Source organism: Nuphar pumila, chromosome 15 (assembly GCF_984573655.1).
Source record: "Nuphar pumila chromosome 15, dmNupPumi1.hap1.1, whole genome shotgun sequence".
Taxonomy (NCBI): domain Eukaryota; kingdom Viridiplantae; phylum Streptophyta; class Magnoliopsida; order Nymphaeales; family Nymphaeaceae; genus Nuphar; species Nuphar pumila.
Genome location: NC_143263.1, coordinates 86,985,827 through 87,057,915, shown reverse-complemented (window position 1 = coordinate 87,057,915; position 72,089 = coordinate 86,985,827). Strand labels below are relative to the sequence as shown.

Here is a 72,089-nt window from a genome sequence, read left to right as displayed (position 1 = left end):
GGGCTGAGAGCACATCTCAAGCTGACAACTCAACCAAGGTTTTCTTGGCTATTTCCTTTAAAAAGAAAGCCAGACACTTTAGCATGTTTACAAAACTTCAAAGTGATTATTGAAAAATAATGACATAATATTAAAATATTTTATAGTGATAGAGGGAAGGAATTTGTTAATAATGTGTTTAGTATTTTCTTTAATCAGTATGGGATCTAAAGACAATTTGCATGTCCACATACCCCTGAACAAAATGATATTGTGGAACGTAAGCATAAACATATCACAGAATATGAACTTAGCATGCTTACTTATGCCTCATTAAATCTAATGTTGTGGGTTGATGCTTTGACATGTCACACATATTATAAATCATCTTCCAAGCACAAAGGTTTAATGGAAAAATTCTATATGAGCTCCTAATAAAGAAACGTCCTACGTATGATTATTTGAAAAAATTTTTTATGCTCTTGCTATCCTCGATTATCTCCGTACTCAAACTCTAAAATGTCTCATAAGTCTAAAGCTTGTGTATTCATTGGATATGGTCCTAGTTATAAAGGATATCTTTGTTTTGATCTTGTTGCTAAAAGAGTATATGCTTCCAAACTTGTTATATCCAGTTAAAAGGACTTTTTATATGCTGGTACAAGAGACTTGATCACGAGTGATGAGGTGTCAGAATGGTTAAAACAAAACTCTGGTCAACCAAATCAAATCAGTGAGCCTAATCTACCAAACATTCAGCCCAGTTCACAAACCTCCACCATACAACCAATTGAGCTCTTAAATGACCTCACCACATCTCCCATCACCCAACCTAATCCATACCAAATTGATGCTCAAACTGAGTTAGATCAAGTTACCAATACTGACTATTTCCAAACTGAGTCATTTTAAGAGTCAACTCAACCTGTTGATCATGTAGGACAACAAGTCATAGAGTCATCTCTACACTCCTACTGAATCCATCATATGGTGACTAGGTCCCAGGACGGTAACCTAAAACCCATAACCTTCATGGCTTTAAGGTATGCCTTTGGAGTGAGACTCTTGAGTGAACTTGTCCAAGAAAATTAACCTAGTTCTTTTGAGGAGGCAATAGGACATCCAAAATGGCAAGAGGCTATGAAATGTGAATATGATGAACTAATTAGAAATAGTACTTGGACCCTAGTTCCTCCCAACAAAGCACAGAACGTAGTCGGTTATAAATGGATATATCATATAAAATGACACGCTGACAGGTCAATTGCTAGATACAAGACGCGATTGGTAGCTAGGGGTTATAGTCAACAAGCGAGTATTAATTACTTTGTGGCCATTAGTCCAGTGATAAAACCGACTATTATTAGGATCGTATTATCCATGGTTGTCAACCAAGGATGAGTGATGCATCAACTAGATGTTAACAATGTTTTTCTGCATGATTTTCTTAGGGAAGAAGTGTACATGAGTCAACATGTTGGTTTTGAAGAAAAAAAAAATCTTACTATGCATGCAGGCTTAGTTGTGCTCTGTATGGCCTGAAACATGCACCAAGAGCATGGTTTGACATGTTAAGACAATATTTACACCAATTTGGTTTTATGGGCTCAAATGTTGATACGTTCTTATTTATCAAAATCACTAATAGTGTTACTTTATATGTGCTGGTTTATGTAGATGATACAACAACCAATTCAAAGTTTTGAAAAAGAATTTTCAATAAAAGATCTTAGAATATTGCAATATTTTTTGGGCATAGAGGTCATACCAAACAACAATTGAATTATTTTATCTCAAAAGAAATATATTTATGATCTCTTGGTCAAGATTGGGATGAAAAATGCAAAACCTCTTATTACCCCAACTACAATAAATGTTCATTTGTCAAAGTTTGAAGGACAGCTACTGGAAGATACGTAGTATTAAAGTATTGTTCGAGCTTTACAATATGCTACATTCTCGAGGCCAGATATATCATACTCAGTTAACAAAGTCTATCAGTTTATGTATCAACTCACTGATGTCCATTGTCCTCACATTAAGAGAATTCTCAGATAACTTAAGGGTACCATAAATATGGGTATTCACATGGTGTGCTCCAAGTCCCTTAATTTACAAGCATATATTGATGCTGACTGGGCAAAATGTCCGATGACAAAAGATCTACTAGTGGTTATCTCATGTTCATGCGACCAAATTTACTGTCACGGAACTCTACCAAACAACACTCAGTAGCAAAATCTAGCATAGAGACTGAATACAAAGCTTTAGCAGGAGGAGCATCTGAATTATTGTGGTTAAAACAACTTATCAAAGAGCTTGGGGTTGACTCTCACATCCCTCCCACGTTGTCGTGTGATAACTTAGGAGCAACATATCTTACAATAAATCCAAAATTTTATGTCAAAACTAAGCATATACAAATTGACTTTCATTTTATTTGGGAAAAGGTGGCCAGTCAGGAAATTGAAGTCAGATTTGTTTCATCTCAACAATAGTTAATAGACATACTGACCAAGTCTCTTACAAGACCACAGTTCTGTCACCTAAGAGACAAGCTCAATCTGAGGGAGATTTGCTTGAGGGTCATGTTGAAGGAATAGGACTCTCACATGTGATAGAGTCCACACGTGAAGATAAGTGCACATGCAGAGATAAGCATTGTCACAATAATCTAAAGGAAAAGACAAATCCACGTGAAGAAGTTTTCAAGAGTTAGCTATTAGGTGAATCAAATGTAATAGAGTTCACATGTAACAAGGAGACTTCATTTTGTAATTTGGGGAATCTCAACCAATGTAGAAAGCTTAAATTGATTGGGAAACCTCCTACCTCATGTAACGTCGCCTACATCTATAAATCAAAGATCTCCTCTCTCAAAGGAAAATAAGAGAGCCTCCATTAGTCATGGGCATAGGCTTTCATTAAGCAGAACCATGTTAAAATCGTTTGCTTTGGTGTGTGCATACTCAATTGTGTGTGTGAGTTCTTAAGTGCCTTGTGTGTAGGATCCTGAATCCAAACAATACGAAGTTTAGGAGCAGTGCTAATTTGGTTGATTATATTGATTGAGATTATGCAGGTGATCTTGATAGAAGAATGCTACTTATAGGTTATGTGTTCCCTCTAGGAGGTTATGCTATAAGTTGGAAAACTACTTTATAATATATGATTGTGTTGTTTAATATAGAAGTTAAGTATATGGTAGTGACGGAGGAAGTAAAAGAAGTTATCTTGTTGAGAGGTCTGTTAGGTGAGCTCAACTTGGGCCAATAGAAGATAACAGTCTGGTGTGATAGTCAATGTGCTATTTGCTTAACCAAAGACCAGATGTTTCATGAGAGAATAAAGCATACTGATGTCCTGTACCGTGTTATTCATGATGTTATTACTTAGGGTGACATTTTTGTAAAGAAGATTGGTACTACAAATAATCCAGCTGATGCATTAACCAAGCTAGTTCCAATTGCTAAATTCAATCATTCATTGAACTTGATTGGTATTGGTTGATTGTTTTGTGTTAAGGCCTACCGAGCATTTGTGGTGAAGGTGAAGAAAGTTTACTATTTGTGAGGTTTTAAGTGAATCCAAGCCAAGGTGGAGATTTTTTAAGTAGGCTTTAAATTTTAGACCAGCTTTGCATCACGATCCGTTTGGATTTGGGAGAATTTTGAGATATAAAACTCATGACAGCTCAAATTTTCTAATCTCATGTGATGACTTAATTTAATAAGGAGACTATTTCGACTTTTCAAATCATGAAAAGTTATGTTTTTGTAAAAGTTCTCTTTTTTTTTGCCCTTCCTTATATGAGAGTGTCATACGTTATTTGTGTGAGAAGTGAATATATATATATATATATATATATATATATATATATGCAGTGAAAGCCAAAGCAAATAAAAAATGTTATGAAAAGGAGAAAGAAGCCATGCACAATCGATGTGCAAGCTTATTATAGACAGAAAATAAGTTGAGAAGTGAGAAGGAAAAAAAGAAATTGAGTTGAAAAGTGAGAATGATATAAGCTTTACATGAGAAGCATGCTTCCCACTATAAGGCAAGCACATTTCATGACAATTCTATTTCTTAGTGCTTCCTTTACATTGAGAAAAGCACCTTGTTTCATGCTTTGAGTGTTTTCTAAGCTCACAGGCAGCAACTATGCAAAAAGATGTTAAAAGAAAAAGAGAGAATGAGTTGAAAATGTTTAGAAAAAATAGTATATGTTAATCTGTGTCTAGCATTAGATTGATCCAACCTTTTAAGATAATGGTATTTTTAAAAATGCAAGGTTAAGGCAAAAAAGATAATGGTGAAAACTTTAATAAGTTACTTTTTTTAAAAAAGGTGTTTGACTTTTCAATTCCTTCTAAGTTCAAAAGAACTGTAATCCTCAAAAAAGTAACTGTATTTTTAAAGATATTATTCTTTGAAAGGTATTTTAGTTATTTTAATAAGATTGAATTCATTTAATATTAAATACAATTAGTTTAAGGTTATATACATATATATATATAGAGAGAGAGAGAGAGAATAAATAAATTAAAAATATTATTGAAATAGATTTAATTTTACTTTTTGAAAATAAATTTCAACTGATCGATCCCAGACTTCCAAATGAGAGTATAGGTGGCTTACAAGAGGACCGGCCGTTTCAAGGAGGATCAGGTTCAATGTGATTGCACAGTTTTATTGTGCTTCTGCATCCCAACAGGCCACCATCTGCTGTTGGGTTCTAAAGCTGGCACGTTGTATCTCAAAGGTGGTGGGTGATCAGGTACAGCAGGACACTAAGGCTGTGTTTGGGAGCACTGCATCGGAGTGCATTGGCATTGCTTTAGGCCATCGACGATGCACTCCGTCGTTTGGGAGACAAGGTTTTGTCAAAACATGGTGTTTCGGGTTTTGCAGTGCCAAAACCCTCCCCAATGCTTGAATCGGACACCCATCCCAGGAGGTGGGTTTTGTGAATTCCAATAATGGACGCTGGGCTCAACGCCCTGCCCAGTGCCCTGCATCCCTCCTGCTGTCCCTCTGCAATGTCTCATCTCCTTCCCTCCAATGAAACCATTGAACAGTTCTTCACCTAACACACTAACTGTGTTCTGCCCTCCATTGTCATCCCCTCTCACTGCAACTTTTCCTGGAGAGTTCGAGAGCATCTTCAACAAGCAAAAGAAGGGTAAGATTTTTTTCTGGTTTTCTGTTTTAGCTTTTTTGTTTGTGCTTTTGAAAAGAGGTTTTCTGTTTTACAACAACAACAACTACGCCTTCATCCCAAAACAATTGGGGTCGGCGTTATGAACCAGAAAAGAAAATCATTCTGGGTCTTCCACATGAATCCTTCTCCTCCAATCATTTCTATCCAATGCCATGTCCTCGGTGAGGTTCAAAGCATTCATATCCTTACTTATCATCTCCATCCAAGTCTTCTTAGGCATACCCCAACCTCTTTTAACTAATATATTTTCTCATTTCTCCATCCTTCTAACTGGAGCATCATTAGGCCTTTGCCGAATATGTCCAAACCACCCTAAACTATTCTCTCTCATCTTATTTTCAATGGATGCAACGCCTACCTTCTTATGTATCTCCTCGTTTCAAATCTTATCTTTTATTGTATTACCACACATCCATCTAAGCATACGCATCTCAGTTACATTCATTTTTTTAATATGATATCGCTTGGCAGCCCAACATTCCGTACCATATAGTAAAGCAGGCTTAATTACCGTTCTATAAAACTTTTTCTTCAACCGCAATGGCATTCTACGATCGCACAACACTCCAGTTGCACTTTTTCATTTCATCCACCCAACCTTTATCCTATGATTTACATCTTCATCAATTTCTCTATACTTTTGAATGACATTGAAACAATCATCCACCGGTATTTTTTGCTCACCAAGCTTCACTACACTCCCATCAATACTCCGTTGCTTATTAAACCGACATTCCGTATGTTTTGTCTTATTCTTACTCAACTTAAAACCTCTTGCTTCCAATGTTTGTCTCCATAATTCTAACTTAGCATTAACCCCAGCTCTAGGCTCATCAATCAAAACAATATCATCAGCAAACAACATACACCACGACACATTTTTTGTTTTAGCTTTCTTTTTTTTTTGTGATTTTGCAAAGAGGCTCCCTCTTTTTTGTTTTTTGCAAAGCAGATTCCTATTTTCTATTTCATCTTTTACTTAAAACTTAGTTTTCTTTTTTGCTAAGAGTTTTTGTAGGGATTTTGATGGTGAGTTGCTTCTCAAGTACCTAAATTTTAGGGAATTTGATGGGTCATTTTCTACACTGTAGGTATCTATGTGGTTGGATCTTCTTCAGAACATATCAACTAGGTGGAGATGATTCACTTGCTGGAGATTGCTTAGGATGCTTCAGTCTTTCCATTGATGGTGCTAGTCTTCTACTAATTAAATATATTCCACCATCTGGCGGCAAAGAGAAGTGTGAGGACTTACATGGAAAATTGCCATTAATTTTATTAACATATTGTACATCATAATTTATGTAATCATGTTCTACATAGATTTTATAATGTCTGAACATATCCTTCTGCTAATAGGCCACTCTGAATGTGTGAGATTGGTGAAGAAATTCAACTTGCCCGTATTGGTATACTCTCTTTGCAATTTGCATGTGATCATTTATTCATCCTTTTCCAGATCACCAGCTTGTGTAGAATCAAAGGCCCGACTTTGGATCAAAGAAATCCAACCTGAGGTATAGACGTCCTAGTAGACTTGTGTGGAACAACTCAGAGTCAGGCAACCCAGGCTGAGATGCAGCAATTTGACAATGGCTTTGACAAGCATATCAAGCACCATGGCAACTGTTTGAAGGAAGTGGTATATTTCAACTTCTTTCCTTTCAGGTTACTGGAGGTGGAGGGTACACAAAGGAAAATGTTGCAGGTTGCTGAGTTCTGTTAGATATTGAGCTTCCCAATTGTCATTCTAATTCAAAATATATTTTCTCAATACATATTTCTCTTTATCTTTATCTTGTTTCTTTACCAATTCTAAAATGGCTGCAGCTATGAGTAGTTTCTCAATACGTTTTTAATGCTGAGAATATGGGGAACATGGGATCTACGAACACATTGGTGCTAAACATCAGAATTCTTGGATTGTATTTCATCTTTTTATGAGTTCTAGTGCCCTTGCAATCTCTTCTACTTGTCTGGTAGGAGCAGTCACTGAACACCACCTTGTGTTGGGACGTTGCAAGTTCAAAACCCTGGTACAGTTGTATAACTGGTGGGGGTCTGCCTAACCCCATTTTGCCTTTAAAAAAATAATCGCTTTGCCATTTTTTTTAAGGTGAAATTGCAGAGCTTTATTATATTTGTTGCATATGTTCTCTTTCCAAGGCACGTTGCTTCAAATCGGATATCCAATACAACTTGAATGTGGATTTGGATCAAACTTGGATTTGCTTAATTGGATTTTTTTTTTCTGAATTCAGATCAGTATTTTAGGTTGAGCCTAGTTCAGATCATAATCAAGGTCTGATCTGATTTGATTTTATTTTATTTTACATGTAATGGATCTGGTATTGTCACATATCTTTCGTATGCAGGTTCAACCCTACAATATTTGACTCGATTCAAATCCAGATTTGGATTCGAATCAACACCCAATGTTTCATATTCTGATTCAAATCAAACAAGGACTGTCCCGTATTCAATCCGTTTGCAGACTTACTCTGTAACCGTTAGGATCCGATCTAGATTTGGTTGTGGACCTATTGTTCATATTATGTGATGTTTCATACGGTTAGTTAAGATTCTATTAGTGGGGCATGTGTAACTTGTCAAAGCCTAATAAGTAGGGATGGGAGTGGACCGGGGAGGGGGCTGGGGACAAGGTCTCCACCCCCGCCTCCATCCCTGTTTCATGTCCTCCATCCACGATCCAAACGGGGGCGAGGCAGACCCGTTTCTCCTCGATCTATAGTCATCCCTTGAAGGGTTGGGGATGGGGCGGGGCGAGGCAAGGCGGGGATTGGGATGAGGATGAAACTGGGCGGGGGAAAGCGCAAGTTCATCCCCGCCTCCATCCCCACACGGGAATAGATTTTAACCTTCATCCCCCGCCTCCATCCCCATTTCATACCTTTCATCCCCGGCCCAGACGGGTCGGGGCCCGTTGGCTCCCCAGTCCACTGCCATCCCTACTGATAATGGTTCACCTTCTTTTTGTGCAATCATAATGCACCTGATCTTTTCACAATGGCAAAAAAAGTGTGCAATCACATTGCACTTGACCATCCATCCCAATGAAAGGGTCTCAAACACAGCAAAAAAGTGTGCAATCACATTGCACTTGATCATCCACCATGTCAATTTGAGTCAAACCCTAGCATGTCGACATATAACCTGGTAGTTGTGAAAACCTCAAAAAAAAAAAAAAGATTCAGTATTTTCAAAGGTCTTGGCTCAAAAAATGATTCTCTAATTTTTCCATCTAAATAAAATAGTATAGGGATGAAGCTTACAACCATAATGCTTGCTCGGAATCTTATCTGAATCCAACACTATATGGAACTTAAAAGACCCGGATGTGTCTTTTTCAAACCCAGATGTACCCTGTCAGCTTTTATTGGATCTTCGTTTAGATACGAATAAAAAGTTCCATTTTAGATAAATTTCCTTTTTGGCTGTTTTTATTGGACATAGTAGTACCATGCGTCTTATTTTTTCTCAGTGGATTTAAATTTCATATTAGGATCATCCATGATCCAGCTTATAATTCAACCTATTTTCACAACTTGGAGGTAGGGATGGCAATGGACCGGGGCGGGGGCGGGGGACAGGATCTCCACCCTGCCCCATTTTAAGATTAGAACCTCCATCCCCACCTCCATTCCCGCACGGGGATGGATTTTAACCTCCACCCCACTTTCATCCCCATTTCATGTCCTCCATCCCCGGTTCAAACGGGGATGAGGCGGGCAGGACCCCATTTCCCCGTAGTCTATTGCCACCCTTTAGAAGGACTGGGGATGGGGGGGGGCGGGGCTAGTCAGGGATGGTGGCGGGGACGGGAAAATTGTAAGTCCATCCTCGCCTCCATCCCCGAACAGGTAACCTTCATCCCCGCCTCCATCTCCGTTTCATACCCTTCATCCCCGGTCGAAACGGGGCAAGGCGGGGTGGGGCCCGCTTTCCCCCGGTCCACTGCCATCCCTACTTGGAGGGGTACTGGTCGAATTAGAAACTAAAAACCTTTTTCTCCAAAATGAAATAATCAAGCACTACGAGCATTTAAAGCACATATTTTCCTCACTAGATGAAGCACAAAACAAACTACTCTCTCTCTCTCTCTCTCTCTCTCTCTCTCTCTAACAAATTTTGGTACCGAAAAAACTTTTTTTTTTGTTCTAAAAAGTCCTAAATCTAAAATGCCAAAATGCATTCCCAAATTTAGCTTCCCTAAAAGTTGATAGCTAAAACAATTTAATTTTTCTCTTCCACCAAATTTGTCAACTTTAACATTGAATTTTTTTTATCAAATTGGTTTCGAAAACATTATTAATCATAAATCACCCATTTGATATGGGATTTTGTAATTTGCGACTTTCCTCTCCACCCCAATATAGTCAATATCTAGGATTGCGCTTAAACAAAGAATATCTAGTTAACACGCATGGCATCTTAAAGATGAAAAGCCACCCAGTAGAGATCAAAACAAGGACCTGCCCAGGATTTGGCAATTGAAACTAGAGTTGAATAAGGAGGGAAGCATCATTCAATCATGGTGAAGGAATATAGACGACGGAAATAGGGGATTTGTAGCCCCCTCCCAATTATCATCCTTCTCAACTCCATTTTTTCCAATGAAAAATAAAAACTAAGGGGGGGTTCTCATAATTCTCGACTTGACATCCATTCTTTGTGTGTATATATACTCAAAATTCTTAATCTAAAGCAACAAAGCAAACATGTCATCTCAAGGGAAGATTTCTAAACAATAAACTCGAACAACTATGATGAATAACAGTACGAAAATATATAAATTAAACGGATAACACAAAACAAACGTTGAAAATCATTAGAAGCAAAATAATTAAGGACATAAGAAATCAGAAGTTGGGGACTGAGTGTTGGATCAAGATGGAACAAGTGCAGTCATCGCCCAAGGGCGGTCAGCACATGTAACGATTGACCCATTTCGATCTACCAGACCTGTAACTGTAACTACCAAGCGCAGTGAAACTGGAGGGTAGGTACTTGACTATGTCTGGCTTACAGTGTGTTTGAGTGGCCAAGATTTCTTTGGATCTTAGAGATCTTTTCATGATTGGTGAAATCCAACCAAAATTCCATGAGGTTTATGACTTTTTGGTTGGGCACCAAGAGAGATAAAGTGTCCATTCAATCCTTCCAACAAAAAGATAAGGTGAAAAAAAAAATCAAACTGAAAATAAGAATACCCCAAGAAAGAAAAGCAGAGAAAAGAAAACCCAAGAAACAAAATGTTTCAAAGTTGACAGGGATGACATTCGAGAGTGAGGATGAGAGAATATCACCCGGTAGGGTTTCATTGAATCTTTTACCAAAGACTCATATTGCCGGCCGGGTATGGGAGGCGTTGAGAAAAAGAGACAAACAAAAGATCATACTTCTCAACACGACATCACCAACAAAATGGTTTTCTTTCAAGCAGAAAGGGTTGAAAAGAAGTAATTTTCCACAATCAAAACTGATTAACAGAGAGAGCGAGACTCATAAGAAGGAGAGAGAGGGAGAAACGCTCGGTCGGATGATCGAATCGGTGTCGCTGCCCTCAGGAAGCGCTCGACCACTAACCCTTGATCGATGCCGCTTTACCAGACCCTGAGAGAGAGAGAGAGAGAGAGTGGATATGCACGTCCGATTTCCTTTAAGTTGGTGGCGATGAGATGATGCAGAAACCCTCTCCCTTTCCGGACGACGGTAACTATTATAAAAAGGACGCTAGGGTTTCATGAGTGGCCGGGGGTTTTGCTATGAGTGGCATTCCACCGTTTATCTGAAAACTTGCACTATATCCGCCCGTCCACGTGGCGGTTCTTTTATAACGGTGAAGTCCTTCAGATTGTACAAAGCAATGTTATCTTAATCTAAACGACCGGAAATCGATTCACTTAACGGTGCTCAATTACGGTTCGGGTTTGATTCTCACCCAGGTAGAACCAGACTTGGACTCGATTTTCGGGTATGGTATTAAGTTCGGATAAAGGAGGAGGGTTGCGGTAGGCCGGTGACCGTCAGTCCCAAGCCCGGATAAAGGAGGAGGGTTGCAGTAGGCCAGTGACAGCCAGCATAAAAACTTAGTCATACCCTATGAATATGAACCAATATGAGAATTTCGTTGGGGCGTTCCCTACTGAGCGACGTGTTGTACTTTATAAGCCTGGAGGCAATGATAAATGGGCAAGGGTTGCTAGGTCGTCGCTCGGAAGCGACGCATCACACCGGCTCCCGGGTGTGGTGTCAAATAGGCAAGGGTTCCCTCACTTTGTTGGATGGGTGGGGGTAAAGAAGTTAGTCCAAGACCATAAAATTAGGTTAGCCACTTGAAACATAGGGTCTTTAACTGGTAAGTTGGTAGAGTTAGGAGATGTTACGTGTACGAGAAAGATTGATATTTTATGTCTACAAGAGACCAAATGGGTAGGTGAGAAGGCAAAAGTGATAGAACCTCGAGGATATAAGATTTGGTATACAGGAATAAATAGAAATAGGAATGGAGTAGGGATTGTTATGAGTCGTGAGTTTATAGATAATGTAGATGAGGTCCGTAGGAAGGGTGATAGGATTTTACTTATTAAATTAGTATTAGGTACGGATATTATTAATATTATTAATATTATTAGTGTTTATGCACCTCAAGTAGGTTTAGATGATTCCATTAAGTGTCAATTTTGGGAAGATTTAGATGGAGTAGTACAAGGGATATCTTATGGTGAAAAGCTTTTCATCGGCGGTGACCTTAATGGGCATGTAGGCATTAGTAGGGATGGATTTGAGAGTATCCGTGGAGGCTATGGTATAGGAGAAAGAAACGAAAGTGGAGAAAGGATTTTAGATTTTAGTTCGTCCTATGATATGATCTTAGCAAACACTTGGTTTAGGAAGAGGGAGTCTCACCTAGTAACATTTAAAAGTGGGGTTAATACGAGTCAGATAGATTTTTTCCTAATTAGAAAGAGAGATAGGGGTTGTTGCATCGATTGCAAGGTTATACCGAGAGAAAGTGTAGCTACACAACATAGAGTCTTAATTTTAGATCTTAGAATTAGACAATGCCGCAAAAGGGATAGACATAAGATAGATCCTAGAATTAAGTGGTGGGCACTGAAAGGAGCTAAACAAAGAATGTTTGTAGAGCAGGTAGTTAAGAAAGTTGATTGGTGTCTCGAGGAGGATTCAGACTCAATGTGGAATAAGATAGCGGGTGGCATGAGAAAGGTGGCTAAGGAGGTATTGGATGAGTCTAAAGGCGGTGCACCGCTAGGTAAGGATACATCATGGTGGAACAAGGATGTCAAGATGGCTATTAAGGTTAAAAGAGAGTGTTATAGAAATCTAAGTAAGAGTCATGATAATGAGAATTTGGATAAGTATATTATAGCAAAGAAGGAAGCTAAAAAAGTAGTTCAAAACGCGAGGGATAAGGTATATAAGGAGGTTTATGACAAGTTGGATACCAAAGAGGGCGAGAAGGATATTTATAGGCTTGCAAAGATGAGAGATAGGAAATCGAGGGATTTGGGTATGGTTAGATGTATCAAAGATTAAACACAAAGGGTTTTAGTCAAAGATGAGGAGATTAAGGAGAGATGGAAAGATTATTTTGATAAGCTATTTAATGGAAGTCATGCTCAGGATCTTGGAGACTTGTCCATTCCTTTTCATGAGATGAATTGTGACTTCATGCGCAAGATTCAAAAGAAAGAAATTGCAGAGGCTTTGAAGAAAATGAAATCAAGAAGGGCAGTTGGCCCAGATGGTATACCTATCGAGGCTTGGAAATGCTTGGAAGAGAAAGGTTTAGAATGGTTGACAAATCTTTTTAACAAGATTTGGCGGACAAATAAGATACCTAATGAGTGGAGGAAGAGTACTTTGGTGCCTCTATATAAGAATAAGGGTGATATACAAGATTGCACAAACTATCATGGTATAAAACTCATGAGTCATACTATAAAACTTTGGGAGAGGGTGAATGAGTCTAGGATGAGGAAGGTTGTCATGATATCGAAGAATCAATTTGGTTTTATGCCTGGAAGATCAACTATGGAAGCTATACATCTTCTTAGACAACTTATTGAGAGAAATAGAGAGAGGAACAAAGATTTGCATATGGTTTTTATTGATTTGGAGAAGGCATACGATAGAGTACCTAGGGACGTTCTCTGGTGGACAATGATGAAGAAAGGTGTTTCTCTGAAGTACATTAGTATAATTAAGGATATGTATGAAGGAGTAGTAACCAATGTCCGCACTTGTGGAGAGGTGACAACCAATTTTCCTATAACGGTTGGGTTATATCAAGGATCTGCTTTAAGCCCTTTCCTATTTGCTATAGTGATGGATGAGCTTACGAGATCAATTCAAGAAAATGTGTTGTGGTGTATGTTGTTTGCTGATGATATTGTTTTGATTGATGAGTCTAGAGCTGGGGTTAATGCTAAGTTAGAATTATGGAGACAGACATTGGTAGCAAGAGGTTTTAAGTTGAGTAAGAGTAAGACGGAATATATGAAATGTCAGTTTAGTAAGCAACAAAGTAGTGATGGGAGTGTTGTAAAGCTTGGTGATTAAGAAATACCAATGGATGATTGTTTCAAATATTTGGGATCTATCATTCAAAAGTATGGAGAAATTGATAGAGATGTAAATCATAGGATAAAGGTTGGGTGGATGAAATGGAAAAGTGCAACTAGAGTGTTGTGTGATCGTAGAATGCCATTGCGGTTGAAGGAAAAGTTTTATAGGACGACTATTAGGCCCGCTTTACTATATGGTACAGAATGTTGAGTTGCCAAGAGACATCATATTCAAAAAATGAGTATAGTTGAGATGCGTATGCTTAGATGGATGTGTGAAAATACAATAAAAGATAAGATTCAAAACGAGGAGATACGTAAGAAGGTAGGCGTTGCACCCATTGAAAATAAGATGAGAGAGAATCGTTTACGGTGGTTTGGACATATTCGGCGAAGGCCTAATGATGCTCCAGTTAGAAGGATGGAGAAATGGAAAAATATATTAGTTAAAAGAGGTCGGGGTAGGCCTAGGAAGACTTGGATGGAGATGATAGGAAAGGATATGAATGCTTTGAACCTCACTGAGGACATGGCATTGGATAGAAATGTTTGGAGGAGAAGGATTCATGTGGAAGACCCAGAATGATTTTCTTTGTTGGTTCATATCACCGACTCTAATTGTTTTGGGATGAAGGCGTAGTTGTTGTTGTTGTTGTTGTTGTTGTTGTTGTTGTTGTTGTTGTATCAGGTTTGGACCTGAGTCTAATTGAGTCCACTATATGAGAAACCCGATAAGAACTACATGAATTATACCCGATAAAATAATATTTTTTTTATCATTTTTATGTTAAAAAAATATGGGTCTTAATCTAAACTTGAGTGGAACGTAACACCCTAAAATTTAATAAAAAGATTTCAAAGAATTCTTTTTTTTTAATTCTATTTATCTTATTTGAAAACACAGCAGGCTAGTTGATTTGAAACTTATTCAAACTTTGTACGAGTTACAATAAACTCAAATACACATACAACTGAATATAAAGAACTTAATGCATGATATTAATTTGAACTAGTATCCAATTAAATTCAAAGTTTATAAGCCTAAAAAAATCCAACTAAATATAAAAATATCCAAAATAAAGCTAGATTTCCTCAAAAAGAGAACAATGATGATCTGTCTGACGCCGTCAAGCAACCTGCCATCTCACTAACTCATGTATTATTAGTAAAATTTTAAAGTTGGGGGCAATAAACCACAACTCTAGTAGAATACACCAAACAACATAAATATAAATAAAAGCTAAATACAAGATATAATTATAAGTCTACGTTTTGAAAAATAATTAAATCACACAACACTGTATATCAATATGAACATATTTCACGAATTAATAACCAAGTCATGCTTACAAGAAGCATACATGATAAGTATCCTATTATGCCAATTTTCATAGGTAAACAAATAATTTATAAAAAACCTTGCATGCATGTATAGATTGTCTTAGTGTTAGTGAGTCTATATTCTAATATTTTTGTTTCTCTTTTCATATCGTAAAGGGTATATACTCGGGGATTCTAACTTCAATTCAACCAAGTCAAAGGGGTGTCTATTATGCCATGTGATTTATTATCCTCATTGATTAGAAGAACCTGCAAAACTTTCATTAGAGTGGTTCATAACCAAGAGAACTCATAGTGGTCCATACGGAATCGATTTCTACTTTGCAAAAAATTGATATATACCATATATGCCACATGGTAGTCCAACCTCCTAAGATCGATGATTGGAGACCAACGAATATGCCTTGCTCTCCAAAGCAACAAATGGTCGATTGATAGAGTGTATCTCCACCCTCTCTAAGGTGGTTCTGGGGTTTGAATGGATTATAAGGTGTCATTTAAAATTAGACTTACAACTTAATTTAAGAGATCTTAGCATACGGGTTCCCTAGCCCAAGCTCCACTCTAGGATGCTTTCATAACACAAGGTGGTTTACTAACCTATTCAAACAGCTCACATTAAACACTTTTTCTCTGGGTAACTTTGAGTTATGCCTCCTTGAGGCTTGTGTTTATGTGCATGTTTTACTATTTTTCTTTTTATTTCACTTAGTGCCTTACAAGTATTTGTGGGTTCCATTGAACCTTGTCTCACTCACAAGCCACAAACATGCCTCATAACACATATTTGATGCATGATGATAAAACGATAACATGAACTATAAAGCATATCATCACATATGCACCATATCTTTTCATTAAACTCATCTATAAGCTACACATTGCATAATTATATTTTCATCATGTAGTCATTTACCCATAGGCTCATATGTATACAATTATCATGATATACATTAAATTAACATGTCACAATCATCTTGTAATGGGTTTTAATCATCAATCAACATAATAGAAAATATGGCTAAATATTAGGCCTTAAAGCAAGGACTTAAGGAAATTCAGCAACTTGCAATTTCACAAAAAAAAATCTGACTTCAAAAATCCACCAGCAGTTGCAAAAAATAGATTTAACATTCATATTTTTACTGAAGTTTTCCTCACATGTCAAAAATCAAATCCCAAAAACACAGCCCCAAAATCATTCATAATAAAATTATAAAAATTTTACATTCTTTTTTTTTCTTTTCCTTTCCTTCTTTTTATTTCCAGGTAAGTAGGGACATCTCATGTGAGTCTCCCTCCTTGCCTTAGTTACCAAATAAATCCAATTTGGACTCAAAGCTTTCTTACCAAGGCCTGATTCCAATTTGGTAAATTTTGATTTTATATCTAATATCTTTTTTACTTGTTATATCAAGTGGATTTAGTTTTAGGAAACCAAATTCTAGCCAAGAGGTGTGGCCCACATAGGGGGACATCCCACTTTCTTGGATTGACTTGTCACAATAAAATAATTAGTATATTTTATTAATTTTAATTATTTCTAAAATTTCTAATTTGGATCTTAGATCCATTTTAGGTTTTAGATTTCATACCTAATCCAAAACCAACTAGTTTTCAAACTTAATTTAGATCCAATCCCACATACCAAATCCAAATCTAATTGAAATTAAATTCAAACCCACATTCATGTTAAATTCTATTTAAATCCCAATCTGTACGAAATTAACCTTGAGTTAAATTCAAATTCCATTTTAACTTTAGTTAAAATTTCATTTCACTTGGGATTAAATTTTGAATTAATGTATACAGTCAATTCTAACTCCCATGAATATTTAAATAAATAAAAATCTATATTTAAGACATAAAATCTATCTTTATTTATTTAAATAATTATCAAAAAATTAATGGTATTATATAGGGCCTGGGTCTGGTATAAAATTTCACAAATTATACCCAGATCCATGTATCAATCAGACCTTTGGGTCTAGACCTAAGTCTTAATCAGGTCTTCTTATTTATCACCATACCCAGACCCCATAGGGTTTTTGGTCCAGGTAAACCAGACCATTGACACCCCTACTCGAATTGACCTGAATTGGAATCAAATCAGCCCTTTTTCTATAATGTTTATTATTTAATGAATTTTTGAGTTTTAAGAAAATGAAAACAACCAATTCAACCTAATTCAATTTGAACCTGGAACGACCGATTCTTTGTATTTTTTTAAATCAATTCAATTCATAGATCGATTTTAACAACATTAGTACAAAACAAAAGCAATTAAATAAAACCATGAATATCAAAACTGCCCCTTTTGAAAGTAAAAGCGCCATGCTTCCTCAATAGAGGGGGGAGTTCAGGGAAACTTGCTTCCCATTTATAAGCACACTTCTTGTATTACAAAAAAATAAGCTTCTCCTTTTATATTATATTATAAGAAAGCAAGAAGTGTTATGCTTTCTCGTTGCTTTCTTCTTATTTTCTATGTTTTTTATATATTATTATAGGAAAATTAAAACCTACCCAATATAAAACCTACCAAACTTACCCAATAAGAAACAATTATCGGATTTTCGATATTTTTTCAAAATTTTGACCTTACAGATGTGTTCAACATGATTTATTTACTAGAAATCAACACTTGGATGATGCATTTTGGATGAAAAAAATGGTATTTGGAGCCTCAAAATTTTATAAAATTGTAGGGCATTGATTTTTGAAACCTTATAAAAATATATCAATGCATCGGAATCAAATGCTCCAAGAACTGATTCTTATAAAAACAAGCACATAGATAAGGTCAAAATTTTAAAAAAAATACCAAAAGTCTGAAATGTTTTTTTATTGAGTAGGTTTGAGAGGTTTTCTATTGGGTAGGTTTTCATTTCCTTATTATTATATATTATTTTTTGTTTCTCACTCACTTCTTACACGTTTTTTTTTTGGCTTCTCACACACTTAAGAATCACTTCCAAAATGTATCATTGTTTCACGCTTTAGACTACTTTTTAATACTCACTTCCTTGCTTCTGATTCACATATTACTTCTCTCTTTTTTTTTTCTTATCACTTTTCCTATTTTCACTTCCTGGTAACCATGAAGAAGCCAATGAACATTTGAGACCTGCTAATAAAAAGTAAAGCAAATACTAGAATTCAAAAACCTGTGAAAGCTATAATCATATGGTTTTAGCTTGAGCCGAAGGGATGTCACTAGCTTGAAATCGAAGGGTGCGTGTTATAAAATCTGGGTTCCTTTGATTTTTGCAAAAATAGGTCTGAGCAGAGGGAGTGCATAGCAACAGAGGACACCTGTCATGGACTCTTTCTTATCCCCTTCATCATCTCTCATGTCCACCAAAGCGTTGAAGACCAAGTGAAATCCAGTTAGCTCAGTCCTATACGTGAAAACATCAGGTGCAATATGATTGCACAAATATTTGTGCATTAAGCATCTGATTGTCGTCCATCTTGGGGATAGGGCCTGTGAGGTGTGGGACCCAAGACCTTAGCAAGGGCGATGGAGTGCTTAATGCACAAAATTTTGTTTCATCATATTGCACCCGATCCGAACTCATCCCACCCGAAGGAGTTTCTCAAAACAGTAAGAAACAAGTGTTTTGCCAATCAGCGTAGGCCCGCACATGCTAGTACATCATAGAGCTACATTCTTCCAATCACGGCACAACCTCACAAGGTTGAATGAAGGAGACTTGGTCAAACATGATGTCAACATCTTTGTGCCTAGCGGCTGAAATCCCCAATAAAGGGGTTAGGGTTACCCTGACCATAATGTTATGCCAACCCCCCCAAACACCCCCTCCCCCTCTCTGTATATCTATATATAGTAATGGGTACATGCTAAATAAGTTTCTTAGATTTTTTTATTTTTTTTTTAAATTCTGGCTGTACAGATGTAATCTCTGTACTTGATTTTATAGGGATCGGCTCTTGAAATGTTCAATTCCGACACATTGGTGGGTTTTATAATGTTTGAAAAATCAACGGTTCAAAATCTTTGTGAATGTTTTAGGCTCCAAATATCATTTCTTTCATAGAAAACACATGATCCAAGTATGGATTCCTCATAAATCGACTATGCCCAACACATTTATGGGTCAGAACTGCGAAAAAATATCGAAAGAGCAAAAAAACCCATTTAGCACATTTCACGTATTTCATTTAGCACGTACCCATTACTCTATATATATGTGGTAAATATTGGCTACTAATAAAGGTAAGGAATTAATGAGTAGAAATCACTTTTTTTTAATTTAAAATTTTGTAGATCGAATGTTAGGGGTGTGATCTAAATGGTTTCTTTAGTAAGAAACTTATTTTGAATCATGTGATTATGACAAGTAATTAGGTTTTTAAAGGATCCAAAAATCAAATGCGCATAATGTGCCAAAATTTCATAACTCAAAGTATCATATTCTTATATTAGACAAGCATGATCCAAAGCTTGATCCTTAACAAAGGAGCCATGTCGAACACATTTATGTGGTTAGATTGAATCAATACAACTTGCACCTGCGGTTTCTAGCTCATTATTTACTTTCATTAGTAGCAAATATTGTCTTATATATATATATATATATATATATATATATATATATATATATATATATATATATATATATATATATATATATATATATATATATATATAGGGTTAATCTAATATTAAACTAATTTTGTTTAACATTAGATTGATTCAACTTTATCAAAATAACAAAAATATTTTTCAAAGAATGGCATTTTAAAAATACACTATTACCTTTTGAGGTAAAAAAGTACATTCATAAAGTTATTTTTTGGGAAAGGTGTTTAACTTTTCAATTTCCTTCAAGTTCAAAAGACCTATAATGCTCATAAAAGTAAGCATGCATTTTTTAAAATATTAGTTTTTTAAGTGTTTTTTAGTCTTTTAATATGGCTGAATCCATCTAATGTTAAACCTAACTAGTTTTATGGTTGATTAACCCACATATGTGTGTTAAGCAGCCTATCCATATGGTAATATAACTTTAAAAATATATAAAAATAATATATACGTCTAAAATAAAATGATTCTCCTTAAAGTAAAGTATATGAAAAATATTAAAGACAGCAACCAAACTTTTATACCACTCGTTGAGGAAGAAAGTCTAAAGGATTAACCAAGCATCTTGAGAAACTCTCTCTCTCTCGCGCGCCCTAATTTGGATATGTGGCCCTGCCTCTATATGTGCCCTTACACGTGATATGTTAAGAGTTGCCAATATTCGGCAGATCAGGTGCAATCACATTTGATACATTCAGTGCACCGCTCCATCCTGTCAGTTGTGGAGCCTAACAGCAGATGGAGTGCATCCAGGTACAGCGGCACACTCAAAGTGTGCAATGTGATTGCATTTGATCTGTTCATCTTCTTCACATCCACTTAGATTTCTAGTAAACACCAATAGGGTGAATATATAGGTGTCTAAAAGCATAAGTCAGCATTCCTTCATGAGTTTCTTTGTGCTTTTCCAAGTTTGCATTGTGCTGGAAGATGAAGGTGGGAATCCATCAACTTAGGGTGACCATATGAACATTTGAGTCTTGAATAACTGTAAACTTAGTTGAATCCATCAACTTAGTTGACATCTCAATTATTCCTACCAAAAGCAATGATATGATATTCATCAGTGGGGGAGGGGGAGAGAAGCAATTAGCATTTATTAGGTACAAATGTTCAAACAATGAGGTCCTTTAATGCAACTAGACTGCTGATGGCTGTGGTGGCGATGTCATTGGCAGCAGCAGTGGCGGATGAGGTGGTGCTGTTGGCATTGGCAATCCAAAGAGACTCTTGGTCTAATGTGCCACCTCGATAGAAGTATTGGCCCTCATCCTCTTGGAGTCTCCGGAACTGCTCCAAGGGTCGGTCGCTTATGGGATGAAGTGCCATTCCTCTGTAAAATGGATCAAATATAAGATTTAGACAGAATAATATAAAAGATTAATGTGCACTGGTAAGGGGGGTTTGGCTGTAATGTACAACATCAGGCCAAGTTCACGACCACAACAAATCTTTCATGCCATACTTCATTAACCCGGCCAGTCATTTTTCTTTCTTTTTTTTTCGACAGAGGAATCTGGGCTTCGTCATACCCCTACCAGTTATACAACCATACCATTTGGGGTTCGAACTTGCAACGTCCCAACACAAGGTGACGTGCACTAACTGCTCCTGCCAGACAAGCGGAGCCTCCTTTGGCAGCCGGTCATCTTTCTGATGCAGTTAAAAGCACCATTACTGCCATTTTTACCACTTTGATGGAAGACTAAAGAGGGATCACAAATATCTATGCTACGATCTAGAATCTTGTTTATGTTAATAAATTATAGCGCAATTTATCAAGGTAGAAATCAGAATTTAGACAAATTGCCTGGCTTTGCTGGTTTGCAAATAAGGAACTAGAACAAAATCACTAAGAAAAGTGTTATCAATTTGTTCTATAATTTGGTCCTGTTAATTTGAATTTGTGCTACAATTTGGTACCCTCAATAGTTTTTATTTCAATTTATATTGTGCTACAACCTGGTAGTACTCTACAATCTTTTAATTTGATTTTTTTTTTTAGGGGGGGGGGGTCAAGTTGGGGGATAACCCTCATTTGATCCTCTGTTAATTTGAATTTGTGTTATAATTTACAATCTAAAATATGTCAATCTAAAGTTCAGTAAATTTGAATTTGTGCTACAGTATGTTAACTTGATAATGCAAGGTTAAATTGTAGTCACCTTCTTGTTACTAGTAATGTGTACGAGCGTATGCACAAGTGAACAAAAAAGACAAGCATCATAAATTTTAAAAAATACATCACTTCAAAAATAGAAATGATATTAAAAGCATTGATTAAAAACAGTTACTACCTTCAACATGATTGACTCCTTAAAAATAGCCAAGAATTTTTCATTGGCTAACTTCATGCCCATATATATACTAGTTAGATTAGATGTAATCTTAGGATCAAGAAATTGCAGGGCTTATCCAAAGCTAAAGCCAAAGATAAACATGGGAATGAAGATATTGTTGATTTAATTTCGATTTTATCTGAAAGGTCTAGATAAACATGGGCAATAGGTGACTAAGTTCCTATTGTTATATAGAAGCTAATGCACGTTTGGCCCTTTAACTTTCAGGGAAAAGTTAAAAACAATTCAAAAAACAATGAAATTATGGCATACTTATCTAAATGAGTACATGCCCAGTCGAAAAGGTCAGGATAATGCCGAGAAATCGTGTCCTAATGTAACATCACAAACATTTGATTTTGATTTTTTTTTATGAACATTTTTATTAAATATGTGGTGAATTGTTCCCGAGACCTGAAATGGAACTCTCAAAAAAAGAAAAAATTCCAAGCATTTTGTGCTGTAAACTTTAAATTTAAAGAAGAAAGAATATTGCTTCTTATGTAAGGACATTTATTTTCTCGTCTGTTTTCAACTTGAGGATCTTATTTCTTAAATGGTTTTCTCACTCTAGTTGCTTGTGTTAGCAGCTTTGCGGGCTGATGATCTTTCTCCTTAGTTTTGGTCATTTTTGGATCGAAATTTGAAAATATCACTTACCCTTTTCTCTATATTTTATGTATTTCTTTTCACATATTTTTGTTCATATTTTTAATTAAAAACTATTTATTTAATAATATGCCAATAAAAACGCCAAAAAAAGTAAACATTTTAAATTTCTCATGAGAATTTGGCGCCCGTTTTAAACATTTGTCACTATGCTTCTCAAGTGAATCGCTAGGTTTCCTTAATCATCCACTATGTCATCCCCATCTTCATACCCCTCTTAAATCTTGATTTCCAAGTTGTTTTGATCAAATCTGACCTTACAGATGAATTCAGCAATGGTCAATTTAATAAGAATCAACCCTTGGATCATATTTTTTATGAAAAAATTTGAATTTTTAAGTCAAAAAATTTTGTATTTTATCAACCGTTAATTTTTGAATCACCAAAAAATGCTGCACATAAGTCTGATTTCAGAGAAGTAAATATCAATCTTGACTGAATGAATGATCGAAGTAGATCACATGTATGGAGTCCGATTTGATCAAAACAACTAATATCAATGGAATCCCAAAATGGGGTATGAAGATAGAGATGAGATAGGAGATGAGTGGAACAGATTTCAGGTCGGGATCTTTTCAATTTTAGAGATATTTTTAAGTGGAAAACCAATCTTACAATAGATTCCGATGCCCTAGAATACCATGTGCTTTTTTTTAACCGTTATGAAAAGACAGGCTGAGATCCTACCCTACTAGAAAACAAAACTAAAATTTTATAACATAAAACCTAAAAGAAGAAAACAAGTAGACACTAATTGATTAAGGCCACACCGGTCATCATGATTAAATAAAAGGCGGGACCCCTCTCCAGTTGTGGGGGCTTCTATAGTGAAAGGTCTAGGCTTAGGCCCATGTGCATCCAGACCCGGTCCGATGTTGCTAGTGAAGCAAATTCAGTTTGGTATGGTCTAACTCTCGAAAGGGTCTGGCAGGCTCAAGAATCTCCTTGACCCAATTGCCCAGAGGCTTAAACCACTCGTCAATGAGTGACCAAGTCAACTGTTCCAGTTGAAGCCTTTCCGAACCCAGTCGAAGTTAGACCAGACCGACTCATGAGAGAGAGAGAGAGAGAGAGAGAGAGAGAGAGAGACCTAACGTGGAAAATATCGGCGACGTCAACGGCTGCGAGGTGGAAGGCGACGGCCTCACAGAAGGCACGGTACGTGAAGACGTGAAGGCCATCGATCCTCGGGAACGGAAGGCGGACCCTCGGCATCGCCGGACCGGCGTCTGTCTGCTGTAAACTCTTCTTGCCGTGGAAGCTGTATTCCCTCCACCGTCCGGCGGTGGTGGAAGCGACGGGAGGGAGGCCGACGAAGCCGAGAGTGGCCATGATGGGCTCCAGCTCGTCGTGGGTCATGATCGGACAGAACGTCTTGGTGTGCCACAGCGCCAACTTACGGGCGAACACCGCCACTGGCTGCTCCTCCATGCCACCTTCCAACTATGATGCTGGTGTGTGTTCGTGATATGGTTGGAGGAAGAGGAAGGGAAGTGGAAGAGATGAGGCTTGGTCGTTCACGCCAATATCCCATCTAGTTTTTTCACATTTTAAACTACATGTTGGTGCCCTTCCCACTCTTTTTGAAAAGAACAAAAAATCTCTGCTTTGCCCTTTGGCTTAATGGCCTTTGTTTTTTGTTTTTTTTTTCAATTTCCCACTCAAACAAAGGTTAGTGGTTAGGGTTAGGGTTAGGGTTAGGGTTAGGTGAGATAAGCATGTCAAATGTAAAAAAGGAAAGATTATGCCCAGTTCTTTAAAAATGAGTCATCCTATCCTATGCAATATCATATGAAAAAGCCCATTTTTACTCTATATTGGTATTAGCTTGGAATTAGGGATGGCAGTGGACCGGGAGAAAGCGGGGCCCCGCCCCGCCTCCCCCCGTTTGGATCAGGGATGAAGGGTATGAAACGGGGATGGAGGCGGGGACGAAGGTTAAAATCCATCCCCGTTCGGGGATGGAGGCGGGGATGGACGTACCCTTTTCCCCGCCCCGTCCCTGCCACGATATTCCTGCCTCATCCTCATTTGAACCGGGGATGGAGGACATGAAATGGGGATGAAGGCGAGGGTGGAGGTTAAAATCCATCCCCGCCGGGGATGGAGGTTCTAATCTTGAGGCGGGGCAGGGGTGGAGACCTTGTCCCCCGCCCCACTGCCATCCCTACTTGGAATGGAGTTAATGGGCTTGGTAGGTTGCCTGATCATTACCTGGGGCCAAACTGTATGAGCCAACGAACCATGGCAGCTGTGGCAGGATCAGTAGATATTTATGAGCTGTATGCTTATCCCTCCCTGGACAAATGATTTTTTTCTTGGTGGCTTAATTGATCTTGAAATTTTCCATTGCCGCCCCAAATGCCTATTCTTTCATTAGAAACTGGACTCCTAATCCTAATCAAACGTAAACACATAACCAACCATGGGTTTTAATTTGAAAATTTGTTTCTGGGCTTTTGGAAATTAAGGGGTTAATATTTGAAGTTATGCGAGTCATTTTGCGGTGATCTTAGGGTTGTGTTGTTTGAAAGGTGAGAAGAGTAAAATATATGATGATAGAAAGGACGTGGAAGGATCAAAGAGAGAGTATAGGCAGACCCAATTGGATTTTTATTAAAAGCAAAGATTTCAGAGAGAGAGAGAGAGAGAGTAGGCAGACCCAATTGGATTTTTATTAAAAACAAAGATTTCAGAGAGATGCCAGAGAATAGCAGTGGCGAGGTTCCCAGCTCAAACGATATACCTCAAATTCGCCTGCAAGGCATGCCACAATATCTGCTTCTTCAATTACCGTTACCTTATCTCTTCGTCATGAATTGATGATACTCAGCTCATGTTGTCTATGTGTAGGATCCATGTCCGATTCCAAAACACTAAAATGCAGCCCCACCAGTCCAATGGATCCATCGAGTTCCTTATATATATGAGTCAATATAATATGAAAACTACCCTGTGAACTAGGCATTTCAAACAAATTTTTCTGCAAATTAAAGCATGTTAATCAACTGTTGGATCATGTATTTTCAATGAACACTACACCAAAAGAAGTCTCTCCCTGCGCTTTTAAAGTGTGCTAGAGATCTTGGCGTGTCACATAAGTGCCTGGAGAAATGTTGTCGCCAGTAATAAATGCCGATGCTTTCAAAAACACAAGATATTCTAGCAAACTTATAAAGTGCCACTAGAAGTTTCTTAGTAAAAAATAATTTATTTTATATAATAATATAATAATATAATAATTTGTTTTTATAATATTAGTATTTCAAATTATAGTAATACATATTTATATGATATATATTATAACATTGTAATATATTTTTAATGAGAATTGGGTAGGTGTTTAATTAATCATACTTGCTTAATGGGCTTTTCTGCTCTTCTGGTGTTTTTCCACAGTTCTGACCCCATAAATGTGTTGGGCATAGTCGATTTACAAGGAATCCACACCTGGATCATGTGTTTTCAATGAAAAAAAATGATATTTGAAGCCTCAAAAATTTACAAAGATTTTAGACCGTTGATTTTTTAAACCTTATGTGTCGGAATCTAACACTCCAAGAGTTGGTCCCTATAAAATCAAGTACACAGATCACATCTGTACGATCATAATTTAAAAATAAAACGAAAAAAACCTGAAAACCCATTAAGCATATCTCATTAAGCACCTACCCGTCGCTATATTTTTAATAATACGTATATCATGTTATTCCAAACTATAATAATTAATATACACAATTATATAAGACCACATTACTTGTCCATAGTCCCGACAGGGTTCGAACCCGCGACCTTTTGCCTAAAATCTAACCAATGCTCTGACCAACTGGTAAATATTCGAAACACTATCCATGCAGTCATTCCTTTGATTGCATCAATAGAATCTCATTCCTCTAATTGCATAAACTGAGGCATTTTAGCAGTACATGTTGACAACATGACTAACTGAAATGTGAAAAGTTCTGAAAGATTGCTTTGGGATCATCCAAAGAAGAATGATGTGGCAGTTTTTGCACATATTCAACAATCCATATAGGTGCAACTAATTGAGGAAAATGCTGAAATATACCTTATGCATGAGAAACCCAGCAACAACAGGTTTCAAAAACTTGGTGACCATCGGTAATGGCTTGTGCTCTGTGTGCTGAACCAAATGCATCATCAACTTTTTCAACCTGTCATATTGGCAGCACTTAAAACAACAGATTGCAAATGTTTTCTTTTGAAAGTGGCAACAATTTGCAATTTGAAAACGGTAGAGAGTGAATTTATCATGACTTCAAGCATGAAAAGAACCTACATTGACACCAAGAAGTTCAGATAACTTTGGAACAAAAGTTGTACTTCGGTGTAACACCCTTTGGACGTCCCTGTACAACAGAAATTTCATTAGCCCACAATTATATCACCTCTATTTCTTCAGAAAATAATGGAAGAAAAAATGACAACTTCACAAAGTCATGAGTGATAAGAATATTATCCTGAAAATCCAACCACTCAAAGAAGCCCGTTGATCGGGTGAAATAATTCTGTAAAATGATTATCATTCTATTCATCATAATTATGGTTATGATTTTATAAACCATATTGGAAAGATTGGGTGAAATAATTTTGTAAAATGTTTGTCATTCTATTCTTCATAATTATGGCTATGATTTTATAAACCATATTGGAAAGGTTAATCTGCCAAATTTTCGATAATTTGCAAGTGCATTGAAACTTTGGAATCAAAAGAATATTAGTATCAATCACAGATTTCAGAAGCTTGCCCAAAAAAAGGTTTTTGATAGCTTTGCATGTCTCTACAAATTTGAAAAGCGCTTATTGTGAATCCATCCAACTTAGGGCATTCCCAATCCCTCTCAAATACTACCTTGGGCACTTTAAAGTTGACTGTTGAGGCTGTTAATAGTGGAATTTCTTCATCATTTATCTAAAGCTCCCAAACACAATAAACAAAATGTTGGCATTATAGACACCTAAATTTTGACTAAATTCATAGATTACTGTCATAAAACAATGATATATGTTCTAATTCCAAATCAGTCAAATTCATTTTAGGTGCACTTTTGACTTTCAAACTGATTTCTATAATCTTTCACTTAAAAGGATAATTAAAGTAGAATGTGTTGGCTTTCCAACAAACTAAAAATTGCATGCCCAAATTCAAAATTATAGCTAAAACAAATTTATCTGTCTGAACAAATCTGAATCGAATCCAGACTTAGCTTGTTGGCTTGGAAAGGAGATCTAGATCAAGGATCTGGGCATCCTACATTGTTGCACCCATTTGAGGGTCTAGACCCAATCCAGAGGCAACAACCTAGGTTGTCGTCCCAAATCTAGACCTGAATCCATCTATAGGGTTGACAACCTATGTTATCACCCTAGGTTTTTGGATCCAGATCCTAACCAAAGAGCAACAAAATACGTTGTCACCCCACTATTGATCAGAGGAATGGAAAGGAGCTTTAAGGGTGAAAGAAACGCAGGCTGAAAACCCATGGAGCAAAATTTGAAGATGAAAGAAACACCAAAAGAAGAGGATACCCAATATATTCCAGAACCATCTAGGAAACGGAAAGAGGTCCAAGATATATTCCAAAGCACGAATAATAAGAATTTGGAGAGTGTGATACATTTGGTGAGGTAACTCCAGAGAAACTGGCAAATAGTAAAGCTCAATTGAAAATAAGGAAGCAACATAATGAGCAAGTGAATATCAGTTTTTAGGGAAGAATGTCGCTACACATCACCATATATAGCGGAATCAGGCAGAATCCTCTCATTGTGACGAAAAGATGAAGAGTCCAACAATAATGGTTTGGCAACTAAATCAACAAGTCTGCAGTAGTTAAGGTGGAAAGCAAAACTATAAAACATGTATTTGTGTTAACATGGCACAATCTAAGATTCAATCCCTAACAAACTATGTCGAATGCATATGAGGTTAAGGACTGGACCAATACTTGCACCTATGATTCTTGACTAGAGTATACTGCAACAGATTATATATATAGGGTAAGTATTGGCTACTAATGAAGGTATGCAACTAATGAGCTAGAAATCATAGGTGCAAGTTCTATGGACTCAATCTAACCACATAGATGTGTTGTTTGTTTGCTATGGATCAAGCCTAGGATCATGCTTTTCTGATGTAAAAATGTGAGCTTTTGAGTTATGAAATTTTGTCACATTGTGGGCCGTTGATTTTTTGGACCCCTTTAAAAACCTAATTACGTGTCATAATCACATGATTTAAAACAAGTTTGCTACTAAACAAACCAAGTAGATCACATCCGTGACATTTCATCTACAAAAAATTGAAATTTTTTGAAGAAAAGTGTAATTTCTACTCATTAGTAGCCAATATATATATATATATATAAAAGGTGGTCTCGGAGCACCTACTCTCACCTAATAAAAGCTTCAAATTTTCAAATTAGTAAGATAGGGTGCTCCCGGAGCACCTACTCCCACCTAATAAAAGCTTCAAATTTTCAAAAAATTTAAGGTTTTTTCATTGATCAGACCCTATATATATAATCTATAAACATTATTTAGTTGAAAACATGGATGAATTTATGCAGTGGGCAATGAAGATGTCGCGAGACTGAGAATTCCCAATGGAGTGCAGGGTTTTCTTCAGTTCTTCAATATATTTGGAAATTTCCAGTTTTCATTCATTCTATCTAATGGGAATCATCACTATTGACAGAGATCCTTTCCTGAGCTGTTTTTTCACATCTAGTCCCATTGGAGAAAATGGTCATTAATCATTGCATGAATTCAGCTATGGCAAGATTTGTAACTTCTCTAATTTAATCTTAGGGCCTCCAATGAAACTTCTCTAATTTGTTCTCTAATTCAGCTAAGTCGTCTAGACCAAGACTGCATCTAAAGAAGCAGTACAATCTCATTCTGCGGGTTGTTTGCCTCTTCCATGTTCCTGCACATACCCTGACCATACTTGAACTTGTAGACCCATTTAGGACCTCCCTAAACCTGCTACACAACCCCTCAAACTTATTTCAGCCTTAGTTAATACCCTACACACATTTGGGACCCGAAATACCAAAATTGGACCTTATCGATTCAATAGAACATGTAGTTTTTACAGTTTGAGCATCCCAGCCACCCAACAACCTATTTTAGTGATCCCTGAGGTCCAACAACCTATCCTAACCCTGACATGCATCCCTAGGTATCTAGCAAGCCTTTGGTTCAGTCCATATCAGATATGAATTGAAACTTTTTTTCAATTAGCATCCGGAGCCATTTTTTGCCTACCTGATTTTCATGTTTCCTTATATTTTCTTATAACCACCTAAACCTTACACCATGGTCACCCTTAGGCCTCTACCCCATTGTGTCTTGTGAAGGCTCGTACCCCTGACACATCCATCCCAGACTCAAGTTAGATCATTTCGCTTTTGTTGGGCTCAGACTAGAGTACCCAGTTGTTGCTAGCCCGGAGCTCTCTTCATATCCAATTTTTAAACCTTCAAAACCAGATATTGAGGAAGGCCTAACACGTCATTACTCTAGATCACTATCACCAGAAAAGGGAAAAGGGTGGTGAGAAAAAGGATCGTGTTTAAGGATCAGCTCGCCAGAGTGATAGGTGTTTGCCATCGTCAATGGGTGTCATCCGATTTGGGTTGTTGTTCTAGGAGGGGGGCTTGGTTGGTCAAGGTCGCCATCACTGAAAAAGGGAGAATGAAGGTAGGAGAGAGAGAGAATCATGTTTAGGGGTCAACATGCTGAAGTGGTCGGTAGTCATCATCGTTGATAGGTGTCATCTGATATAAGTCGTCATCATTAGAGAGGAGGCACGACTAGTCTAGGTCGTTGTAACCAGAGAAGGGAGGCGGGAGAGCAAAGAGAAATGGAATCGTGTTTAGGGATGGAAAGAAAGGTAAATGGGTTTTATTTAACGGTTTAACCAAAGTCGTCTGATAAAACATGATCAAATGATTCTAGTTGATTTAGCATGTTTAGTAGGGAAACCCATTTAGCAGGTTCCCACTTCTAGGGAAATGAAAACCTACCCAATAGAAAACCTCCCAAACCTACCCAATAAGAAACTTTTATCAGATTTTCAATGTTTTTTCAAAATTCAAACCTTACAGATATGACTTATATGCTTGTTTTTATAATAAATAGTTCTTGGAGCATTTTATTCTAATGAATGGATATGTTTTTATAAGGTTTCAAAAATCAATGGCCTACAATTTGATAAATTTTTTAGGCTCCAAATACCATTTTTTGCATTCAAAATGCATAATCCAAGTGTCAATTTCTAGTAAACCAGTCATGTTCAACACATCCGTAAGGTCAGAATTTCAAAAACACACTGAAAATTTGATAAATGTTTCTTATTGGGTAGGTTTGGGAGGTTTTCTATTGGGTAGGTTTTTATTTTTTCCTATATATATATATATATATATATATATATATATATATATATATATATATATATATATATATATATATATATAAAGAGAGAGAGAGAGAGGGAGAGAGGGAGGGAGGAAAAGTTGTAGTTGCCTACCACCAAACTACCTAGAGCTAACATGACCTTTTTGGTGTTTTTTCATGAATCTAGCCCTGCAGATGCGTTCAACGTGATCGATTTGCAAAGAAGTGACGCTTGGATCATGTTTTTTTATTAAAAAACATAAAATTTTAAGCCTTGACTATTTATGAAAATCTCATACCATTGATTTTTAAATCTTATAAAAGCCTACCCATGTGTTGGAATCATACGATCCAAGAGTTGATTCCTATAAAATCTAGCATGTAGAACACATATGTATGATCAAATTTTAGGAAAACATGAAAAAAACTTCAATCGCGTGATAGGTGACAATAGGCTATAAAAATGGTAGGCAACTAGCACCTACTATATATATGCTATATATAGGGAAAATGGTAGGTGCCTAACACTTTTTAAGCCTACCACAAGTGAATAGGGTTTTTGGGTAGTTTTTTATAAATATGAGCCAGCAGATGTTTTCATCATGGTCGATTTGCTAGAAAATGATACTTGAATCAATTTTTTTATAGAAATGACGATTTTTTAAGCATTGAATATTTTTTAAAATTATAGATCACTCGTTTTTAAATCTTATAAAAACTAAATGTGTGTTGAAATCAGATGATCCAAAAGTCGACTCCCACAAAATCAAGCATGTAGATCACATTTGTATGGTCAAATTTTATAAAAAAATAGAAAAATCATTTCAAAGCCTGGTAGGCTATGGGTATGCTAAAAAAGTATTAGGAAACTACCACCTTCCTACCACTTTTTTAACTTACCGCGAGCCTTGGAAGGGTTTTTCTATTTTTCTAAAATCTAACCATACAGATGTGATTTGCATGATTGATTTTATAGAAATCAACTCTTGGTTCATCTAATTCTGACACACGGGTAGATTTTTATTAGATTTTAAAATTCATGGTCTACCATTTTTAAAAATATTCAATGATTAAAAAATCAAGTTTTTTATTAAAAAACATGATCCTAGTGTCATTTCATAGCAAATTGACCATGCCAAACACATCTGCATGGTCAGATTTGCAAAAAACAACCCGAAAGCACATATTCAGTAGTAGTATGTTGATGGTAGGACCATAAAGTAGTAGGCAACTATATGAGAGAGAGAGAGGGCAGGGGGATGGTCCTACCCCTTTTTTGTTAGGTTCACTAGGACCTTTCAAAAATCTTACTTTCATTTTTTTTTGCTTGATTTGAACTACTAGATGTGTTTATTATTGTTTACTCAATAGAGAACATGTATTAGATTAAGTTTTTTTTATGCTCAAATGTGTATTTTAAAAAGGTAACAAAATCAATGGTTGATCTTATATTAAAATTTGATAATAAAATATTTACATTTTTACATCAAATCATTTTGAAAGAAAAATTATTTCTTAATAAATAAGCAACTATAAACACATATAACGGTTCAGATCAAGTAAAAAAATACTTGATAGTATAATTTTTAAAATGTTCTAATGGGACATAAGGAAAAAGGCATAGGGTCATTCCCTCACTTAAATATATAATTTGTCCATTGTTACTCAGACAAAGGAACCTTGTTGATTGTGTGAGATCAGCAATATCTTTTTTTTATGCACAGAATCAGGTGTTCCCTTAGTGTCCGACAGGAAGGGGGTTTGATGATATCCCTTGTTCGTGATACCATGACCGTCCACACCACAAGAAATTTGACTTTTACTGATGCTAAATTAGATCCAGTAAAAGTTTGCCTACTAACATAGCACCAATAGTTTCTCTAGTAAAAGTGTTTTTGGTAATATATTTACCAGCACTAATGCATAGCGCCAGTGAATGGGTTCTTACTTAAGTTAAAATAGCGCAAAAAAAGTTGTTTTGACGCTAAAAAAGTGTCAAAAATATATTTTTTGGCACTAAAATAACACAAGAAAAATGCCTTTTTTACGCTAAAATAGTGTCAGAAAAAAGCTTTTTGATGCTAAAATAGTTCCAAAAAATGTCTTTTTTGTGCTAAAATAGCACCAGAAAATTTATCTTTTGTGACACTTTTTTAGCACCAGTGATAACTTTTTTAAATTTTTTTCACTAATTTAATCTTTTTCTCATGTATAACTTTCTCATACATTCATTCAACAATGACTCTTTTTAGAAATTCATTCATTAATTCTAAAATGAATATGCTTATATATACATTCATTCATGCATTCATTCATTTAAAAAGGAACTAGTTTATACATTTATTCATTTCATTCATTCGAAATAAACCTATTAATTCATTTCATTTATTATAAAATGAATCTACTCGTATATACATTCATTTTTTGCATTCAATAAGAACCAACTCTTACAATCATTCATTCATTCATTTATTATCAAATGATTATGCTTATATATATATATATATATTCATTAAAAAATAAATATACTCATACATACCTTCATTCAAAAATAAACCAGCTTATAGATACATTTATTCATTTATTAAAAAATGAACATACTCATACAAATATATTCAATCATTCATTAAAAAATAAATATGTTCATACATACATTTATTCATTCATTCATTTAAAAATGAACAAGTTCATGCATTCAATCATTCAAAATGAACATGCGTATTCATTCATTCTAAAACGAACTTGCTCATGCATATATTTATTTTTTGCATTCAAAATTGACCAACTATTACAATCATTCATTCATCCATTTATTTATTCATCACAAAATGAACATGTGTATACATTCATTCATTCAAAAATAAAACTGCTCATACATGCATTCATTTATTTTTTAAAAAAAATTGAACCTACTCAAACATACATTCAATTATTTATTCAAAAATAAACATGCTCATATGTATATTCATTCATTCACTTATTTAAAAAAAATAGTTCATATATTCATTCATTTGAAATGAACTTACTCATTCATTTCATTCATTCTAAAATAAACATGTTCATACATGCATCTATTTTTTTCATTCATTATAAATATACTCTTATAATCATTCATTTATCACCAAATAAACATGTTTATGCATACAGTCATTAAAAATTAAATCTACTCATATATGCATTCATTCATTTAACTTGAAGTAGTTTATACATTCATTCATTTTATTCATTTTAAATCATACTTTTCATTCATTTCATTCATTCTAAATCATACTTCTAATTAATTTTATTAATTCAATAATGAACCTCTATAACTCCAACATTCACATTTGAAGCCCGGTAAAAAATACATTTAAAGCGCGCGTACACACACACACACACATATATATACAACCCTCCATAATTCTAACATCTATAACTCCAACCTCCATAATGAACCTTCACAACTCTAATATTCGAATTTGAAGTCTTGCAATAAACACATCTAAAGCATACATACACACATAATTACATATTTCTTTCTTTAACCCTTCATATTTTCAATCTCCATAACCCCAACCTTCATAACTCCAGTATTTATATTTGAAGCCCTGCAAGAAACACAATATTTAAAGCATACATACACACAATTATATATTTCTTCCTTCAATCTTTCATAACTCTAACCTCCATAACTTTAACATTCACATTTGAAGCTCTGCAAGAAATACAACTTTCAAAGCATATATATACATACAATTATATATGTTTCTTTCTTCAATCCTCCATAACTTCAACATTCACATTTCAACTTAAAAACATACAATATTTGATGTGTTCCAGTGGGTCTAGGTTAGGTTTACGGGTCAAATCAAAAAGTTAATTCGAGTAATGGGGTACACTTATTCTGATAGGGTTCGATAAAAAATATGGTATGACAGAAAAAATCCCAGAAACATAGGGGGATGATTCTAGACATGTTAAGGAATAAACATGTCAATTTGCAGGATCATGAGATTTGTATTTAAGAATTAAAATCAGAAAGTTACAGGTCAGGTTGGATTTTCTACAGGTTGGACTGGGTTTAGGTAAAACAAATTCAGATTGTAAAATCAATATATTTGTACAAAATTATGATAAAATCCTGATTTTTGGAGGGTATGATATAGATATCCTAAAGGTGTTTGGGTTCAAGTTTCAGGTGGTCTAAATGACTAACAATTAAGCTGGGTAGTTTTTACAAGTCTTTCAAAAAATCTGCTTCATCAAAAAATATATTTTGGACTAGTTGGGATTTATAAGAGATTAAGGCTTGAGAGGGGCATAGAAAAAGGGTTCTAAATGAATTATACATTTCATGGGTAGTGTCCTAAGGCGGAAAAAGAGTTTGGTTTATCCAATATTGGCTAAGGTTCCTCATACATGACTGGTTTGGGTTTAGTGTTCCATATTGTTGATGCAGTCCACCAAACACCAAGTAAAAGTTATCCTACTTAGCACTTGGGCAAATTAGACCCAAGCAAAGTCTAAACTACTTTATGCTGACAAAGAGAAGGGTGAACGATTCAAGGGGTAGGGACTCACATGGGTAATGAATGAGAGAGAGAGAGAGAGAGACATCCACAAGAGATATGGGAACATTAACTAGAGAGTGAGATGTTTTTAGAGAAGTATTTTTTTTTTAATTTTTATATCCTACACATATAAAATGAGCCTCTTTTATATGTCAAGGGAGTTCTCATAAAAGCATTACATATCTTAAAACCTAATAAAAATAAAAACATATACTTAGGTACTACATAATTCCCTACTTAGGTAATACACCCCAAGTCACTCATGAGGGCCCAATTCACAAGAGCTACTTGGGCGTCCATGGCTCATTAAGGAGGGAGCCCAAGGGGGTACATGACTTTCTTAGGAGGACTAAATAGCCCTTGGGTGGCGCCAACTAGGTGGGGATCACATGTCTTCTATGAAAGCTTCTAGAGGTGATGCCTCATGTGGGTCTCACTTGCATGCATTAAATTAGGGTGTGCTCAAGGGCAAGTCACACATGACTGATGTGGCAGCTGGCTGAAGTGGTTGCAAAGCTGATATGGCATCTCCTTGGTGTGGCTCCCATGTGGTCGAGGTGACTTGCATCGTTTGAAGCTTGGGTAACGGATCCCGATCGGCCATACTTGGATTTGTTTATATGCTTTGGACCTTTTAAGCTAGATCAAGCTCACCTTGGACTTGGTCCGCATCAATATTTGAGAAATTTTATGGATTAACATGTTAGACATTAGCTAACAAAAAACTAAGTAAAAGTGATTCAAATTGGCACTTAGGCAAACCCAGACCCAAGCAAAGTTTGGACTACTTTATGTGGCAAAGATAAGAGCCCTTAAAGAAGGGTGGACGAGTTAACGGTAGGGATTCATAGGGGTAAGGAAGGAGAGAGAGAGAGAGATCAACAAGAGAAAGGGGAACATTAACTAGAGAGTGAGATTATTTGAGAGAAGAGTCTATTTTCAATTTTCATTTCTCACACATACAAAATAAAAACAATGACACCTACTTAAGTACTACCTAATTATCTACTTAGGTAATACTTCCCTAAGTCACTTATGAGGGTCCAACTCACAAGAGTCACTTGGGCTTTCAAAGCACATTAAGGAGGGAGACCAAGGGGTTACATGACTTTCTTGAAAGGACTTAATGGCCCTTAGGTGGTGCCAACTAGGTAAGGCCCACACGTCTTCCATGGAGGCTTTTAAAGGGGATGTTCCATGTGGTCCCATTTGCATGCATTAAATAAGGGGCACCCAAGGGCAGGTTCTATATAGTTGATGTGGTGGCTAACTGAGGTGGTTGCATGGCTTATGTGATGTCTCCTTGGCATGGGCCTCACATGGATGAGGTGCCTTGCATCATCTGAAGTTTGGGTAACGGATATGGATCATACTTGTTTGGATCTATTTTCATGCTTTAGACCTTTTGAGTTGGATGAGACTCACTTGAGACTTCGTCCGCATCAATATTAGAGAAAACTCATAGATTAATATGTTAGACAAGATTAGCTAACAAAAAGAATAAGTTTTGTTTCAAATATGTACAAACAGTTTTATAGTTTATGAAATAAAGAAACATATCACCAAGTATAAACATATAACCAAATAAATGAAAAGTTACCATTATCATGTAGATATTCTTCTATGGGTGTGTCAATTAGGCTCTCAATGTTTGTTTTAGGGATATTTGTCCTGACACAATTTATATCAACATTGTCATTTACAATTTGGACAACTTTAATAGCATGTAGTTTACTAGCTCAACATGGTTCTAGCTCATCGTCATTCATGTCATGCAATTCACCTACCTGTTTGATGTGCATATGAAATAAATCGTATGGTTTTGTTATAATGACAACCTATCAATCCGCAGCAGTAGAATCTTGCACATAAAAGAATAGAACAAATCACATATCTCTATGATATTCAACTTCAATGATGTCAGTAATGTATCCATAATACATGACATCACAAATTATCGAGTTTCAACCTCTTACATTTGAATAACTTAAAGTTTGGGAACCGACATCGATACTACTATTTTGAGATTTCTTTCTTGCTTCGTGTCATTTCATACAAAACCGAAAATTATATATAACAAAACTCATGTATCTCCTTGCAATTTTTCGTTATGGGCATTTGAGATTTCCCTAGCATACTACATTATTATTCTAGGCAAGTTCTAAGAAATTCTTAACTATTTTCAAACAGTGATTAAGGTCTCTACTATGGAATAAAGGTTATCAAGGAAATGTCATCATCAACTTTTGCATATAAATTCAATCTTAACTTGCAGATAAAGTAACTGAAAAAAATAATTAAAATTACCTTCTAATTTGGATCCAACTTATGTCGATCATAATGTCTGCACACTTCTTCAGATATGTGCAATTTCAAAGAGTATTGCTTAACTAGATATCACGTAAAAAATATTAAAGTACTACCTATATACATATATATAGTTATATATATACATATAATAAATTAATTAGAAAACACTAACAATCTAGTTATATATATATATATATAATTACAAACATATGGATTAAAATGCAAAGTCTTTAAATTCTAAGTCATATATAATAAAATAATCAGATTAAGCATGCATTGACTAAATAAATTATAAAATTAGCAACTAAATGCAAAACCCCTAAAATCTAAATCATATTTAAAAAAATTTGTATTAAGTATGCATTCACTAAATAAATTACAAAATTAGTAATTAAAATACAAGTTCTCGAATATCTAAATCAAACTAAAAAAAAACTGATTTAGCATGCATTCATTAAATAAATTATAAAATTAGCAACTAAAATGCAAAACCCTTAGCATCTAAATCATATATGAAAAAAAAACAGATTTAGTATACATTCACTTAATAAATTATAAAATTAGCAATTATAATACAAAACCCCCTAAAATCTAAATTATACATGAAAAAAATTAGATTTAGACTGCATTCACTCAATAAATAATAAAATTAGCAATTAAAATATAAAATCATTTAAATCTAAATCATACATAAGGAAAAATTTAGATTTAGCATGCTTTCACTCAATAACTAATAAAATTAGAAATTAAAATGCAAAAACCTTAAAATTTAAATCATACATGAGAAAAAATTCAGATTTAGCAGACATTCACTCGATAATTAACACAAATATAGATTGAAATACAAAACCCTTAAAATTTAAATCATACGTGAGAAAACAATAAATTTAGCATGCATTCACTCAAGAATTTATAAAATTAGCAATTAAAATGCAAAACTCTTAAAATATAAATAATACATGCGAAAAAAATAGGATTTAGCATGCATTTATTAAATAAATTACAAAGCTAGCAATTAAAATACAAAACCTCTTGAATCTAAATCATATATGAGTAAAAAAATCAAAATTAGCATGCATTCACTAAATAAATTATAAAATTAGTAAATAAAATACAAAACTTCTAAAATTATAAATTACAAAAAAAAATTGAGAAATATTCCTTGGGTGAGGTAGGGATGGCACAGTGGACCGGGGGCATGGGCGGGGGACAAGGTCTCCACCCCCACCCTGTCTCAAAACTTTGCTCTCCATCCCCGGTCCATCCTCGTCTCAAAATCCCAATCTTTGTCCCCGTCCATATCCATATCCCTGTCTCAAAATAACTTTATTCCTATTTCAAGAGGATTAAGAAGAAAATAATGAGAGAAAGGGTTTAGGGTTAGGAATATATATATATATATATATATATATATATATATATATATATATATATATATATATGGGTATATTAATAATTTCATTAACTGGAAATGGGGACGGGGATAGGTCGGGGCAGGGACAAGAGTAAGTTCATCCCCGCCTTCATCCCCGTATGAGTTTTAATTTTTACTTTCATCCCCAGTCTATTCTTAGTTTTATGTCCATCTTCATTTTTTTCCCTATCCACTGCCATCCCTAGGGTGAGGTAGTGGTGGTTGGCAGTCGGATAAGGCACCAACAGTGGTGGTGGTGACCGGTGAATATAAAGACAATGTGGGTGATGGCAGAGGATAGGCAGTCGGACAAGGCACCGGTGAACACAGTGGTGGCCGGTGAAAAGAGAGAGTGAGAGATGGTGTGGTGGTGACCAGAGAGAGAGATCTTTTTGTTGGGGCACTTTTTTTGTGCACCAGAAAAAAAAAGTTGTACTGGCACATCTATTTGTTGTGCTAAACAAAAATTTCTGGCACACTTTGTGTGCACTAGAAACAAATATTATACTGGTGCTGCAGTACTGGCGCTAAGCAAAATAGACTTAGTGAAAATGATCTTTTATTGGCGCCCTAGTAATGATGTTAATTCTTGTAGAGTGCCAATTTAACTGAAAATCTTCAGTGCAAATTGCATTGACTCAGTCCAATTTCAGATATGTTAAGCATAATCCCTTTGCTGAGGATTGCACCTTTGATGATAAGTCATTCACGTAATGGCGATTTTTTTAGCTTTAAAATTTGTTAATATGGCAAACCATGGATTTTTCAAGCCTTTGAAAAGCATAATCCAAAGTCTTTTTCTTTTTTATGACAAGGAACCCTCACCGAGTCACTTAATGGGCCTGCCTCCCTGTACAAAATCTGTTTAACACTACCACAAGATACAAATATTGTGGATTACACCTCTAAGTTCTAATCTATCAATGAAATTGAAAAGAAAAAAAAGCAAAAATACCATCGTTTCTATTCATTATGATGCCATAGCATCACGATCAACACAGGGGGCACGCACACACACACACACACACACACACACACACACACATGTATTCTTGTATCGTTTCGAAAACTTTCTCATACCCATGTCCTATCCCAAGTAGTGACAGCGTAAGTGTCCCATTGTTCATGAGACACAGGCTTCAATTATTAACACCGTTCTCTTGTTTCATCTCCATTCTCCAGGACAAGTTCTGCCCGACAGGTTGGACTTGGATCAGTAGGCCAGAGCCCCATTTGACAAAAAGCCAACCAGGCACTGCCTCGACTGGTCCGACAGGCCTGTTTCCCAGGCTGCTTACACTCCACATTTTTTTGTAGGGTACGTGAACTTGAACCCAGGGTCAAAGGCGTGCTTTATGAAAGAAATTGCCAAGGACTGTTCTTTGATCACAACCTCTTAGTCTTTCAAAGTGATTTTCTTACTTTCAGAAAATCGATAATCCAAGAAATACTTGTGTGTTTTCTTGTAGGTTATCGTATGTGGAACCGGCCCTTAGGGCCCTTCTTGTAATCTCGAAACGGGTTGGAGTGAGACATGTTCTTTCGAGAAGTGTCCCATCAACCACAAGGGTCACAACAACTAGACAATGTAACCATGTTTTTTATGTCTGTTAATTATCTTATGTTTACGTTAGTTTAATTGTTTTATGTTTAATTGTCACATATATGCATGGCCTAGCCAATGAGAGGGTGCAACAGTTGGAGTGACCCTCCCAACGACCGTCTTATCTTATGATCACAACCTTACATCTCCCACTTAGTCATAAGGGACATCATGTGTTACCAAGTTTGTTTAGGACAAGGTCTATGCATTGGCACACACTCTTTGAGTAATATTTTATTTACACAATCTATGTGAACTTATGCACTCACTACTTAGACACATTTCAGTTTCATTTGACTAACATGTTTAGAAAAAAACTTTCTCAGGAACTGCCTTGGCTAGTGGATTTGCCACTATGTCACCCAAAAAAACATAATCAATACTATAAACATATTGATATTTAACCTTAATATGTTTTTATAGTTATCATTTAATATATAAATCAAATGTATACCAGCTTTCTTATCATAATAATTTTGAGCTACATCTTTTAAAATATCAAATTTCAAGTCATTTAAGAAGTGGTTTATCCAAACAACAAAAATGACTACTAGTTACACGCTATATATTCAATTTTTTGAGTATGTTTTGTCATATGCCCTTGCTTCTTGTATGACCATACAACTACCCTATCTCTAAAGATAGATACATAATCAGAAGTAGATTTTGCTTCATCTTTGTCACCAGCAAAATGTGCATTATGTGCATTAGAATAACCCATAAGTTTTATCCTATCTTCCTTATAGTATAGCTTGAGTTCTTTTGATCTCTTTAGATATCGAAATATTTTTTTCACTGCTTCTCAATAAGAGAGCCTGAGATTGTTCTGATAACTACTTACTAGATTTATAACAAAACTTAGATGAGGCTGAATGCATAACATAGCATACATCAAGCTTTTAATTGCTTGAACATAGAGAACATTCAACTTTGCTTATTCAGACAATCATTTTTACTTAGTTTTAAACTTTTAACTCTTTTCCTTAATACTTTTTATCCTAAATTTTCTTGGAATGTGATTAAGATACCTTTTGACATAGACATAACAATCTTGATTTTCTATCTTTCTGAATTTTAATTTAAGCATGTATAAAGCTTTAGCCATATCCTTCGTCTCAAATCAACAACTCAACTAACACTTAGTCTCATCTATTATTTCTAAGTCATTTCACTGATTATATGAAAATATAAAAATATTCTTTTCACTGTTTCTCAATAAAAGAGCTCAAGATTGTTCTGGAATCTACTTACTAAACTCACTAAAAAATGTTTCCCAAATGTGACCATTTTACCATAGAAACAAACATTGAAACCTTTCCTGACAAAATCTGCTATAGTTAAAAGATTTTTTTTTATAAAAGGTACATATAGTACATTAGTTAATATCAGACTGGTCTCATTTAATTGAAGCCTATAATGTTATTTTTCATGTATATCTTGTGGTCATCAACATTCAGCTCTTTTAATTTCATAAGTCTGTCCATTTTTTAGATATGTTGTGTCACCCCTTAGTCTATCTATCAACCTAGGAAGTCGTCATTTATGATTAGTGACTCAAACACTATGCAAATAACTTCATGTTTTTTGTCACCTGCTTTCATGGATTTTTTTTTTAAAATATCCTTCTTGAAATGTTTATTTTTTCCACAAGAAAAACCAAAAACCCTTTGTTGCTTCTCGCAAATTCTCCTACACATGATGCCCTTTGAAATTCTTTCTGCATTTATTGAAGAATTACCTTTTTGGCTTGATTCCTCATGTAGGTTCAGAGAATGAGGCCTCATCTCATGACTCCGGACACCACTTTTCATAATGATGAGAGGCCATTTAGAATGAAATAGATCCGAAGGATTTCATTATCAACTACGATCAAATTCTTAGCCATCACTTACATGATCAACTACGTTGTCAAACTCATTTAACATGCAATTTACGTTGTCAAACTCATTTATCTTGAATGAATTATATTGCTCAAAGATAAGTTAAATACAAGTCTCTAAAGTCATATCGTATTTTTGCCTTATTGCCTCCATAATCTTCTTAGTTAAGTTATAGACCTAGACTACCTAGATAAGTTTGTCTTATGTAAATGTGAGGAGAGTTGTTCAAGCGAGTTGGCAATCCTCAAAGAACGTATTATAAACTTTTTCTTCTTCTTCACTAGATTTATCAATCATTCAATCCATGTAAAGTTTTGTTGATTTAATTAAGTATTTTATTTTTCTCCTTCACGTTCCAAAATTCATACCATTAAGTTTCTCAATTTTAGATAAGACTAATTATTCTATTTGCCTAAACAAAAAAATATTATAATTAAAATATTTGTCAACTAATAATTCTCATTAATTTATCTCTCAAAAAACATAATTTTGTTGTCACTATTCTAATTTAGACATCCAACCAAAATGCAAAAATGCAAAATACTAAATTTCATTCAATTTTGACAAAATAAAGCACTTAAAAGGATTTTTGTAATATCAAAAAAGTCAGAAAGTAGTTACAACAAAAATGACAAAACAAAACCTTTGAGCAACAAATCTGAAATTTTCTAAGTTTAACAAAAAAGTACTTGCGCTCTTCTATAATAACAGAAAAATCAGAAACTCTCCGAGCAAATAACCAAAGGGAAACCTCGTAACAGAAAATTGCGAAACTTCCTGAGTAAAACAGAAAGTTTCGGACCTTTCTGTAATTCACAAAAAATCAAGGATACTATTTCTGCAAAACCGATAGAAAAGAAATTATGTCTTGAAAAAAAATCAGCAAACAAAGACTATTTCTATAATTTTCGATAACAGAACCTTTGATCAGAATTTTATAGAAAGTCATACGAAGGAACAAGTATGAATTTATTTATGTAATTATTTTGCAATTAAGTTTAAATAATCATAAAACCCATAGGTTAAAACGGAAGGGAAAAGGCCAAATCCCTAACCACAGCCATTTACTTCTTCCCGGCAGTTCCTTTTTTGGCGATGTAGAAGCTTCAACAGCAAGGGTCACAACTCTTGCACTACACACTGCAACCATGCTTTTTTTATGCCTGTTAACTATCTAATTTTTATGTTTAACTGTCACATGTCTACATGGCCTAGCCATTGGGAGGGTGCAGCCAATGTTGTCAATATCATATCAAACCCTGAATCGTTTTGAAAATGATTCAGGTGAATCACCAATTCTGGTTCGGGGCTAAAGCTAACTCTATCAGTCAACTTTTAACCAGAAAATAAGGAAAATATTAAAATTATTAAAAAACATTAAAAACCTTTTTTTGCCATTTTTTGAAAAAAATTAAAAAATAAACGAATCAGCCCTGTACCACCATATCAATTTCTGGCCACCGGTACCGACAACGCTGGGTGCAACAGTTGAGGTGGCCCTCCCAACGGCTGTCTTATGGCCACAACCTTACACGAACTGACCAAAGCTAAGACCACAAACAGGATATGAGCCTTGGGCTTGGAGAGGTTTGTACATAAGTTACAGAGGCATGTCTGAGGCAGGGGGGGATACAGCAAGGCTTCAAAGGTAAGAGGATTAAACTTCTGAAATACATGATAAACCAACGAAAGGTATTTTCTAATGTCACTATTTCCATGGTATGTTGGGCATTCCCGGTTGAGAGTTATTGCAGGCACCAGTGCTTTGATTAAGTGGGCTGCCAGGGCCACCACCAGAGGACTCACTCAATGTTCCTCTTGAGGGTGGACTACCAGCCACCGCAGTGCCACCTGAGGACATCTTTGTGGGGCCAGAGTGATCTGCTGCTTTGAGATCAGGTTTCCTACCATCTGCAAGGAAGCTGCCAACTACCACCTGCAAAAATTAGTAATTAAATATTTACTGCCACAAACACAAGAATATCCTGGAAAGCAGTGAAGGGTCGTGACTATCAGGCAATCATTTCAAAAATAAAAGTAAAATGACTGGAAAGCAGTAAAGGATCGCTACTATCAAGCAATCATTTCAAAAATAAAAGTAAAATGACCGGAAAGCAGTAAAGGGTCACTACTATCAGGCAATTATTTCAAAAATAAAAGTAAAATGAGCGTATGAGAGAGAGAGAGAGCAAGCCTAGACCACAAGCGTTCAAGAAACAAAGAGGCATAATGAAAACCTGTACAGGGGATGCTGCAATCAAAAGTCCTGCGACTCCGCCCCCTAAAACTCGGCCATCAGGGCTAGCAAGACATATACTTAATCCACCAGTCCTGCTGCGTTGTCCACCACTCTCGGATAGTAGAAAGGAACCAGAAAGAGAGAGAATCTCGAACCTTCCCTGCATAAAATTGAGTGATAGGAATACTTGAGCATAAAAACCTTCCTAATCTAGCCACAGTGAGGCAAACAATTATTTCTCTCAAAAGTATACATTATGCCATTATTAGCTCTCCAAACTGATTTATCTGTTGCACAATAATAAAAGACAAACCATACCAGGTCATTCATGCTATTGATGGAACTAGATTGGCTTGTGTATATACATGCAGACATACACAAATGCACGCCCACTTTCGGTCCACTTTTGATCGACCGAGAATTCAACTAAAAATCAAGACAGAAATATCATGCCAATTGGACGTAACATCCTTGATCAGAACCATATTCCCCAGCATTAGAAACCCACTGGAAGATAGAATTGCTGATTCACTAAAAGAGCATAAGCAGTGTGATTTAACAACTGCGTATTGCTTAAAGCAAACAGCTAGTCAACAGGCTGGTGATTCATAGAAGCATTGTAGGCTAATCAATAAAACCACTAAAGATTAAATAAGTTCACCAATCCAACGAACAATAAGAAGTACCCATGTGCACGTCACAAATACAATACCGATCTCATGACAATGTTAGCAAGGGTTTTTCTTGGGAGAAATTAACAATAAGTGGTCTCTCTCTCTCTCTCTTATATATATATATATATATATATATATATATATATATATATATATATATATGAGAGAGAGAGAGAGAGAATTTTTAACATGTACTTCTATACAATATAATAGTGTATATACAGTACAATTTAGTAACTAACCATGAGTAGACCATTATACTGCAATCTGATAAATAAAAGTTATCAAGCTAAGTACAACCGAACCGTTCAAGTACATCAACCTCAATATTTAAGTTTATTAACTAAAACAATCAAACTCATGGATCAACGTTTGGTTGAGATATAAAAAGCACAAGAACTTGCATAACAACATCGAGAATGGGGGACCAATCTCCGTTTCATCTGCTGCAAGTGGTTGTCTGTCAACTTCACCACCCAAAAACTTAAATTACAACTTAGATTATGTATAAAAGTATATTAACATGCTCCCTTGGTTCAGTGTGGTTCTCTTTACATTCAACCTGAATCAGTCCACACCCAACGAGGCCTAAAGCAGAAGTCCAATTCCCTAACTTGTTCTTTAGGATATCCACAGCATAATTGATATTCAGCAAAATATACAAGCACCCGAGTTCAATTATGAAATCTCCAGGATTATGAAAAACGTGTAGCTCACCCAAAATCTTCAAATAATATATAGATTATATAAACCACAAGATTTTTACCTCAGACATTGTGATCTCTAGCAAATCCTTTATGGTACCATATCAAAATAAATTAATAAAATAAGCGCTGACAAGAAAAAAATTCAGTCGCAATCAGGATCATATTCAGGAGCAGCAAAAATCACAGAGACTAAAGCATAAAGTACCTAGGATAATATTTTGGACTGCATTCAGGAGGTACAGAGCATCAAAGAGAATTTGGAATTTCAGATTACCATCGCATGCTTTTATTTAAAGAACTAGGTGAATCATGGTTCCTGAAAGCTCCAGAATGTAAGGAAAGCTTGTTGAAGGATTGGGGTAGCATGCTTCCCATTATCCTGGGCTAAAATACAAAACATGATATGGATGAATAATTTTAGAAAGATTTCCTTTAAGTAGAGTGAAGCTTCTGAAAAGCTTGTTTCTAGTTCATGGGAGTGGAACTCAGTGTAAGAATGTTTTCTTAGTAACCAGGACAATTAATTCCAATAACCAGGTATATGTTTTCCATAAATGGAAGCTTGATTCCGGCAAGTTGAGCAGCGTATTCTGCATTAACTCATTGTTACGAAAATTTGCATGTACTTTTCATGCTGTAAAAGAATTTACTGTTATTTATTTCTTTCACTTGTTAAAACATGGTTGTTTCCATCAAGCTGTTGCTTCCACCAATAGGACAGTCTTTCATTCCCAGAAGATTCCCTCACTTTCACATTTGCTTCCCTTTTCCTGGATTTCTTCAAATCTTAAGGATGTTCCCAACTACCACTTCAATGGCTTGCTCCCACCTCTTGCATTTCTCATTTTGTTTCCTTTAGAGATCGTTTGTTTCATTCCCACCAATAAGAAAAAACTCCATGGGAAAGGCATCCCATGTGCGAAAAAATGCATATGTAAATCCATTCACGGGGGGTGGTGAGTATGGATTTACATAGTAAATGCATGGTCAACGTGAAAAGAAACCCATGATGAGTGTGCCCCACAGGAAATGGAGTTGGCATGGTTATTTCACTTGCATATGAAAATGGAGGGTTTCATATGTAAACCAACATTTTCATGTGTAAATTGGGTGAAACAAATGAAGCCTTAACAAAATAGCAATTTTACAATTTCCTTCAAGTTTCACTGGTTCGGGCTATTGTGTATCAAAAGCCCTCAGATACAAGGGAAATGGCATAGGTCAAGAGGAAAGTCAAGACCACAGCCAAGAAACCACTGGGCTAACAAATAGTGAGTGGAACTCAAATTCTTAACTGACCATTCCAATCACCAGTTCCCCATTTCTGAGGTCCCAACTTAATATCTAAACCTTTACTGTGGAAGCCCACAAAAATTTCCCTTCCGGAACTAAGAATGAAAGAAAATGTATTAAACAAAAACAACCTAAATAGATAAATTCAGTAGTTACCTATCTGGACTGGAGGGTGTATGGTGATTTAGGTTTAAAAGGTTGAAGATCCATGCATGAGAAGAAAAAGGAAAGCATGTGCAAAGTAGCAAAAGATCTAGTTATCATAAATTAAATTTAAAAATCTGTCCGAAGAGACATAACGCAAGCAGGATAGAGTTGTTCAAGTGTGTCGGCTCTATAGGATTTCAAGAGTCTATGAGCCTGAAAATTGCTCTACACCTCTTGCAAGTGTATGGCAGAAGGTCAGAGTGGTAGATCAGGAATTTTATTGGTTTAAGTTATGCATCAAGTTCTTCCTTTGGTTTTTCTTTAATACATTTTTACTAGAAAAGGTGTTACTCGTATACAAATAGATACAGCCTAGAATCTTAAATCTATAATCCTTAAGAAAATAAGAGGAAGATACTGTGGGGTCATTCAGTTCAATCAGTAATATTTATTTACCCAATATAACAAATTAAAATAATACTAAGTACGCGAAATTAAGACAGAGAAAAGACGTAATCCACCACACATCTCCTGAAAAGTTTACGAATCATAAGCTTTCAAATACTTGAAAATTAAAATTTAACCAATTATTAAATTTATGCCACCATTTTAAAATGTCAATTGAACCATATCGCCAACCAGAACTCTTGTCACTTAAATCAATGATGACCAACTCTGTCGATAAACAGTTTGACAAAGTCAAACCATCTTATCTTGTTTATGTCATTATTCACATGCAGTCACATCCACTTAAAAGCCTAAGATACCATAATGTCATCAAAATAAAAGTCCAATGATGCAATTTTCACCCTTGGCAGTCAAAAAATGATCAGATCTGCTTATCAATGACAACCAAACCTGCTCAGCAACACTTTGATCACAATCTATGACCATACACTCCATTTCTAAGCCAAGACCTAACTCTTTCACAGGAAGCTTCCTAGTTGTTTCCAATAAAACACTAATAGAAGATCAGTTAAATGAATTTTTTCTCAAGTTTAGTTTTACAAAGAAATTTTTATATAAAATATGAAAGCATGCAAAAAAAATACCTCACAGAGATATTGATGAGACCTATATATAAGTGTTTCCCAAATCCCAAACCAAATTTTGTTTTCACAAACCTCATATGTAACAGTACCACCAGACGTGGCTGGCTGACGAAGGGTGACGTTAGAAACAGCTCCATTTGCTGAAAGAATGCACACGGCCCGTGGTCCTTGTTGAGAAAATGATATTATTTTTGAGGCCGCATCCTAAATAAACAAGGATCATATTGTATAAAGTCAATAAGTTATCATATTCTACATTGCAATTTGCAAAGCATCATAAGGATTTGGCTTGGAATATAAACAGCTTAGGCAATATCTGATATTCAGCCATTAAGACTGAACCATAAGGGCAAAACACAGATGCTACAGCACAGCAGGAGTCCATGGTCATAAAACATTAGAATTTTCACCAGTTTCTCCTTAAAACAACCACGTATTAACCAGAAATAAATGATACTAAAAGATTTTGTCAATAAGTCATAACCGGATTTGTTGTAACCATAGCAAATCCATACACCTACTTAGCATGGGTACTTCAAAAATGACCAGTGTACCTGTCTTGACACTCCAGGAATCTCTCTGTCTCTCTCTGCACCTTTATATATATATATATATATATATATATATATATATATATATATATATATATATATATATATAAAACCTCTCAAACTTCTTTTGAAAAGCACATCTTATCAGCTGTATCAATAGCATACCACATATCATGCTTGTACCCACATGACAGACACACTTGATGTTGCTAAGAAAATTCTGTTTCAAATTTTGCAGATTGACTCTTATACTATTGATAATTTGATATCTTTATAGCAGCAAAAGGACAATCTTACTATGTAATATATAAATATTGACAATGGGAAACAAACTTGTCAGACAGAAAATTGCATATTTTAACTGACTACAGCAACTACAAAGCTATCATGGACATTCCAAAGTGGTTTTATGTTGAGCACTTCGGCAATTAACAAGAAAAACCGGAAGTAACTTTAGTGGAAAAAAAGGAACTTCCACTACAATGAGTGTGGCAGAATTGGGCTGTCAAGATATATCTTTTCAAGCCCACAACTGTGTCACGAAATCAGTACTCTTTCCAAGATAGAACAAAGAAGTGCAACATACTTTATAAAATTGGAAGATTGAAAAAGACATGATAAATCTCATTATATTCTTTGTGTCTGTGTGAGTGTATTTTAAAGCTTAAATTCTTCATGAAATTACATTATATCAACATAAACAGTAGTTGAGGATTTTTCCTTCATCTTTTTCTTTTTAGAAATTCTGCAAGAAACTTTTAGACTAATGACGAAGCAAGGAGGGCATTTATTGCCATAAGGTCAATGATGACAAAATTGAAAACCTTATTGGGTTGTTGGACTTCACAGTCAATCTCATACTGAAGCTTACCGATGCAGATGCTACAGAACAATTAGCAGGCAGGTGCCACATTAAGGCCATTATATTTCGTAAAAATGGCATCACCAACTATTACAAATGGCATAGGAAATTGAACTATACATGAAGAGTATAGCTAAAGAAAAGTGCAACTAAGCTTGAAGCCACCTTCTATTCTAGCTGACTTTCACTCACCACCATAGGATAGCTACTGTGATGCTTTCAGCTGACACCACGAGTGAATCCTGTGCAGAGACCAGCCCCACATATAATTCATCTACTCCATACAAGTTCCAGTCATTACATTGTCACATCTTGTTTGATTCTCCTAATCATGCGTCTATTGTATTATTCCAATAGTCTTAACATGCTTGTGAAGGCAAATCCTGCACATGCTAGATATGTCTAATGTCTATACTAGTTCAATAAACATCATATGTCATTTGAAGGTTGATGGAATTGATTAACTTATCCAATAAAAAATTCCCCATCTTGACAAGTGAAAAACAGTGTTATCTCATTTTTTCAAAAGACAGGATCATGAATGAATGATGATTTCTAATTGCAGGATCAAAAGAAAAAGGATACACAGTTCCCTTCCCTTGGTGGCTCAAATAGGTAAAATAATAATTGTACCCTTGATCCTCTCAAACTATATCACCTGAGTACGGGGGTACAGAGTGTATGACATGGCAATTTTAAAAAAAGAGGGTACGGGGACATGGCTATATATATATATATATATATAGAGAGAGAGAGAGAGAGAGAGGAAAGAGTTTGGATTGGATCATAAGTGGATCTATATTAAGGTTTATATTAAAAACCAGAGTTACCAGAAATGCCTAGGTAAGTGGGGAAGCGCGCTTCCCCAAAGTGTGTTTCACAAGCGCGAAACATCGTGCTTCCGAAACATGTTGGGAAGAGCATTTTTTTTTGGAAGCACGCTTCCCCCATTTTTTTTATTTTTTGTTTTTGTTTTTTTTTTCTCTTTTTTCGCTTCCCCCTCGCTTCCTAGGTCGCTTCTGAGACGATTCCTGATTCGCTCCTAAGTCGTCCCACACTTCCCGCTTCCTAAAATTTTGAAAGTGCCTCGCTTCCCGCTTCCTCGACAGGCAACCATGTTAAAAACTAAAAAAAGTTTGTAAATGTAATTTTTGAAAAAAAGTGGGGAGGGGAATGAAAATTTTAATATAAAAGGGGAAGGGGTATTTCATAACCTCTCTCTCTCTCTCTCTCTCTCTATCCTTTTTCTTCCTCCTCTTCCTCTTTCGTCTTCTTTCTTCTCCTCCTCTTCCTCTTTCACCTTCTTCTTCCTTCTATTTTTTTTTTCTTCCTCCTCTTTCTCTTTCATCTTCCTCCTCCAACTCCTCTTCCGTCTTCTTCTTCCTTCTACTACTATTTTTTTTTCCTCCTCTTATGTCTTCTTCTTCTTCCTCCTCTTCCTCTTTCGTCTTCTTCTTCTTTCTCCTCTTCCTTTTTCTCTTCTTCTTCTTCTTCTTCCCTATCTTTCACTAACAACAACAACTACTACTACTACGCCTTTATCCCAATACAATTGGGGTCGGCGATATGAACCAAAAAAGAAAATCACTATGGGTCTTCCACGTGAATCCTTCTCCTCCAATAATTTTTATCCAATGCCATGTCCTCGGTGAGGTTCAAAGCATTCATATCCTTTCCTATCATCTTCATCCAAGTCATCATAGGCCTACCCCGACCTCTTTTAACTAATATATTTTCCCATTTCTCCATCCTTCTAACTGGAGCATCATTAGGCCTTCGCCGAATATGTTCAAACCACTGTAAACGATTCTCTCTCATCTTATTTTCAATGGGTGCAACGCCTACATTCTTACGTATCTCCTCGTTCCAAATCTTATCTTTTATTGTATTTCCACACATCCATCTAAGCATACGCATCTCAGCTACACTCATTTTTTGAATATGATGTCTCTTGGCAGCCCAACATTCCGTACCTATCTTTCACTAACATCAAACAAAAAAAATGGTTTGGGTCATGGTTGGATCTGACCCGAAACAGTGTGGGACCCGACCCACGGCGTACCCGCACTACGTTCGGTACCCGCCACCATGTCGATACCATTTTGGCGTGTCCCGGTTACATAGCTCTCAACTTACAAAAGGCCTCCGGTTTGATGCGTTCCATGCTCAGTGCTTACACACTTCAGGATATTAAGACCAAAATGCATGAGATAAAACATAAAGCAGTGGATATGAGAGCTATTGAAAAAGATGTGAGGTTAATCAGCAGAAACATGACTTGTAAGATCTGTTTCTGCACAATGTTACCTTGCTTTGGCACTTGTCATATAGGTGTCACCGCAATGACAATGCCGAAAACTTTTCTAAACAATATGGTCATCCAATTGATGACTCTTTTCCAATCTCATCAGATACACAACAATCTTTGACAGTGATGTGATGTAAAAAGCATGGATTCTGTTTTCAAAATATATGGGGACCAAAAACATAAAATCTTATCTTGGAGACAAAACTAGAAAAAGGGAGCTGTTTTACACATCACAAACATGAGTGAAATATGAATATCAATCATATCTCTGCACAAGTAGGTGCATAATTATTTTACTTCCATGTTAACTTTATGGATGACTGCCACAGACAACTTACTTGGCCTTCAAGCAGCATGTCAACACAACTGGAGATGGACAAAAAAAATTTTGTGACATGGTGGGTGCAGTGAAAGTCTCAGACATGGTCATGCCACCAAATCTATCCTTTTCTAGGATGGATTTCAACATTTGACCAACTAACCTCAGCGGGCGACATCTCTAGGTATTATTAGTCTAGCTAATTCAAACCAGGGGGAAACTGCCTAAAAGTCAAATAAATGAAATTATGATTTGTATTTCAAAATTTTTAATTAATGCCCAGCAAAGCTAACCCATTGTAATTACCAGAATTGTTGTTAAGAACAAAAATATCATTAAAGTTACTATTAGCGGTCACGGACACACACACACACACAGACATCATAGTCACGAACATCAGTCTCAGATATATCCAGGTGAGGTGATTTCTCAGGATACCAGAAGATTTTCTATATATCTTGAGAAAATATCAGCAAAAATCTGAACATTTTTGGAAAAGATGTAACAAATAGTACAAAACATAGGAAAGAATAGATTTTGCTAATATATTTTTTCAAAAGTGTAAATAGAGGTTTTGGAAACATAAAATAGAAAAATGACATGAACATTTAACTTAAAGAAAAATTAAGACATAGTATTATTATGATATTATTATGATAATATAATTATATTTTAAATGGAATATATTGTGATTTTCCCCCTTAAATCATTTTTCCATCATGTCATATCATGATATCACAATAATTTCAGAATTTCAGCTATATCTATAAATGTATGTGTCTCTTAGTCTGGCCATGTTCCTATGTCCTAGTTTTACAAATCTACCATGTCATGCCAAGTGCATTCATGTCACCTCCCATATCATGTCCATCTATTACAAGTTGAAGACTGATCCTCCAACATGCAATCCTACACCATATTTTTGTCAAAAAAATATGACAGTAATAATGAATGTGAATTCTATCTCCATTTTCACTTCAAGTATATAGACCCTGCATTCTTAGCAAAATAAAACGAGATATCACTCAGGAGGAAATACAGCAAAAATACATTCCAACCACTCACTACAAGTGCAATGAACTGCCAATTAATGAGAGAAATCAATCCGATATTAAAACTGAAACAAATAAATCTTCCACAAGGCACAGACGCATGTCATTAGATAAAACGACCATCTAAAAGGGTTGCCGAGGTATAAACTTTAATAGACCTATCAAATATACTAGAACTACTATTTTAAATGATGTAACATTTACATCCTGAAAGAGTAAGAATGTTAGTAAAGGGCATCTTTAGCAAACAATTTAAGATGGTTCACCAGAAACCACAGATAAGTACACAGCAAGTTATGTTCACATTTTCAGAATCCAGATAATTCCCAAAGCTCCATGGAATCACCATACAGAAGAAAATTGTAGCAGTTGAGCATTGGCTGTGATACTTAGAAAAGGCAACAAATAGTCAAAATTACAGATTAAAATAAGTGGACAATAGCATTAACTTCAAAAGAAAAAAGTGGTACAGCTGTTGAGAAAGAGAAAGCTTCCCAAATGAAATGAAACATTTGATTCATGCACCAAGATAAAGATTTCTCATTCCATCATCAGGAGGCTATGAAGCTGAGAGGATTAGGTGGAAAAAAATGGACCAGGTTGTAAAGTCATGGAAAGACTTGAAATTCTATTTTATTAGACCTTAACAATATGCAATCACAGGCATTTTGCAACTGATTTTAAATATCAACATGATTGTAAAGTTCAAGGAATCATCAGAGGGAAGAATACGATAGAAATTGGTAATGGCTACCATAATTCCAAAAGCAACAAATAATTTAACTGCATAACACTGAAATATAAGCCCAAGAAAGAACATAAACGCAACTCCAATAAGAAATACCCAGTGCTCCGAGTTGCTTCTACTCTCACACACTCTTATGCAAGTATATCATAAGTTTACAATACAATAGTGTTAAAGACATGCTCATCATATAGTACAGCTCAGGACAATGAAAAGACCAATTTTCACTTGACAAAAAGGCTAAAGAAGCACAAACCTCTCCAGCTTTAACCGTAATGACATGGGGCATAAAACCGATCCCAGGAGAACCTGTCATCCATTCAAGAAAAGCTTTAATTACTACGCACTCTATAACAGTATCAATTGCCTAAAGAATCTGAGAAATAAGGAGGAATAAACAGTCTCTCATTCACAAGTAGAAAAGAGGTGGGTGACACCATATTATCTAGAACTTCCAGAACTGACTTCATTCTCTCAGATAACCATTCACATGAAACACTAGAACAGTGTTGAACTATTTTTTTGCATGACCAAAAACCAAATTGAGTGATCAAGCTATACAAGATTTTTGCAACCTACAATGACATCCATTTTGAGCATTGCACAGCTTTTGATATGGCATCACTAAAACCGGTCTCATATTTTACGGTAAAAGAACACATCTGAGAAAAAACTCCCCCTTAAAATATTGTAGGTATGGAAAATATCCATTAATCTGTATCTCTACCCATAAGGTTAATGTAGAAGAACTCAACAATACATGTAAACAATAAGGTGGAAAAAAATGTAAAAGGAATAACTGCGTTGTACAAAAATTAAGCCAGAAAAAGAAACTAATAAAAAACATAAAGAAATGGAAAGGTTTTACTTGGGTACGAATTCTTTCATGAGAACTTCACACAAAACAAAACAAATGAAGCCCAATTCAAATGAAACCTTTCTCTTGGTCAAAAGGGAGGGAAAAAATCGAAATGAAAAACCTAAACAAAGAAAGTCAGGAAACCAATTTACTACTTGACCCGCTGATAAGTGACAATTATGTTTTAGTAATGGCGTCAGATGAGATAGCTGGATGGCTTGGCTCACACTATCATAAGTTCATAACCGAGACCCAGCTTCCTAACCATAAAAGAATAAATTTTAATAATTATTTTTTTATTTGTCATTGTTATTAGTTTTGTCATCATCATCATCATCATCATAATTATTATTATTGTTGTTGTTTGTTTTTTATAGAAGTTATGATTATTATTATTCGTTGGAAATAAAAAAAATGAATGTTGCAAAGAATATATTCCCTCAAGAAAACATCCGCCCAACAAATCCAGTTCAACGCATAATTAAGCCACCATGTTGTTCGCATCAAATCTTCCACAGCACTAACAAACACGACCCTACGGTGGTGCGCTGCACGCTATAAAAAAACAAACACTAGGTGACCACCCGCGCCCGAGCCCACCCATACCCCCAAACCCAACCAGACTCGCCCACCAACGCTTGCACACATACAAACACACACCAGGATTGAGTCAGTCGAGAGAGAGAGAGAGAGAGTACGGACCGAGAGCTGCCAACTGCTGCTGCTTGCCCGAACCAGGCGGGCGGCCTCTCGCCTTCTTCACGGAGGGGGACGACGACAGTGTGGCAGGGGAAGAGTACCCGGCGGGCGCGGAGGACGATACGGGGGTGAGCGCGAGCGCCATGGCCCCGTCGGGGCCGTACTTTCTGGGTCGGCCCCTCTTTCTCTTCATCGGCCCCGGCCCGCCCATGCCCATCCCCAGACCCCCCTGCTGCAACATATTCATGCCCGCCGATCCGTCCGCCGGCTGGTAGGGCGGCGTCGTTGCGCTCACCGGCTTGTAGACAGCCGCGCCGTCCGAGCTGAAAGCCAGCCGCATGTTCAGCAACGCCGCTGCCGGAGGCTGCGCCGAGACCGGGCCGACGCCCTTCTGAAGGCTCGCGCCGAACGACGAATCCCTCCCCGCCATCATCCCCTGCTCAAGCGCGGACAACCGTGGTTGTTCCCTCGCTTCCATTCATCCCTCCTCCGACTCAAAACTCTCGTCCTTAAGCTGTCCTCTTCCAACACAAAGCTCAAGGGAGAACGAAAGAAGAAGAACAAAGTAAACGTTTCGGCTAAGCCCTATACCATAAAGGAAGGGAAGCTCCAATCCAGCGTGCTAAACCCTTTGCAAAAACCTTAGGCCTGAGAAAAATCGAAGAAATCCTTAAACCCTAGAAAATTTCAAGCTTTTTCCTTTTTCTTTCCAGAGAAGAGTAAAAATTTTTGGACGGGAGGAAGATGCAGTTTGAAACCCTAAGACGAGTTTTTTTTTCTCCGCTTTTCTGTTTTTGTTCAGAATTTGTGAGAAAATGGGGAAAAGGTAAGAAGAAGAAACTACTTTCGGTAAGTTCAGTGGGGGAAAAAAGAGGAAAATCGAGCTAAAACCCTAAAAAAAAGGCAGAAATCTTGCTCAGAAGGCCTCTGGGCCAAAGGGGAAATTTTGCTTTGGAAGAAAGAAAAATCGAGGAGAAAATACAAGTAAAAATACCGATTTTACAAGTGAAAATTACTAATTTTCGAGCAACAAAGATGACAAGGACTTTTTTCGCAGAATGCAAAAGGAAAAAGAAACATAAAAATAGGAAGAAAATCACGCAGAAAAATCTAACCGTAAAGAAAGCCCAAGAACACAAGATCAAACCATAAGTTACGCACCTGAAACAGGAAAAAGAAAAAAAAAATCCAATTATGCAGATTAAATTCCGAAACAAAAATTAGGAAACCCAAACTAAATTGTAAGGAAAATTCAGAAATTTGACGAAAAAAATAGAAGAAAAATCTTCTAGATCGTACCTGAGAAAAAAAGATGAAAAAATAAACCAATTTTGCGGTATAGAGAGGGAGAGAGGAAAGAGGCAATTTAGGGTTTGCAAATTGCGGATGGGAAGGGAGGAAGAGGAACCTTTGAGGGAAAAAACAACAAAAATAGAGGCTTTTCGGCGTATTTTCCTTTTTTACTTTTTTTATTCGTCAATTTCATTCTCCGTTTTTAGGACTCTTTGTGCCCTTTAATTAAAAAAAAAAAAACAGCCCGAGAATTAGCTTTCGTACCCAAAAACAAATAAATAAAATAAGTAAATGCATTAATTCAAAGTTTCCAACTGCGTTTTCCAGACTGATTTTATTTATTTTTCCTGCTCCTTTTGTCGTCACGAAAATGGTTTTTCTTCGTGTTCATCTCATGCTATTCTTTTTTTCTGCTTTTTTAATAATTTATTATTTTAAGCAATGTGTTTAAAAATTAATTAATTTAGAGGAAAGAAAGAAAAAAAATAGGGAAGAGAAGAGAAGAGACGAGACGAACTTGTTCATTGTCCGTCGTCCTTAACGGGTTCATTTGGATCGCCGATGGGAATATGGGTCGGATCACCTGCCTTTCTCTCCTTAAAGATCGTCTTTAACCAATAATAGATGGTGTTTGGGAACATGACCAACTTCATGAATTGCCGTTTCTCTCGTTCGCTGTGTTTGTTTTAGGGGTGTCAACGGGTTGGGTTTAGCTCAGATCCAGGTGGTTTCAGACTTGGACTTGTTTTCCGGGTATGGTATTGGATTTGAATTTGTGTTTAATCGAGTAAAAACCATACCAGATAAAATCATATTTTTATTTTACAAATTGCCGGTCTTAATCGAAACTCTGGTTGGATCCGGGATTGGTATAAATTTTCATAAATTATACCTGGGTCCATGTATTATTAATCGGACTTTTGGGTCCAGAGTCAGGTCTTACTATTTATCACCTTGGACCCTATAAGGTTTGGTTCGGGTCCGGGTTGTTTGAGTCTCATTAGTTTCTGCATCAACCAAAACCTTTGAATTTGAGGTGAGTTTTCAAAAATAGAGAGAGAAAAAAAAAGTCCTGACAGATACTTAAATACAACTGTAAAGTTGTCATGCTTTTCTGCCTAACCTTTGTGTCCAGTCGAGCTCGTTTACAATAAAAATATATATTTTAAAAGTTGAAAACGATAGAATTTGGACCCTTAACCTACTAAGTCAAGTCGAGGCCAATCGATTTATAAAAAATAAATAATTTTTTAAGCAATAGCATTTGAACTCTACACCTCATTGCTTGTAGCCAAAACACTTCTAGCCATCTTTATTCTTCTGTGAATGCTTTATTATGAATGCTTTGAACCTCACCAAGGACATGACATTGGACAGAAATGATGGGAAGAAAAGGATTCATGTGAAAGACCCAGAATGATTTTCTTTTTTGGTTCATATCGCGGACCCCAATTATTTTGGAAGGAAGGCATAGTTGTTGTATATATTTATTATGAAGCCAAGACTAATATTAGTTGTCCATGCTCTCGAGCTTATTTCACAAGTTCGAACAAGCTCTTCATGAGCCGAACCACGATCAACTTTATCTTTTTACACCACATCTCCCTACTACCACTACTCACAATCACCACCACCCTCCTCTCTCATTTTTTTTCACATTTTTCTACTCTGTTTTTCTCATGCTATACAAACAAGCCAAAAACTTTTTTTTTTAAAACTTCTTATATCAAAAACTTTCCTAAGCAAAACTTCATTTTCCTATGAGTGTTTTTGTCTATTCCAAACGTGCTCATACAATTTTTAATATTTAACTTGAATCCCTTAATTAAACTCACCCACCTAAGCAAGTTGTCCTGAGCCTTTGTGGGCTGTGGTTAATGGTTTTTGCCAGGGGAAACATTAATGGATTCAATATTTTTAACATTAGTTGGCGTCGCTTGTGTCCTTGTCAAAAGGCTTCTAGTTACATTTTAGTAGGTATGAAGACTTTGCCTAATGTCGCATTTTTATAGGAAAATACTCTAACATTGTTAGCATATGAATAATTTAGTGCATGCCCACCTAATGAGATAATTGGATACTAGATCAAGCCCTCAAGGACCACTAGTGGACTGGGGTTCCGCCCTGCCTCGCCTAGGGATGGAGGCGGGGATGGAGGTTAAAATCAATACCCATGCAGGAATGAAGGCAGGGGTGGACTTACGCTTTCTCCGTCCCATCCCACCCCATCCCTATCCCTATCTCTCTTTTGTCCTGCCCCGCCCCGCCCCATCCCGTTCTGTCTCCAATCCTACTTTAAGAATGGCAATGGAACTAAGGAAAACGGGGGCCCACCCGGCCTTGTCCCGTTTAGACCAGGGATAGAGGCAGGGATGAAGGTTAAAATCAAAACCCCTGCAAGATTGAATGGTAGGATTTTGATAGGGGGCCGGGTCACTGTCATCCCTAATCAAGAATGCCAAATAAGAGCAAACCCTCCTTTAATGGTTATAAACGCATGAAACCCATAACAGTAGTAAATCTTACCTCCTTCCTAGTGGGTACGATCTTTTAATAAATAGGATGAAGGAGCCTAATGAATCTCAGATTTAATGGGTTTTGGAATTTTATAACTTTAAAAATATCAATATTTGTTCAATTTGATTGTTTTTTAAAATAATTAATACTCTCTCTCTCTCTCCCTTGGTTATTTTAAAATTATCCATATTTAATTTTAGGTAATTCGTAATATAGTTCATAAGTTTAACTTTGGTAATTTTAGTAGGATTTGATTTACTTCAGTCTCTCTTGTGAATGATGGAGGGGTTTTTACAAAAATGTTCTAAAATTTAAATAACATTAAAACCCCAATACATCTATGTAATTTCTAAAACGTTCCAATACAAAATATTTTGACCACCACACTCTCTCTCTCTCTCTCCCCACAAACTCAAAGCATTTTTCCAGAGAAAAAGAGGACAATAATGAAGAAAGGACCTATTTTTTCTCCCTCTTTTTCTACCTTTTTGTCTTTTTTACAGCTGGAAAATTGGCTAACCATAACTTTCTACGTGGGAAAACTACAAGTTATTCCAAGGATGCATAGTCACAGGAAATAAATGATACCATTAATTTTGACAGTTTCAAAGTTTCATTAATTAACTTTTCACTTTACATTGAAAACGAGGGAAATGAGGTGAGTCATGCAGGCCCCACACATTTGACCCTTCACTGACTTAACCAACCCAAACATGAAAAAGGATGTCCTTGTGATCTGTCCTACCAACAACCATAATTAATAAATTTGTCCAAAAACAACTTAGTTAATAATGAATAAATGCTCTCATGTGCTATGCAGTGGCAGCAACAGACAGAAACCCTAGAATTGATAAGTATAAATAATCTTTATTTTCATTTATACAATTAAAACATTGGTAATAATAATGTTTCTCTAACAGTTATGATATTTCAATTGGAACGCAACCAGAAGGTGGTTTCTGGTTTACTGAACTGACCTTGGAAAATACGCCTTGAGTGTCATGATATTCATTGTCGTATATCGTATGCACACAAAGTCTTGTTGATGGGAGCTCTGACACCCTAACGCTCCCTGGCCATCTTGACGGTTCACCTACAAGCCATACCTGTGTTTTTTGGGGGCCTGAGGGGAGGGAAAAAATTGACCCCTTATTAATAGTAGGAGTTAAGGGCAGCGCCTTTAAATTTTTTTTTTAAAGAATCAAAATAACAATAAAATTTGCATTCACATTAAACAAATATAATATTCTAAATATTTATATTATATTAAATAAAAATATATAAAATATTTATATGAACTACCTAAACAATCTGATTGTTTTAGAGGCAAAAATAGTTATCAAATCCGTTTAATCAAGTTGTTCAACATTAATTAACAGAGATTAACTAATACAAATATTTATATTATTTTTAGATTTAACTAGCAATAACATTAATTAACAAAAAATAACTAAGAATAATTAATAGTAATTAACTGCTAACAAAAATTAGAAATAAAAAATTACAGTAAAATAAGAAAGTCAAGAGAATAAGACACAACCCGATAGTATCATCATTCAAATAGCGATAAGATTTATATTTTTACTAAACAAATATGATATTCTAAATATTTATATTATATCAAATAACAATGTCTAAATATTTATATAAACTACTTAAACACTACTCGTCTAGCTGTTTTAGATGCAAAAATATTTATCAAATCAGTATAATCAAGTTGTTCAACCATTTCTTTCTCAATTGACAACATAGCCAATCCATTCAATCTGTCCTGAGACATAGTTGATCTAAGATTAACATACAAAGAACATTCTCCCCATTTCCTAAAGAAGTTGTGTCAAAAAGCTTTCAGATTTGGTAGAACAGGTTAACTATTTAAAACAGTCTTGATACCAAACTTTGTTTATAAGATTCAAGAATCAAAACAGTGTTGGTCACAAACTTGAATATCCAAAGAATAACATTACTATGTGCACATGACAAGTATTATGACCTTTGACCCCAAAAAAATCACTTTCAAAAAGAAAAAGTCACACCAAGCTAATATTAAAGGAATATTTTTCATATATAGTAACAATTTTCTAAACTTTCCTTCAAAAAAATCCTCAAAAAAAAAAGAACTTACAATTAGTGCCCATTCATCTAAATGAAAATAACATCCTATGTAGTTTGTGTGAAAATCCAATGTACTCACTGTTTGTCTCCAACAAAGGATGATGGAAAACAGACACTCTTTTGGGTCCAGATGCAATTCGTGAAGATGAAAATGGCCTCAACACCTCTTACTGCAGCAGATTTTTGAACCTCATCTATCTCACATCGAAAACAATGGTTTTTGGATAAGCTTGTATCTGCCTCTCAGAAAACTTTTAGGTGCCTGCAATGAAGATTGAAAACCATGATTTCAGGACACAAAAATTCAAAACCTAAAGGAACTAACACGCTCATTCAGCAAGAAGTTTGTTTTTGTTTTTTTTTTGCCTATTGGGCATGATAATAACTGCCACAATTAGATGCACAGACCTTAGTAACCCAATTGAGATAGACCTCATTGGACCACCTACAGATGATAGCACAGAAACAAAATATTCACCTCCCACTACTTATCTGCCTCAATCAAATGTGCCAGCATTTCCTTTGGAGCTTTCTGAATTAGATTGAAGAAGAAGAGAGGCTAGCGCAGAAGAATTAGATTAAATAAGAAGAGAGGCCAGCGCAGGGGTTTATTTAGATTGAAGAAGACGAGAGGGCGTAGGGGTTTTAGATTGAAGAAGACGAGGGGGCGCATGGGTTTTTAATGTTTAATCGGATCCGGGTCGAGTAAAGGATCAGGGTCTGATCCTTTACCCAAACCTTTTCTAAACAAATGGGGAGCTCAGGCCTTAAAAATGGGCCCCTAAAATTTTTTGGGGCCCAGGGGCTCTGAGGTCCAAGCCTCATTGACCTCTTTACAGATCCTGCTCTGAAGTCAGATTCTGGCGATTCAAAAGTCAGTTCTCACTAAATAAAACTTATAGATAACATGTATGGCGTTAGATGTGAAACAAAATACAAAAAACAGGCAGAAGGAGTGAATTACTTATTTTTTATATATTATGTAGTAAATATAAAAAATATACTTACTTTTTTATAACTTAAGTTTCAATTTGCAATGATCATATAAAAGAGGAGTTATAGTGAATCTTGGGTTTTTCTTCACAGTGGATGTGTATGAGTGTTGTGAAAGGCATTGAGGCGTAGCGAAGCACACCACCAAAAATCGAGGCGAGGTGTAAGCCTCGAGGCGTAAAGCATAAGAATCAAACTTTTTTTTTTGAAAACTTAAAAAAATATCTAAAAATATAAATAAATAAAGAAATGCTTTATTGATTAAATAACAATCAATAAGAAATTGAAATCTCAAATAAGTACTAAAAAATATGAGATTAACATATAAAAGTAACTAAAAACTGATTACATAACTAGAAAATATATGAGATTAACCAAAAAAGTTAAAATATACTAATAAACTGATTATATAACTGAAATAACTGAAAAATATATGAGATTAACCTACAAAAGTTAAAATATATGAGACTATTCTAAAAAATATGAGATTAACATATAAAAGTGACTAAAAAATGATTACATAACTGGAAAACACATGAGATTAACCAACAAAAGATAAAATATACTAAAAACCTGATTACATAACTGGAATAACTGGAAAATATATGAGATTAACCTACAAAAGTTAAAATATATGAGATTATTCTAAAAAATATGAGATTAACATATAAAAGTAACTAAAAAACTGATTATATAACTAGAAAATATATGAGATTAACCAACAAAAGTTAAAACATACTAATAAACTGATTACATAATTGAAATAACTGGAAAATATATGAGATTATCCTACAAAAGTTAAAATATATGAGATTATTCTAAAAAATATGAGATTAACATATAAAAGTAACTAAAAACTGATTACATAACTGGAAAATATATGAAATTAACCAACAAAAATTAAAATATACTAAGAAACTGATTACATAACTGAAAAATATATGAGATTAACCTACAAAAGTTAAAATATATGAGATTATTAACATATAAAAGTAACTAAAAAACTGATTACATAACTGAAAAATATATGAGATTAACCAACAAAAGTTAAAATATATTAAAAAACTAATTACATAACTGAAAAATATATGAGATTAACCAACAAAAGTAAAAATATACTAAGAAACTGATTACATAGATGAAATACTGAAAAATATAAGAGATTAACCTACAAAACTCTTATTGATTATGTCTCATAAGTCTTGTTGTAAAAAACAAAAAAAATTGCGCCTTGAGGCACAGAGGGTCACGCCTCAAGGCACGTTTTTTATAACACTGGGTACAACTTTTTCTTATTTTTTGGATAGCCAAGCAGAGGATAACTCCCATGTGGTTCAAACTTGACACTCCCTGGCTAAGACGAATTTCTTGTTTGTTTGCTTGTTTTTTTTTTTGTGTGTGTGTGTGGGGGGGGGGAGATAGACTTTACTATATTCAAAAGTTGATTTATAATAACAAGGTGTAGTGAAACAAGCATAAATACAAAAAAGAGATCCCAATAAGGATCAACACAAATACATAAGGAGTACACAAGCACTAATTCACCAAGAGATAATAGAAAGTGAGAACAATCCACATACACAATTAGCCATTATGGGTGCATACAACACAATATAAAAAATACATAATTTCACTAATAAATGCTTAGGAAAGCATTGAGGATAAAGGGGTTTCATCCCCTATTACAAGAGAGAGGGAAGGGTGCAACCTAACTAGACATTGAGCGAGCCCCCAATAGTCATATTTATGACCATTGGGAGCAGCCTAACGTCTATTTGGGCTGTCCCAACAGCCATAAAATACAAAAAGAAATAAAAAAATAAAAACATAAGCATAGGCTGACACCTATACATGGGTGAAATGACTGAAATACCCCCAATGGGTATTTCAGATTATATAAAACAAAAAACAGTATATATATATATATACATAATTTAACCCATTTCCTCAAACTTACGGTGTGATCACTGAAAGTTTGCTAAGAAGAGATAAAATCTGAGGTGAAGGCATAGCCTTAGTGAAGAAATTTGTCAGCTGACATTCTGAAGTTACATAAGGTAACTCAATAGTTTCTCACAAAAATTCGTCTCGGACATAGTGACAATTTATCTCTGTATGTTTGGTGCATTCGTAGAAAGTGTGGTTGCTTGCAATATATATAGCACTCTTATTGTCATAGCATATCTTCGAAGGACTAGAGATGGTTGAACCCATATCTTTGAGAAGATCCTTTAACCAGATGATCTTCATCAATGTTGTTACCATGACTCGATATTCAGTTTCGGTGGATAACAAAGAGACATTTTGTTGCTTCTTGTCCTTCAAGATATAAGTCGCATAAAAAATATCAAGACTTGTAGTTAAGACTTTATCATTGGGATTACCTCCTCAATCAGTATCAGTATAAGCAAATAACTTTAAAGAAGAAAAAGATGATAGAAATAACCATTTGGTGATATAATTTTGATATATCTGACAATTCGTAGAGCAATATTCATATGCAACGTAGTTGGTACATGTTGAAACTAATAGGCTGAGTGAACTGCATGAGAGATGTTTGGTCTGGTGATGGATAAGTTGGTCAAGGATCCAACCAGTTGTCGATATGGAGTTGTATCAAGTAGATTTTTATCCTCGGATCTTAATTTTGCATTTACAACTTTCAGCGTATCAACCTTTTTATCCTCAGAGATTCTAGATTTGGCAATAATATCTATGGTCAGCTTCATTTGAGACAAAATATATCATCTAGGAGATTAAGCCACTTCAATATCTAAAAAATGTCTTAGAAAAACAAGGTCAGTCATATCAAAATATTTTTTAAGAATATTTTTAATTATATCAATTTTCTTTTTCACTCCTTGTGATGATTATATCATTCATATATAATAAAAGTATGATAATATCAATACTTATATCTTTGACAAAAAGAGTAGTATCAGTATAACAAGATTTATAGCCCAAGTTTAGCATAATATTGTTAAACCTATCATACCATACTTTGGGAACTTGCTTAAGCTCATATAAAGCTTTCCTTAATCAAAGAAATTTTCTCTCAATCTCAAGACTATAAGGAGGATTCATGTACAATACCTATTTTACGTCACCATTCAAAAAACGTTTTTAACATCAAGTTGGTAAGTAGGTCACTTTCTAATAGATGCTATGGCAATGAACACTTTAACACTAGTCATACGGGTTATGAGAGAAAATACCTCTTCATAGTTTATTCCAAACTCCTGGGAATAACCTTTGACTACTAACCTAGCCGTGTATCTTTCTAAGGATTCACCCCCTTTTGTTTTGACCTTGTAGACTCACCTCCATCCTATGGTATCTAGTTCTAAGCTCATGACATCAATCCATTCAGGAATTTCCTTAACCTCATTGTAGGTTGCGGGTTCATAAAAATAGTGAATAGACAAAAGACATGCTCTATATCTAGGGAAAAAGGTTTCATAAGACACAAATCTTTCAGAATGTCTATAGGATCTACTAGATTTCCTAACATTAGTTTCTCCTAGATTTTGTTTTTATCAGTATCTATCAAGCGCACATGGAAGATGATCAAGAGTTCTTCTGAAATAAGTTTGAATATCATGATTTTGGGTAACCTCCATGGGGATACAAGAGTCATCAATATGCATATCATTTTTATCGTGCATAACCTCATTAGAGGTCTTTTTTGGCAATAAATCAAACAAAAAGAAATACTCAAAATTATCCTTAGGCTTACCAAAGTCAAAACCATTTTCATTTTCGAGAAAGTTAGCATTTCTTGAAAGATATAATGTCATTTTTCTTATCATAGCATCCATACCCTTTTTTTGTTATTAGCATAATCAAGAAACACACATTCAATGGTCTTGAGAGATAATTTATCTTTTTTGTCAATAAGTACAAAACATTTGCATCTAAAGATTCTTAAGATTTATATATCAGGAACAACTTGATATAATTTTTCAATTAGGGATATGTTTTGCAAAGAGGATAAAAACATTCAGTTGATAAGATAAACTGCAGTTAGGACACCTTCAACAACAAAAAATTTGGAACATTTTTTTAGATAAGCAAAGTTCTTGTAGTTTCAATGATATGTAGATGTTTTTTCTTAGCTAAGCCATTTTGTTGAGGGCAGTGTTGTGAAAAGCTTTGAGGCGTAGCGAGGCGCTCCACCAAAATCTAAGGCGAGGCATAAGCCTCGAGGCGTAAAGCGTAAGCCCTCAAATTTTTTTTAAAAAACTAAAAAAAAACTATAAAAAATATCTAAAATTATAAATAAATAAAAAATACTTTATTAATGAAGGAATTATGCTTTATACCTATACAAGAATAGCCAAAAAATAATAAACAGAGCATGTTTGGGCTTGGCTCATTTACCAAGGGACCGAGCTAGTGACTCGTCTTCTTCTTGGAAGGACATAGGACATTTAGCAAGATGGTTTCTTAAGGGAACCATCCTTAGAGTTTGTTGGTGTGTGGTGTTGGTTCAAGTCTATCATCTTTCCATTGAATGAAAAAATAAGAAATTCTTTTTTCTATTCAATAATCATGTTATGTTGACATCTGCAGAGTTTGCTAATTTCATAATATTAGTTATTTGCATTGATCACCTAAAGTTTCCCTCCCTTTGCCTCAATGAAGGGCAAACCAAAGAAAGTTAAGCCACAAGCTCCTCTTCAGGACAAAAATCAAAAGCAATTCTATGAGCAATACAAGTTCAGGTATCTAGCTTCCAAGAGGACCTATACAAGTCATAGTGGAAAGCTACATGATCCTTCATGAACTGCAGAACAGGTGCCTTATAACTAATTTTAGGAAAAAGATTATCAAAATGACTCATGGTTAAGAGGAATGTTTACAACCACTAGAAGTTCTACATTGTGGAAAATTTGAAACAGTACACATAAGCATTCAACATACCAATCAACTTTAAGGCTATAAAAGAACTTGCCAACCTGAAGCTGAAAAGTTTCATAAACTCGAACAAAAAACTACTTATAAATGTTCAAGTGGATTAGATATATAGTCAGCAAACAAAACAGAAAGAATGAGTGGAGTGGTTCCAGAATCATGTAGATACATCATAGATCAAGGGAGGAAATAGGCATAAACCTCAAGTTCAGCAGTAAGGTTGGAGTCCATAGGTCACCATTCACTAGAGGAAAGGGCCAACCTTCGTACAAGAAGAAAAAACAACAAGGAGGAAATCATCTACCATCGAAGCAGAACCAATCGTGTCAAAAGTGCAATCATTTCCATTCAGAACACTCATGTCCCAATAACACAAGCACTTGCCACTATTGTGCAAAGGTCGGTTATTACACCTCAGATTGTTGAAAGAGGATAGCAAACATACAGAGACAAACCATTGGAGAAAGGCAACCACAATTGTAGCAACACCAATCACAACAACAACAACAGACTGCCCAGAAGAAGGTTCAAGGGTGAGTTTATGCTACTACCGCTGAACAACTGAAGAAAGGCAACTCAATGCACAGTATATTTTTTGTTGATGGACAAGTGATACTGGCTTTATTTAATTATGGTGCAACACATTCTTTAATGTCATTCAACTTTACAAAATAACTTGGGGTGCACATAGAACCACTGAATCATGCTCTAGATGTATATAACCCTACAGGTTTTAGTTTGATGTGTGTACCATATATATTTGATAAAAATATTGAATTAGATGGGCATAGTCTACTAGATGATGTAATCATGCTCATCATAATCGAGTATGATGTGATCTTTGGTATGGACTGGTTGTACAAAGACTATGCATGTGATATGTCGTGAGAGAATGGTTATATTGTCCTGACCTGTATGCTCAAGAGTAGAATTCAGACTCTCGAGACTTGTTTTTAAGAGTTGGATCATCTCCACATTGAAGGACCAAAAATATATAAAGAAAGGGTGTGTCGCTTTCCTAGTTAGTATGACAATAGTGGATCATAAATTAACACCGATTGAAGGATTAGAGATTGTTCAAGAATTCTCGAATGTGTTTTAAAAAATACTGTCTGAACTTCCTCCATCACAAAAAGTGGAGTTTGGTATCGAATTGGTACCAGGAACACTAACTTGATAAGTTGCTTGTACATAATCTTAATAAAATGCCCGACTGGTTTAAATGTACTAGGGCTATCTTTCAGCACTTGTTGGTTTTAATTCACCACAAGTTCACTAGATGAGAGATCCAAACATACCAAACAAACATATAAATATTCTTGACTATCTCTTTTGTGTAGTCTACATTCTGGCCTTACAAGCAAGTATACTGTGTACCCCAGAGTGGTACTTGGATTCTTGAAACTCTAGTTTGCCTAGGAGAGGCAGGTATAGATAAACTGATTGCATCAAACTATAAAGAAAAGAAATGGACACCCATCCAGTGTTGGGCTACCATAGAGATGGTAGACAGTATAAACTTTGTTGAGTTGTTATTGTTGAAACACATACAACGTTGATGCTATGCTACGAGCGATAATGGCTCGATGGTCCTCCGCCTACACATTTAAGGGACTACCAAACTTTTTCATAGGTGGGTAGGTTCAGTAACTTCTGCAGAAGTCAGATGCATCCTCTTTATCTTAACCTTTAAGGGTTATCTCTCGATCATTACACCGTCCCTTTGGAATCCGATTCAGATAGTCAATCGAGGTATTAAATTATCCAAGAATAATAAGCTCTCGATTAATCTCATATGTCTCGACATACTCAAACTACACATACTCACATGAGGTTAAACAAGTGAAACATAATTTTATCTTAACAAATTTGCTTTCTGCACTTAGATGTGCCTATATGCTTGAATATAGTTTCTCTTATGCTTGTGCTAGATATCATTTGTCTTGATTAAGTATGTTATTTGTTTGCCAAATTCCAATATGCTCTTGTATGCTTGTCACTTTACTTGTGTGCTTTGGAAAAATATTCTCTACTAAGACTTGCGAAGTCTGACCTCCAATATTAACATTTTATATGTCAGGATGATTGAGTGAGAGTTGTTGCAAGGTGCTTTAGCCGAAGTTATAAAGATTATATTTTTTTTGCCGATATAGGATGCTTTTTAATTGTTTAAACATTATTATTTAGTTTTAGCTAACTTGGTGTAATAACTCTTTAAAAATTTGGTGGATTGATATTTATTTTAGTACCTTTGTCAAATGTGAAATTATCTGTCATTGCCCAATGTTTCTCTAACTTCACTTTGATTATTTTCGTTGTATGTTTTCTTTAAAAAAAAAAATTGCCTGAAAAATTAGATAAATTTTGGGGCATTGCACTCTCATTATCTATGTGCTTCATCTTCACATGCAATATACTTTAACTCTTATTAGGTTAATCATCAGTTGATCATTTTGGATCGATATAACCATATTCAAATAATTATAAATATGACTACTAAAAATATGATTTTTGCCATAATGTATACCATGCATAAAGCTTTTAAAATATGAAAATATTTCATCAAGCATTCATATAAACAAACCATATCGAGTATGATTTATGATGATTATTTATCATCATATGCAAATAAATATACACTTGAATATACAAATAATAATTTAGCTTCCACATTTATAATGCATTGTAATTAAGCAATATATGTATATTATGGCATCACAAATTAGAAGCAATATACATTAAGAATAAAGCTTAAGTCCTCATATCTAGATTCATATCTCATTACCATTTGAATATGCCAACAATGAAAAACACATTCCAAGGTTTTAATCTAATCAAACATGATAAGAAGCAATTTAAATAATAAGCATGTCAACAGACAAGTTCAGATCTATTACCAAATAAAAAAATTCAAATCTATTGGATTTACATGAGTCTATATCCAAAATTGACTTGAGATATTATCATCAAATTCAACATGAACTATAGGAAAAAATGGATATGCAAGCTTAAACAAAACCATATATCACAAAAAATTTATCCGTTGTTCAAATCCATATACTTAGGTTCTAAATTCAAATGGATCCATATCCCACATCTAGCATTATATTTTTCTGCATCTATTTCTAGATTCGTTCAATAAGAGAACCTAACAAGAATTTGTCTAAATTATGCATGCATCAAATAATATATTATTTCACATAACCAAATTAAATAAATTTGAACATTATTATACTAATTTAAAACCACAATAGATCCATATATAACAAGACCAAACAAACATATTCATAAACACATGTAATGCAATCATATAAAATGTTCTTAGAATTCATATGAAGCCAACTCACCTGTATCATGTACGGATTTCATTCAAACCATATGGTTCACTGAATCCAATGGTGTTGTCTGGATCCAAATTCATTCAACTAAATGTATTTAGATTTATACAGGTTCAAGCAAATCCAATATTATTTTACCGGATCCATCCAGATCTATTAGAGTATTACACATTCTAACTTAATCCACCATAAGAATCTAGACGAATGCTAAGTCATACCAGATCCACGTATTAATAAGACCAAACATGAACAAAATATAAAGATAACAAAACCATATGCAAACACACTAAGCATTTCAAGATCACAAATTGATATATGCTAAAAAAGTTCAAACTCTCTTATATCAGGGTAGAGATCCATATTACAACTTGATCCAAAAATCAAACCATAAGTTTTGGGGTCATAAAACTGAATATCAAAATCATGAAATAATCTATGATCCAAATAAAATAGATCAAAAC

General features: G+C 35.3%; 2 protein-coding genes across 2 annotated transcripts; both read right to left on the bottom strand.

Annotated features, from left to right (window-relative positions):
• Nucleotides 1-20,878: 20,878 nt before the first annotated feature.
• On the bottom strand, nucleotides 20,879-24,204 carry LOC149815893 (tubulin-tyrosine ligase). Its single transcript, XM_089990643.1, has 2 exons — nucleotides 23,864-24,204; nucleotides 20,879-21,098 (listed from the first exon to the last, which is right to left on the bottom strand). The coding sequence occupies exons 1-2, from the start codon at nucleotides 24,202-24,204 to the stop codon at nucleotides 20,879-20,881; spliced, it is 561 nt and encodes a 186-aa protein (XP_089846769.1).
• Nucleotides 24,205-44,501: 20,297 nt separating this feature from the next.
• Nucleotides 44,502-57,844, bottom strand: LOC149815892 (AT-hook motif nuclear-localized protein 10-like). The gene is made up of 6 exons (XM_089988904.1): nucleotides 57,758-57,844; nucleotides 56,462-57,619; nucleotides 55,157-55,209; nucleotides 49,136-49,267; nucleotides 45,189-45,350; nucleotides 44,502-44,887 (listed from the first exon to the last, which is right to left on the bottom strand). The coding sequence occupies exons 2-6, from the start codon at nucleotides 56,934-56,936 to the stop codon at nucleotides 44,660-44,662; spliced, it is 1,050 nt and encodes a 349-aa protein (XP_089845030.1). The 5' UTR covers nucleotides 56,937-57,619; nucleotides 57,758-57,844; the 3' UTR covers nucleotides 44,502-44,659.
• Nucleotides 57,845-72,089: the final 14,245 nt, after the last annotated feature.

Bases quoted from the DNA above. Each gene is read 5' to 3' on its own strand.
- LOC149815893 (XM_089990643.1), bottom strand. From the start codon at position 24,204: ATGGAGGAGCAGCCAGTGGCGGTGTTCGCCCGTAAGTTGGCGCTGTGG. The intron at 21,099-23,863 runs GTCTCTCTCTCT...TCCATTTTACAG, and splicing joins GCCGATATTTTCCACGTTAG to AGGAATGGCACTTCATCCCA.
- LOC149815892 (XM_089988904.1), bottom strand. From the start codon at position 56,936: ATGGAAGCGAGGGAACAACCACGGTTGTCCGCGCTTGAGCAGGGGATG. The intron at 55,210-56,461 runs GTCCGTACTCTC...AATGGATGACAG, and splicing joins GCAGCAGTTGGCAGCTCTCG to GTTCTCCTGGGATCGGTTTT. The intron at 49,268-55,156 runs GTTTGTGCTTCT...TTGTTTATTTAG, and splicing joins TTACGGTTAAAGCTGGAGAG to GATGCGGCCTCAAAAATAAT.